The sequence below is a fragment of the Malus domestica genome, chromosome 09 (assembly GCF_042453785.1).
Source record: "Malus domestica chromosome 09, GDT2T_hap1".
Classification (NCBI taxonomy): Eukaryota; Viridiplantae; Streptophyta; class Magnoliopsida; order Rosales; family Rosaceae; genus Malus; species Malus domestica.
In genome coordinates, this window is record NC_091669.1 from 30,409,779 (window position 1) to 30,481,867 (window position 72,089).

The 72,089-nt window shown below is 37.1% G+C and overlaps 4 protein-coding genes, 1 long non-coding RNA gene and 1 pseudogene across 7 annotated transcripts in view; 4 read left to right on the top strand and 2 right to left on the bottom strand.

Annotated features, from left to right (window-relative positions):
* Positions 1 to 7,766: 7,766 nt before the first annotated feature.
* On the bottom strand, positions 7,767 to 11,642 carry LOC139187899 (uncharacterized). Its single transcript, XM_070804517.1, has 9 exons — positions 11,197 to 11,642; positions 10,949 to 11,042; positions 10,770 to 10,858; positions 10,175 to 10,664; positions 9,765 to 10,018; positions 9,464 to 9,683; positions 8,961 to 9,304; positions 8,572 to 8,698; positions 7,767 to 8,246 (listed from the first exon to the last, which is right to left on the bottom strand). Exons 1-9 carry the CDS (start codon positions 11,640 to 11,642, stop codon positions 7,767 to 7,769), a joined length of 2,544 nt encoding a protein of 847 aa, XP_070660618.1.
* Positions 11,643 to 11,754: 112 nt separating this feature from the next.
* On the top strand, positions 11,755 to 16,420 carry LOC103431517 (soluble inorganic pyrophosphatase 6, chloroplastic-like; annotated as a pseudogene).
* Positions 16,421 to 27,113: 10,693 nt separating this feature from the next.
* On the bottom strand, positions 27,114 to 28,187 carry LOC114827040 (uncharacterized). The gene is made up of 2 exons (XR_003776311.2): positions 28,087 to 28,187; positions 27,114 to 27,398 (listed from the first exon to the last, which is right to left on the bottom strand). It is a non-coding gene; the product is annotated as an uncharacterized lncRNA (long non-coding RNA).
* A 342-nt stretch (positions 28,188 to 28,529) lies between these two features.
* Positions 28,530 to 30,229, top strand: LOC103431503 (uncharacterized). 2 transcript variants are annotated; one of them, XM_008369662.4, is made up of 2 exons: positions 28,530 to 29,371; positions 29,680 to 30,229. In XM_008369662.4, the coding sequence occupies exon 1, from the start codon at positions 28,825 to 28,827 to the stop codon at positions 29,335 to 29,337; it is 513 nt and encodes a 170-aa protein (XP_008367884.3). In that variant the 5' UTR covers positions 28,530 to 28,824; the 3' UTR covers positions 29,338 to 29,371; positions 29,680 to 30,229. The 2 variants fall into 2 exon arrangements, with proteins under 2 accessions (XP_008367884.3, XP_070683514.1); XM_070827413.1 differs by lacking the exon at positions 29,680 to 30,229 and adding an exon at positions 29,602 to 29,659.
* A 7,593-nt stretch (positions 30,230 to 37,822) lies between these two features.
* Positions 37,823 to 43,707, top strand: LOC103431504 (mannan endo-1,4-beta-mannosidase 2-like). Its single transcript, XM_008369664.4, has 5 exons — positions 37,823 to 38,774; positions 39,566 to 39,763; positions 41,015 to 41,137; positions 41,871 to 42,082; positions 43,068 to 43,707. Exons 1-5 carry the CDS (start codon positions 38,382 to 38,384, stop codon positions 43,471 to 43,473), a joined length of 1,332 nt encoding a protein of 443 aa, XP_008367886.3. The 5' UTR covers positions 37,823 to 38,381; the 3' UTR covers positions 43,474 to 43,707.
* Positions 43,708 to 71,804: 28,097 nt separating this feature from the next.
* LOC103431500 (putative ubiquitin-conjugating enzyme E2 38) overlaps positions 71,805 to 72,089 on the top strand; it is a 4,567-nt gene continuing 4,282 nt past the window's right edge. The window contains exon 1 of one of the 2 annotated variants that reach the window (XM_008369657.4): positions 71,805 to 72,089. This exon is cut by the window's right edge and continues 46 nt beyond it. The gene's annotated coding sequence lies outside the window, so the exon portion shown is untranslated. The other variant, XM_008369658.4, reaches the window with a different exon arrangement.

Below are 72,089 nucleotides of genomic sequence, written 5' to 3' on the forward strand. Positions count from 1 at the left end.
CGGGTTCGAGCAAATAGGCGTTGGGCCATATTAGACACAAAACCTGCACACTGAACACTGAGAGCCAAAGAATCCTTCACAGCCAACTCATTAGACCATTTGGAAAGTAGTCTGTTATCTTTGAGAGTGAGAAGGTTCCTGGCCACCACCGCAGCGGTTATATCATTCTTCATCACAGAGTCCTCAATGGTAAGAGGACCAGTAGAGGATAAGAATGATGGGCGCCATACGTTGTCTTGAGAAGGCATGGCTGCCTCTTCACCAAAGTTCAAGTCAAAACGATGGTCGGATGGGCCAAACATTCTCAAAAATGATGAAGGAGAAATGAAGTGCAATAAATCTCTAAAGTAAAGGGAAAATTCCTACAAGCAATAACTCTCTGAATGTACTTCTTGCACACAATTAGTGCCCTTATAAAAGAAAGGGCAACATGGTCGTTGGTTTTAAAATTGAAGAGGCACCACTCTCCGGATTCCGAAGAGACACCACTTTCCACACGCAACATCAACTCCTCGGGTACCATAGATAACTTTGTCAAAGATCTCTGACAAAGTTTAGACACATAAATTTTGAAGGTCCAACTACCCTACTATTACCCACAAGGGTAAAGGAGCAGTACCACTGCTTGATAACTAGAAAGTCCTAATGTGTGTCAACCTCCGTGCTCCGTGGCAAGGTAGACTAGCAAAAATGCCCAATCTTTACTCACAAGATTGCTTGCTCAAAAATCGAAGAGGCACCGCCCTCCGAATCTCGAGAGCCAGACTCCCAACAGGATTACTTTCTCAAAAATTGAAGAGACACTGCTCTCCGAATCTCAAGAGTCAGACTCCCAAAAGGATTGCTTGCTCAAAAATCAAAGAGGCACCGCCCTCCGAATCTCGAGAGCCAGACTCTCAACAAGATTACTTTCTCAAAAATCGAAGAGACACTGCTCTCCGAATCTCAAGAGTCGGACTCCCAACAGGATTGCTTTCTCAAAAATCGAATAGGCACAGCTCTCCGAATCTAGAGAGCCAGACTCCAAACAGGATTACGTGCTCAAAAATCAAAGAGGCACCGCCCTCCGAATCTCGAGAGTCAGACTCCCAACAGGATTACTTTCTCAAAAATCGAAGAGACACTGCTCTTCGAATCTCGAGAGCCAAACTCCCAACAAGATTGCTTTCTCAAAAATCGAAGAGGCACAATTATTTAAATCTCGAGAGCCATATCCCCGACAGAATTGCTTGTTCGAAAACCGAAGAGGCACCGCTCTCCGAACTTTGAGATCCAAATTTTCTTAGACAAAGCTTATCTGCAATCTTCACATACAACATCAGCTTTCCAGATACCACAAACCACTTTTTCAAGGTGCTCTAACAAAGTTAAAACACGTGAAGCTTACAACTCCCACTACATTGCTATGACCAAGAAGGGTAAAAGAATAGTACTACTACTTGTTGTTAGGGAGACTCCTATATATGTCAACCTCCATCCTCCACAGCCTGGCAAACCTGTAAATAAAAAAAAATGCTCAACTTTTCTTCACATCCGAGAGGGCACTCTCAGCAAAGTCTCTCGAAATACTCAGTTTTTTTTCCTCCCGATAATACCTCTGCAAACAAGCCACACCAGAGCAAGAGTATCTCATATCATCAGGGTTAAAAGCAAGAGTATCATATATCATGCTTTTTCCCTATCTTTTCCTTTGGCCTTGTTCTTACCTGCAAGACAAAGAGAAAGAGAGCAATCAGTTAGCATTTGGAATCAAGCTTCAAGTCAGGAACTGACTGCCTGGAGCCCCTTGCCTCATTACTTACCTGGCATTGCTCTTGAGTACTCATCTTCAACATCTTATGCTTCCAGAGAAGATACCACATCTACTTGAGGAACAGATAGAGCAAGTGAGAAGGATACAAGGAAACATGTGGAGACAAACGTAACAGAACACGTGCCGATACATCCACTACTTTGTCAAAAGCAAAATTATCCCATATTATCAGGGTCGAACGTACTCTAGATTTGATGGACTTGTTTTGACCCTCAAATTCTTGAGTCAGCCTTATACTCTGGAGGAAACCAAAAAACCCTCTAGCCCAGTTCAAGAATAAGCATGTGGAAAGTTACTTCTTCAAAAGCAAAAATATCTCATATCATCTCTTCTCCATTTGCTTCTCCTTATCCTTGGTGCTATTTACGACACAAGGAGAATGAGAACAACCAACTGGAAGCCGAAGTCGAACCTCCAATCCAGGTTGCTTGCTTGGAAGTCTGATTACTTACCTTGTCTAATACCTCATTCAGCAAATCTCCTAGCTCGGCGACTTGGGGGACTCCTACTATAGGGTTTGTATCGCACTTGACCAAGCCCGAAACTACAAGTAAGCTTCAAGTGAAATTGATACATTACCTTGTGCATCTTCATCGGTTAAAGATACCACCCCTGGATGGAGGAAAAGTACTTCCAGAGAAGATGCCACATCTACATATGAGACAGATAGGGCAAGTGAAAATGATACCACACTTCGGTACTTAGAAATTTCGTGATTACTCAATAGCTTGGATCTTGCAAGTCCCCAACCGAGAAGCTTCCCTCACTCGGGAACTTAGGGGAGCATTGTTTGTACCATACTTGACAAATCCCGAAACTACTGAGCATCGGTCAACGTTATACCGTTAATGACCCAAAAGAGTTTCCCTCCAACCAGGAGGCCAATCACAGCGCAACACGTGTCGACATCAGAAGCCAATCATAGCGCGACACGTGTCAACATCAGAAACCAATCATAACACGACACGTGTCAATGTCAGAATGACACTAGAAACTCTCTTCAATAAATAGAGATCATTTCTCACAATATTTCCGAATGTCATTTGTACTAAATCATTCACTTGTACTCACTAAAGGAGAGCTTGAACCTATGTACTTGTGTAAACCCTTCATAATTAATGAGAACTCCTCTACTCCGTGGACGTAGCCAATTTGGGTGAACCACGTACATCTTGTGTTTGCTTCCCTATCTCTATCCATTTACATACTTATCCATACTAGTGACCGGAGCAATCTAGTGAAGGTCACAAACTTAACACTTTCTGTTGTACCAAAGTCCTCACTGATTTTGTGCATCAACAACCCTAATAGGATTACATCTCTAATAGGAATTAAACTACTAAAGGGAATATATAAGATACTCCTAGATATACGATGATTTACACAATTACATTCCTAATCCATTAGGATAGCAACAGTTTGTTCAAAAAAAAATCTTGTAAACACATAAATTCAAAAAAAAAAAATATTCAAAAGACCCATGTGCCACACGCATAAACTTGTGGTACAAGGCTAGTTTTTTTTATATAGAACTGGATTAAATTTGGGATAATAAGAAAACTATGAATTTGAAATCCATCAGTTGTGGCTACTCTTGAAGAACTGCATCTTATCATAAACATTGTAATAAAACTCCTCCAACTCCAATTTTATTACTCAGTGAATTTTTCTTTACCGAACTTCTTATATCTTCCTAGTACTTTTCTGAGATTTGAGTTCGCCAAATTCAAAGTTGGAGTGCTAGGACTTTGAATATTGATAGTTGTATCCTGGTGGACAACGCCTACGAGAACTACGAAGCACCAGAATGAGGGCGAATTTCGTCTATAAAGACGTTGAAAACCGCAAGCCTCTATGGCGTTCATCAAGTTAGTTTTACTTATAATTTCTATTTCTACAAGGTGTATGATTTAATTTTCATTTCGTTCAATTAAGTTTGTAAGTTTGTTTCTTTCTTAAATAAAATCATGTTATAAATTTGTGTTTATGTTAATGGTATCCAATACAAAAGCTCTTAGAACATGGCTAGAATGACTAGTAAGCACCAAAGTGAGCACATGAATTGTATCAAGTTCACCGAACTAGGGTATTGAAGCTAGTCAATCTGATACACCCCAAATTGGTAGGCAAGATCATTTCACCAAGGAAGACCATTTTGTCGACCAAGAAAGGGAAACCTAATCATACGTTGATTAGGAATGTTTCCTAAGTATTTAGGAATCTCGATCATAATGGAATTGACGTGTCATGCCGCCACCCGAATAGTAATTTTTTTACCTTGAGTTCAGGTGTGAATCACATCTCAATTATAGAATTAGAAACTTCAATAATCAAGATGCGATAAAATTAAATAATCAGAGCATTCCTTGACACATAAAAATTATGGAGCCAAAGCCTAGTTATGAAATCTTGTTCCCCAATTTCATGATTCAAATCTTCATATTTAATATTTCAAAAATTACAATTATTTTGCGTTAATTATTGGATTGTTCTATTAGTTACAAAGTTTGATTTTTTTTTTTAATAATTAGTCATTAAAAATCCGTAGACCTTACGAGGTCACTCTTTGTATTTTTGGGTAGAGCTCGATCCCACAAACATGTGAGCCAAAACCATTTGCCAATCAGAGTTATAACTTAGAAGAAATAAGTGAACAAAGGTAAGAAAAAAATAGTAATTAGGACCTCCTATATATGGAAGGCCGCAACAAAGTTGGAGCAACGTTGTCATTTCGAGAAACATTGACCCGTGCGAAGCAGGCCAAGTTTCTGGGTAGAGTTTCAAATTATTTTTCCAACGAATTCCAGAGACGAAACAGGTTACCACCACCACCATTGGACTTCTTTCACTATCCCAAACATAACCACTGTAAACATAACCCCGTTCAGAGTTCGTTTCTGACGAGTGGAATTTGGTGGTGCCGAGTGGTCTCGAGACGAACTCGCCATTCTCGGCCACTTCGATGCCAACCAGCACCACTAGTGGGTAGTTCTTAACCCCATGATGAGATCCATGGGCCATAATCTTATAGCGGAGCAACCACGATGTTGCCACAAGGCCACATTTTTTTCGGTGATCTACAACTTCCTTGAAGATTTTCACTGTCCTTTGCCCATCTTTAGGCTCCGGTGCAAGTATATCTTTTACTCTTCTTCTCATGATCATCTCTTGGTAAATTTTGAGCCAAATCATTGATGGTTGGAAAATCTGGCAAAGCTTGGCCGCCAGGCACTGCATGGCTAGAGGCCCGACCTTGTGTTTCTAAGCTAATGTCGATGTCCTGAAATTGTTTTTTGACATTTGTTAGGTGTGATTCAGTTATTTGAGCCTAGTTTTGTAAAGTGTTGCCACTTGACCTTTGTGGTAGGCGAAGATCCGATCGTTGGATTGTTATGAAATTTTAGTATGTTTTTGTGCATATCTTGTGATGACCTTAAGAGTTTACAAATTAGAAATTTGATGCGCTCTTTATGACCTAAACGAGGACCGCTTAACTCATTTTTAACTTTTGGTCAATATGTCCTGAATCCTTCTTAAATGCTGAAATGGCGTTACTAGAGACTTGATATGACCTAGGGGACCAACTTTTGTTTGCATGTCATCCCAAGAGTTATGCACATCAGTTTGTGTGAAAGTGTACCTTACCGAGATTTACAATAAACTTCTAAATAAGTGTATTAGAAATAGATGATTACTAGTATGGGCAGGTAAAGCGGGGACCATATAAGAAATATTATGTAGAACTTGTTTGTCCGGGTGACTAAATATTGATTGGATAATATGCATGTGCGTTAACAATTGTGATTCATGAATTGATGTATGTTGTATGATGTAAGATATATGATTTGTGATGATGTGACTCCACCATATAGCAGTGTGGTACATGGATTGTCCTGCATGGTTAATCTACATTAGGGGACCATACTATTATGTGTATGCCTATGATACCGACTAGTCAATCCGCATTAGGGGACTACATGTGTTAAAGGGGTGACTGTTTGGTTAATCCACATTGGGGGGGTCACTGCCTACTTGTTTACATTATTTCCATAGGTGGTTCCGCCTAGCTAATTCGCGTTGAGGAACCACATATTGGAGGCATGCTTATGGTCCTACCTGGTGGACCATATGCATTCTAGAGGTGAATCCGCTTGATTAATCTGCATTATGGGGTCATTGCCTACTTAATCACATTATATCCATAGGTGGTCCCACCTGGTTAATCCGCATTTGAGGACAACACTATTGGATGCTTGCCTATGATTCTACCTGGTTAATCAACATTGGGGACCATATACATCCAGTGATGGATTCAATTAAATGGGCTGGGATCCCATCTCCTATTTAGTACTATTGAGTTGTCCGGAACCCTATCTTCGTTAGATTCCATTAAGTGATCTGAAACCCTTTTCCCCATTCATTTCCATTGAGTGGTCCAGAATCCTGTCTTCGTTTGATTTTGTTAAGTGGTTTAGGGTCCCTTTCTCTATTCAGTTCCGCTGAGTGGTCCGAAACCCTATCTTTGTTGGATTCTATTAAGTGGTTCGTAATCTTTTTCCCAATTTGGTTTCGTTGAGTCAGTTTGGAACCCTAGATTCTCGTGCATTGAAGTTGCTTAAGTTTATGTTTATGTTTGTAGCTTATGGTTGGATTTTAGGTAGGAAAATACGGCAAACCTTACGAAGGTTTGCTTTATTAAAGTTAGTAAAGTAATATATGATCTTGAAGGTTGATTAACGTGGTTAAATGTTAATATGCATATCTTTGATTCATCGAATCGATTATTAGTTGTGATTGTGAAATTGTTGTTGGAAAACAGTGTGATATATGTGAATGGCGAATTAATCCTGGTTGGCATATGGTTTTGTTATGTAGTCTGGAATCTAGTGAATCATGCTAGTTGAATTCCATTGAGTGATTCTGGAACTCTATGTTTTTCTGCTATAAAGTATTATGTTAAATATTGGAGTTTATAAATGGTGAACTATGAATGACTTGGTCTCGTCTTATGTACACATGCAGTCTAACACAAAGGTTAGATGCAACCATAAAATAAAAGGAAAGGTTATTTATTGTTGAAATATTGGGTATTATTTTAGTCATGCCTTGGAAATGAGGCATGTTGTGGATAGCTGACGTCACATGTCGAGCGTCACCATCATCCCTATCATTCCCTCATCCTCATTCCTCACTCAGACACTCTCTCTCAACTTTACTTGAAGTTTGAAAGAAAGGTACAAGTTTATTTGTGGGAAAAATGTTCAAATTGATTTGGCGTTTTAGTGGAAATTGGGGATTTGTTAATGCATGAGTTAATTTTGTAGGGATTTGGTTATATATAAATATGGTAAGTGTAGCATTACTCTGCGCACTGTCTCTTTGCTTGCCTCTGCTTTTTTTATTATTATTTTTATCTCTTTGAATGTCTAATCCTTCAATAAATTAATGATTTTTTTTATCAAAATGGTGCAAATGTGATTTACACTTTAACCAATATTAGGCTCTCGCGCTCATCACGTTAGCAATTTAATGAAGGATCAAACAATCAATCTCACCAAAGGCATAAATTGATACAAGTTCGCTGAGTACTAGCTGTTAACGCATTAATGGATTGGATGAAGTAGTAGCTCTTTATTTATTTATTTAGAACTAGGAGAAACACATCCCAGGGCTAAGAAGCCAAACAGAAGCAAGAAAGCCTACAGAGAGGCAAACACTACGAAACCAAACACAAAGCAAAGCAGTGAGCAGGGATACAAGCCACAGACACTTGAACTTAGTAGAAGTGTCACCCCAAACCCACCACATCCGGCTAATGAGGACATGGAAGACCATCATTACATAAAACATGAACTAACGAAGATGGGGGTCTGTCAACCCACACAAAATCACACATCTTCGTAAGACCAGCTGATGCAAGAACATCCGATGCCATATTGGCTGATCTTGGCACCTAAGACCAGCGACAGTTTTGGAAAGCCTCACCCAACCTTTGAGCCCTAGCCAAAATGGGGAAAGCCTCCCAACTGCCATTTTCAATAAAACCATTTAAACAAGAAATTGCCTGAAGAGAATTAGATTCAATGATAACTGAGCTGAAACCTAATGAAGCACCCAATTCACATCTTCTAAGAATCACAACAGACTCAGCCACTAAAGAAGAAGAAACCATAATAGAGAACCTTACTGCAGCCGTAAAAATCTCGCCTACCTTTTTAACAACCACCCCCGCAAAACCCATCCGAGAACACTTAGACCAGCTAGCATCCATATTAATCTTTACAAAAGGAGAAGAAGGAGGACACCACCTGATACTAACGGCCTTCCGAGGACCTACCACCGACCGAGAAACTCCAAAATCCTTCACAGCATGCAAAAAATCCTTGAAAGCATTTGCAAGAGCAAAAAATACCTTAGAGGAGTTGATAGAGACCTGATTAAACAAATAATCACATCTAGCTTTCCAAATGAACCAGTAAGTAAAAGCTAAATAAGACTAGAACCAATGCCTATCAGCCGAAGAGCCCAGTTTTGAAGACAACACAGCCTGCAACCACAGAGCCCACGAATCGATACCTGCTATATCAACTTTATAATTAAGAGCACCACCAAATCAAACAGCCTCCATCCAAGGACAACGAAGGAAAACATGCTCCACAAATTCATCAACACAACGACAAAGAGGATAGAAAGGTGAAGGGGATAATCTCCTTTTAAAAAGAGCCACACAAGTTGGCAAGCCATGATGCAATGATAACCATAAGAAGTGCCGAATTTTGGAAAGCACCTCCAGCTTCCAAATAATGATCCACAGATTTTTTTAGAATCGAACGAACTACAGGCAGGCGATGATCCATGACATCTAAAGATCGAACTTGAAGCAACCTATAACCCAATTTAACAGAATATTGACCATTCCGGCTAGCAGCCCAAACAAGACGGTCCTTCCTCCTCAAGTCTCCAATAAGCGTTTAGCCCTTTGATCCGCCAAAGAGAGAAACGGTTGCAGAAAATCAATATCCCATTGCCGGGAAGAGGAGCTAATGAGAGAGCTAACCCATAAATTTTTCATGACTTCAACCTCACCAAGTGGCATAGGGTGTCCCGAAGGTAATAAGGGCAGCCACCTGTCCACCCAAACCCTCACATCTTCCCCACCCATATCTGCCAATGGGAACCACTGGCAAGAAGCTCCCTACCCGAGAGAAGACTGGACCAAGCCCACGACGCCCTGGCCCCTTTTTTTGCTTCCCAAAATGAACAATGCGAGAAATACCGGGCCTTAATAACTCGAGCCCACAACGAATTCGACTCCATAATTAACCTCCAACACTGCTTAGCTAGTAATGCATCATTAAATTCTTGAAAATTTCTTAAACTCATTCCACCCATACCCTTAGAAAGGCCTAATACCTCCTTAGACACCCAGTGTATCTTTCGGTCTTCCCCGTTGCTTCCCCACCAAAACCTCGCAACCATGGCATCCAATTCCTGACAAACAACAGCAGGAAATTTAAAAATGCTCAAAGGATAAGCAGGAATAGCCTAGACCACAACCTTAATCAAAACTTATATTCCCGACCGCAACAAAGCGCTATGCTTCCACCCTTGGAGCTTCCCCAAGATTCTCCCCTTCACATAAGCAAGTACACGCTTATTCGAACAACCCCAAATAACAGGAACACCCAAATAAGTACCTGGATGATCCACCACTGACATACCAAGAATGCCACCCATTTCGACAGCCACCCTCTTTGGAACATTCGCCCTAAAATAAATACTAGATTTCTGCATATTAACTTTCTGCCCCGATGCCTCACAATACCTCTCGAGAATAGCGAGTAAGTTCCAGCAATATTTAACATCCGCTCTAAGAAAAAAAAGAGTATCGTCTGCAAAAAATATGTGAGAAATGATTGGCCCCGAGACACCAAGCCGCACTCCCTCCAACCTTTTAGCATCAACCGCCGCTTGAACCATGCTCGAGAAAACCTCGCCAATTAAAATAAATAGATACGGAGATAATGGATCTCCCTGCCTAAAACCCTTAGAATAAGCAAACTTGTCACCTGGCTGCCCATTGAAAAGGACCGCAAATTTAACAGAGGAAACACATCCCATAACAAGCTTTCTCCACATACTACAGAAACCCATTCTCTTCATAACCGCATTGAGAAAATCCCATTCCACCCTATCATAGGCTTTCTGCATATCCAATTTAATACTCATTTCAAACTTACTTTTCGCTATCCTCCCTTTCAAAAAGTGAAACATTTCATGAGCAATCCCAATATTATCTTGTATTTTTCATCCCGCCACAAAAGCATTTTAGGAGGGAAAGATGATCTTTGGCAGAATAACCTTCAAACGGTTCGCCAAAACCTTTGACAGCACTTTGTAGGAGTAATTACAAAGACTAATAGGCCGAAATTGCGAAATCGACTCTGGGTGTGGAACCTTGGGGATCAAGACAATATGAGTAGCATTGAGAGTAGACGGATTACTCGTGCCCTGCATCAACTCGCTTACCAAAACACTAACATCCTCATAAACATGTTCCCAAAAGGATTGATAAAATATACCTTGAAAACCATCCGGTCCAGGAGCTTTTAGACCCTCTATTGTAAAAATCGCGGCCTTAATTTCATCCTCAGAAACCGACATTAACAGATCCTGATTCATATCCCCAGTCACACACAGGCTAATACAGTCCAACAGCGATCCATAATTCCTAGCTCCTCCTGAGGTAAATGTCTGTATAAAATGATCCTCCACCAACTTTCGAACACGACAAGGTTGCTCCACCCAATTCCCAAGCTCATCCCTAATTTTGATAATCTGGTTTCTCCGTCTTCAATGCAAAGTTGAATTATGAAAGAATTTGGTGTTAGCATCCTCATCTCGAAGCCACTTAACTCTAGATCGCTGCATCCAATAACTTTCCTCCTGAGCCCACAGATCATCAACAAGCCGAGATTTCTTCTTAATATCTTCAATATTAGAACGCCAATCCATTTGAAGCTCCTGCAACTGAGGAAGAAGTTCCTGAATCTGATGACCCCTCTTATTGAATTTATTTCAGCTCCACCGCATGAGAATGGATTTACAATCGTTAATTTTCTTCGTCCACCTCACCAAGATCTCACCAGGTTCCGGCCGATTCCAGCAAGTTCTCACCAACTGATTACACTCCTCCTCCTTAGCCCAGAACGCCTCAAATTTAAGCACCCTGCATCCCCGCACACTCTCCGAATCAGATTGAATAATAAGAAGACAATGATCAGACCCTAAAACCGTCCCATGCATAACCAAGGAATTAGGCCACAGATCCTGCCATAACCCATTGATCAGAGCCCTATCAATTCGTTCCTCCACCAAATCACCATGGCGCAAGCCAAGTGAAAGCAGAACCATTAAAATCCAAATCCCATAAATTAATAGCCTGCATAAATTCCTCCAGATACCTTGGTCTATTGTAGAGGACCTTCATACCCCCTGACTTCTCATGATCCCAAAGAAACACATTGAAGTCCCCAACACAAAGCCATGGAATATCAGAAGGCGTAAAAGAATTCGTCATCCATTCCCAAAAAGCAGCTTGTTCCTCCCTGTACGATGTTCCATAAACCCCAGTGATCCGGACCCAACTTCGGTCTCCAACCTTTTGCAAGATAGCATCAATAATATGCTTAGATGAAAACAGAATTTGCACCTCCACCGAATCATCCCACCACAAACTTAGTCCACCTGCCCTTCCAATTGGAGAAACATTAAAGCCATTCAAAAAACCCATACGTTGCCTAACACCATCTAATCTATGATCTTCCATTTTAGTTTCAGATAAAAAGATCATAGAGGGTCGCTTAGTTCGAATAAGACCATTAAGGGCCCTTACTGCCGTGTCCAACCCAAGACCACGGCAGTTCCAAAACAAAAAAATCATGGCGATCTTGCAACTGTTGAGGGCCAGCCGCCACCACCCCGAGCCAGATTGCCCGCACACTCAGCCAAGAAACTTCTTTCTTCCTCTGTTGAGACTGCCTCCACATGATCCCACATATCTCAAACTTCCAGAGGAACTTCGTGTAACTCATCATCAGCATAAAAAACCCTATCTACCAGTAGGCATCTCTCCTTAATGCTCATACCCCGCACCATTTCCACCATCTTACCTTTTCTATCCTCTGCATTGTCAGGTCCCTTAGTCTTCTTTTTCGGGGATGGTATTAAGTCCATACTCGGAGACTCCATTCCTCTCTTGAGACCACTAGCCTCTTTAAACATAAGGCTCGGAATCATCCTTGAGCTACTAACCACCTGCCCCGTACAGTAGGTGGTTAGTAGAAGAAGAGTTGCGTCGTTGTCTTCCTCTTCCAGGAGGCCTTTCAATTGCACAGCTATCTACAATCCCCAAGTTCAGATCAAGGAGGAAGGCCAGCCTGAAACCCTAGACTACCGGCTCTTCTTTGTTGACCGTTCCGGTCAAAAGGTTATTTTTGTTCACATTTTCCATTTTCTGTTGTGTTTTGTTTGGATTATGAGAAAAATGTAGGATTAAAGTGAATAATGTGAAAGCTTCCCATACGTGCATAGATGGGATTATAATTGAGGGTTTTAGATGTTTTTATATATATGTATATTCAATTTTTTCAGTAATTATAATGGAAGGTTCTACAGGCATAGGAACTGTGTCAATTAATTATGATTTAAATTTTAATTGGCATATATAATTTGCTTCATTGAGGTCTCTCTGTTTCAAAATTTGGACTTGATTTTAAATTTGCAATTTTCCAGATTATGTTGTTTTGTTTTGGCGGGAAAATGGAGCCAATGAGACATTCAGTATCCACATTCATTAGGTTCTTAGACATGACTGATGGAATGCATTGGTTTGTGATTACAGGAATATGGTTTTGACTGTATGTGTGCAATCACAGTTCGAATTGTATTTGAAGAGTAAATATGTATATGTGATTGTAAAAGGATTTTCAAAATGCTGGGTGTGTTGAGTCCTCGTTGGTTTCTACATGCCAATCAGTTCACTTTTGTCTCAAGTTCTCAACTTGCTATAACAATCTTTTGGTTTATACGTAGGTTTCGCCTTGGCATGATATACCTATGCAAGTGGGTGATGGTGTGTTCAACTTAGTGGTTGAAATACCCAAAGAATCAAGTTCAAAGATGGAGGTTGCTACTGATGAGCCACACACTCCGATAAAGCAGGATACAATCATACAAAGAAGGGGAAACTTCGTTACTACCCGTAAGAATTAATTTGTACTTTTCCTAAAGTTAGTGTTTTTTCTTGTCTTGGTGCTTCGGCGTGTTCAATTTAATTTTTTGGCTAAGGGTGCATCATGAATTAGACGCAAGCCACTGTTGGTGCTGATTAACTGTTTTTATTTTTTATTTTTATTATTTCTTAGATGCGCGGATTTTTTTTCGGTGAGAGATGCATGCAGATATGCACATGCATATATGCATAATAGGGTGACAGAGTTTGATATTTAAGTTTAGTTGTTTTCTATACAAACCAATAATAAAATGGGGAATGGGGACCAAACCCAGAACTTCTTACAAACTACCATGTTACAACCACTTACCCCAAAAATTTTAAGATGTAGGAAATGGCTAACAATGTATTTTGAGGTACACTGCTTGTCCACTGTAACCATTATATTACAGACATGCAAAAGTAGTTACTCTCAACGTCTCATCTCACACATCTTAATTTCTTTCTTTATATTGGAATGAACCTCATTTAATGGGATAAGGCTTTGGTGTTTGTACTGGAACGACATCACATTACATAAATACTCTTAGGTACCCATTAAGCCACTTCCAAGTTCTTACCAATCCACTCATGACTTCAAACATATCTTTCTTCGATACAGTAACCCCATTACATTATACACCAACCTTGCACATGTATCATCTTCTCTTAATATTATTAAGAGATCCCTGTACCAGAATCATGTATACAATTCTTGAATTCACATACAATTTCAGTAATAAAATTCTACACTGCATTATTATTAAAATACACATTACCCCCTTCCAACTTACTCTTTTTATTTTATCATATCTAAAATCTCTCTTCTATGCTACCACCATCACATTAAACATGTATTGTGTGTGCATCATTTATTTAAATTCCTTAAAGTTATCTTTTGTGAATACCTTCATCAAATCGTTCTCAGGTACAATGTAAATTGGAACTACGGGTTGCTTCCGCAAACATGGGAAGACCCAACCGTTGCTAACGCTGAAGTTGAAGGAGCCCTTGGGGATAATGATCCAGGTATGCTTACTTATCTCTTTTTTCCAATTTTTTTTTCCTAAGGTAAATGTAACTTTTAGAAGGAAAAGTAAAAACATTTGTTTTTGCTACAACTTGTAGTTGATGTTGTTGAGATAGGCGATGGTCAGAGAAGGATTGGCGAGATTCTCAAAGTAAAGCCTTTGGCTGCTTTAGCTATGATTGATGAAGGGGAACTTGACTGGAAAATTATTGCAATTTCATTGGATGATCCAAGGGCTTCTCTCGTTAATGACATTGATGATGTTGAGAAGCATTTCCCGGTATGTACTGCTTTCTAACCAAGCACTATTAAGATTTCCGTAATTACACTCCACCATAGCTACCTTAATTAATGTATCCATTATTTAGGTGTTTTCAGTTTTTAAATCCGTTGTTGCATCATATGATTACTAAATCAGAATGGATAGTTATGACAAGCCTTACTGTTTAGTTACAATTTATCAACCTTCATAAACTTAGATGAACTAAATAGCAAGTTTTTTGTAAAGGACTTAAGGTGTGTGTGGCATTATGAAAATTTTGTACTGAAATGAAGGAAATGGTGAAAAATATTTATTTTGTGTAAAAAAATATTTGTCACCCGTTCCTCCACCGACCTTCGCAAAGCAGGGAGCCTTGTTGACTTGGGGTCGCCCTTTTATAAAATTCTTGGTGGAGACAACAACTTTAGGTATTATTGTGCATATCAGTTCTTATTTTAATTGTAATGAATGAATATTTTAGCCACATTACCCTTGGATTTTACTAAATGCTAGTGATGTATGGTTTACTTAAGGGGGACTCTCACTGCAATAAGGGACTGGTTTAGAGACTACAAGATACCAGATGGAAAGCCTGCTAACAAGTTTGGTCTTGGCAACAAAGCAGCAAACAAGGTAAATTTACATCTAGGCCGCCAAATTGCTATTTTTCCTTTATCTCCTTATTGGTTTCTTTATTGGTTCAATCACCAGCTTTCAATGACCCTACCCTCTGACCTAGTAGCATAGTGTATTAAGAGTTGACTTCAAAATCAGCCAGTGGGATTGGGGTGTAGTGGGAGGGTTTAAGGTAATGGGCGAGGTATTCTATGCGGTTCATTTATTTCTAACTTTTGATACGTTTGATAATGTCATACAACATGAAGGTAGTCGAAACAGTTGAAACACGATACACAAATCTACCTCAGCTGGTGAGTAGTTGCAAGTCTATTCATGTATCAATGTGGAATTAGTGTAGTAGTTGTGGCGTGAAGGAAAATATAAGTGCCACATAAATAGGTATCCGCTTGGCGGGGTTCTAGTTAGTTTAGGGTTTTAGCTGTTTCTTCTTTTTATTTGTCTTGTTTGAATACTAGATTTTATTTCATTTGACAGATGATAGTTATACCCCTGGTCAGTTTAAGCAATCATCCGACGGTTGTGTGACTATTTAAGTATTTTGGAAGGTAAGGATTGAATAATCATTAAGTAATCAAGGGATACGATTCTTGGGCTGCCGTAACTCATAGTTTTAATACTGTTTCAAGAGAATTTCAATGCAGATTCGTAACTTCTCGAAAACAAAATCATCTTTGCGGTAGAACTCATCGATCCACATTCCAATTTGATCCTATTTCTTTTTCTGCATCGTTTGTTGTTTCTTTTTATGGATAGGATTATGTATTTTAGTAATTACCCTTTTAAGAGGCTTTGTGCATTGTTTTGAACAGCATATTCAGAATTTTCAGATTATAGACTTCCCTCTTGGCTTTCTGCCCCTATAACTTAATTATCGATGCCTCAACTTCGACCTTATTGTTTATTATCTCTTGTTTTCATCTATTTGTTGCTGGAAATTCGTTTGTAGTGTGGTTTGGTATTGTCCACTAGACAGTAATATAACACTCATTGTTAAAATCCTTCTTTATTGGCTTTTCTTTACCATCTGCAAACATTAGACATGAATATAGTATGTGTGTGTGTGATTGTTGTACTTCATATCTAATTTTAGAAACAATTCCTATGATGAACAGGATTATGCTCTTAAGGTCATAACCGAAACCAATGAATCATGGGCTAAGCTTGTCAAGAGATCGATTCCTGCTGAAGATCTGGCACTTGCATAGATGCATTGGTAGAATTGGAATTCCAGGCGTTTATTGTTTTGCACTCGCCATGATTCATCAGAGGTTTTCCCTTTTGGGAACCGGCCGTGCGTCTGAGTAATTTAATAATAACTTGGTTTTGTTAAGAGACACTTGAGCTCATCTCTAAATATGGTAATCATGCTTGGTGCTTAATATATAGGGTGCTCTTTATCGACCAGTGTGGTTACTTCAGCAGGTCCGGATAACAAAAGAAGCATAATGTTACAAAACGCCACATATACAGAGGAAGCTAATATTATTGGCGACGAGTTTGCTAATACGAGATTACGACCATCAACCTTGTCTCTTTCTTTTGGAGAAAGAATTGGCTTCTTAGGGATATGGAACTCCTCCTTAAAATACCTCATGGCCTATTCACATAATTTTGTATTATGATCAAAACGTTTATATTGTAAATTATTTTATAAAGATCATCTTTATTAAAAAATTAATTTAAACTAAGATCGTTTAGTCATTAAACTATATAAAAACATATGGACGGATTTGGTAAAAGCATTATGAACTATCTATCTATTTGCTACAATTGATTGAATAGACAATATTAGTTTTAGTCGGATTTTTTGTAGAGATGATCTTTCCAAAGTGATTTACAATATAACCGTTTCCAATCACAAACACGAAATTCTGTGAATAGGTCCATAAGTATTTGGAGGAAGAACTCCTTCATTACTTTAAGGAGCCTCTTCTCTTTGATTTACCAATTTTCCTTTGAGGAATGTTTGGCTTCTTAGAGCACGTCTACCCTTGAAGGCATAATTGGTAGGCCTGACAATTTCTGACAGGATCCAATAACCTGACACGACACGACACGAAATTAACAGGTGTTCGGATCGACACGATAACGAATCGGGTCATTATCGGATAACCCGATAAGCACCTGTTAAGATAACGGGTTAGTTCGGGTATACACGTGGGTAACACGATACACTATAAGTAAAATTTTAATTTTATAATTTTATAATCCTAAAAAAATACTATAATAATTATATATATATATATATATTAATTTAACAATTTTATACCTCTAAAAACTATAATAATTATATATATATATATTAAATATTAAAAATTGGTGACCATTGTATCGGCTTAAATATACATATTATTCAATTTCTTAAGTGTTATACGTACAAAATAAATAAATTTAAATCTACTTAATAAATAAATATATATATATATACACACACCATTGAACTTTATGAGATACGAATTCTACGAAACTAATTTCAACGATCCAATCGTCAAACTTGTTTGTATATGCTTCGAGATCGTATCAGCAAAAAATTGCAATAAACAAACATTCAAATATCAAGTAAGGGGACAAAACTTTACGACGGTTATCAACTAAAAATCACAATTTAATAGTTATTTTAACTCCGATTTTGATGATTTTTTACAGCTACACTCCTTGACCCTATATGAATACAATGAATGAACTTGATCTTCAATTTAAAATATTTACACTAGTGGATACCACAAAATCTTATGTCATACTTAGTGAATCTATCGTTTTGATGGGATATGCATTCTACGAAACTAGTTTCAACGATCCAACCGTCAAACATGTTTGTATATACTTCGAGATTGCATACGCCAAAAATTGCAAAAAACAAACATTCAGAGACCAAGTAATATGACAAAACTTTTTGACGATTATAAACGAAAAATCATGATTTAACAGTTATTTTAACTTCGATTTTGATGATTTTTTACAGCCACACTCCTTGATCATATATAAATACAATGAATGAATTCAATCTTCAATTTAAAATATTTACACTAGTGAATATCACAAAATCTTATGTTATACTTAATGAAATTATAAATAAACTCTAAGTGTTAGTAAATCTATCATTTTGATGGGATACGCATTCTACGAAACTAATTTCAATGATCCAACTGTCAAACTTGTTTGTATATGCTTCAAGATTGCATACGCCAAAAATTGCAAAAAACAAACATTCAAAGATCAAGTAACGGGACAAAACTTTTCGACGATTATCAACGAAAAATCACAATTTAACGGTTATTTTAACTCCGATTTTGATGATTTTTTACAGCTACACTCCTTGACCCTATATGAATACAATGAATGAATTTGATCTTCAATTCAAAATATTTACACTAGTGGATACCACAAAATCTTATGTTATATTTAAGGGTAAATTACATAGAAACCCCTCAGGTTTGAGGGTTTATTACAATCTCATACAACATCTTTAAAACATTTCACTTTCATACCTCACGTATTATTTTATTTCAAAATAACACCTCCGTTAGATTTTCCATCCAATGGTCTGTTATGTGGCTGCCACATTTGTGTTGATGTGGCTGCCACGTGGCAAAAAAATATATATTTTTTATACATTAACAATATTATAATATTAACTTTATTTAAAAATTAAAAAAAAAATAAACACCAGAAAAACCCGAACCCAGTCCCCTTCCTTCCCCCTCACCTATCTGTAAAACTCCTTTCCCCCAGAAAAAAGAAGAAACCAAACCCGTCCCCAGCCGCGACCCACCTTCTCTTCCCCCCCCCCCGGCGACGACGCTCCTGCTATCCCCATTCCCTCTAGCGACGACGCACCTGCTGTCCCCCCCCGGGCGACGACCCATCGGCCTTCCTCTGCCGCGACGACCCACCTTCGAAGATGAGCTCGCGACCCCCGCGGGTGACTATTACAGGTATTTGGGTTGTGGTTTTCAGGCAGTGGGTTGCAAGTATTTGGGTTGCAGAGGTTTCTAAGAAAATTAGTGAAAAAAAAAACAGATAAATGATTAAAGGTGGGGGCTTTGAGGTGGGAGAAGTGGAGGGGGATATGGGTTTTCGGGGAAGAAGACGCGTGGAGGCAGAGGGTGGCGGGGGAAGAGGCGGGAGATGGGTGGAATTCGAAGTTCAAACCCTAGAGAGGGAGAAGGAATAAGGGAATTGAATAGAGGGTGACAGGGAGTGTGTTGGGGTTCATGGAGGAAAAAGAAGAGTGGGAGATATGGGTAAGGGGGTGGGGATGGACGGACGGGAAGGAAGAGATGGGTAAGGGGGTGAGGGTGGGGGTTAGATGTGGGGAAGGGGATCTGGGTTCAGGTTTTCTGGTTTTTTTTTTTTTTTTGTTAAATAGGCTTAATATTATAATATTGTTAATGTATAAAAAATTATTTTTTTTGCCATGTGGCAGCCACATCAGCACAAATGTGGCAGCCACGTCAGCATTTAATAGACCATTGGATGGAAAATCTAACGGATGTGTTGTTTTGAAATAAAATAGTATGTGAGGTATGAAAGTGAAATGTTTTAAAGATGTTGTATGAGATTGTAATAAACCTCAAACCTGAGGGGTTTTTATGTAATTTACTCTATATTTAATGAAAGTATGAATAAACAATTGAGTGTTAGTGAATCTATCGTTTTGATGGGATACGCATTCTACGAAACTAATTTCAACGATCCAACCATCAAACTTGTTTGTATATGCTTCAAGATCACATATGCCAAAAATTGCAAAAAACAAACGTTCAGAGATCAAGTAACGAGATAAAACTTTTCGACGGTTATCAACGAAAAATCACGATTTAACGGTTATTTTAACTCCAATTTGATGATTTTTTACAACTACACTCCTTGACCCTATACGAATACAATGAATGAACTCGATCTTCAATTTAAAATATTTACACTAGTGGATACTTAATGAAAGTATGAATAAACTATTAAGTATTGGTGAATCTATTGTTTTGATGGGATACGCATTCTACGAAACTAGTTTCAATGATCCAACCGTCAAACATCTTTGTATATACTTCGAGATCGCATACGCCAAAAATTGCAAAAAAAATAAATTTAGAGATCAAGTAACGGGATAAAACTTTTCGACGGTTATCAATGAAAAATCACGATTTAACGGTTATTTTAACTTCGATTTTGATGATTTTTTACAGCTACACTCCTTGACCCTATATGAATATAATGAATGAATTCAATCTTCAATTTAAAATATTTATACTATCTCATGTTATACTTAATGAAAGTATAAATATACTCTTAGTGTTAGTAAATCTATCGTTTTGATGGGATATGTATTCTACAAAACTATTTTGAACGATTCAACCATCAAATTTGTTTGTATATACTTCAAGATCGCATACGCCAAAAATCGCAAAAAGAAAACATTTAGAGAATAAGTAACGGGACAAAACTTTGCGATGGTTATTAACAAAAAATCACGATTTAACGGTTATTTTAACTCCGATTTTGATGATTTTTTACAGCTACACTCCTTGACCCTATATGAATACAATGAATGAATTCGATCTTCAATTTAAAATGTTTACACTATGTCATGATGATTGATGAAAATTGAGGATTTTGTAAAAGGAATAACATGCAAGCTTTGAGTTCCATTGGCAATGTTTAAACTATTAAGAAAGGCTTCACAACCATGAAAATGAAATCTCTTTCAGTTTGCTTATCCTTGCACATTTAATATTTTGTAATAGACTAGTAGTATATGAATGTTTGTTTATTAGGCTATTATTTTTTAGTGTAGATGTAGTACTTAAACGACAAATGTGTTTTAATGTTTTGAAGTAATATTTATGTGGCAATGTGTGGTATGTGCAAATTTAAGCAAAAAAAAAATATTTTTCTTAACGGGTCATAACGGGGTAAAGTGACTCGACCTGTTAAGGACCCGTTAAGATAATGGGTGTGACACAACACGACCCGTTAAGATAATCGGTGTTTCACGAAAATGACAAGAACACGACAAACACGACCCGTTTGCCAGGCCTAATAATTGGTTAGGCAATTGGGCAATATGCAATTATTACCTTAGTGGATAGTAATTGTGCAATTGCAACTTCACCCAGTAAAATGAATTGCCTGGGCAATTGCTATTAAATATTTATTTTTTGAAAAAATTAATATTATATTTTATCATTATTATTTTTTTTTTTTTCTTTCTTCTTTCTTTCTTACTATTTCTTGAAACCTCTCCCCTTCATCCTATTTTTGTCTGTTGTACTTCCAACCTCCCCTCCCCTCTTTTTCTCCTTCCCCTCCTGATCCCTCCCCATATCCTCATCGGCTAATCCTTCCTTTCTCTCTCCCTCTCCCCCCCTCTTTTTCTTTGTCCCACCCCTCCCCTCGAATTCCGACTTCACCATCAATTCTACACATCTCATTCACCACCTTCTCCTACAATTCATCCCCCTCACTTTTACATTTTCTTAATTTTTTTTATTAAAATTTTAATGTGGGTGACGCCACGCTGACATCAAACCACTTGGGCACTAAGTAGGCAATCCCTACCCGATTGTACAATTCGATTCTCCTGGGTCCTTGAGTAGCCTAACTGCTTTGGGCTAGGTGGAGAGGGTTTTATTGGGTGTTGGGAAATCCAATTGCCCAAGCAATTGGGATGGGGTGGAGTTGCTCTTAGTATTAAGGATTGAAGAGGAGTTCCTCCGCTTCACAAAACTTTGTGTTTATGATCGAAATTGTTTATATTATAATCATTTTGTAAAGATCATTTCTACCCAAAATTAATTAAAATATGATTGTTTAGCCAATCAATTGTAGCAAATAGATAAACTGTTCGTAATGCTTTTTACCAAACTCTTCCATTTGTTTTTATATAATTCAATGACAAAATAATGTCATTGTTGTAAAATTGATGATATGTGTGAAGTGGAATAAAGTAAATAAGACACGATATTTACAAGGTTCGGCAAGTGTGCCTACGTCTTTGGGGCAACATTAGTACATTATTGTATTATCTGAAATAATAGGAGTACAAAATAACTCTCACTATTTTCTCTTTTCTCTCTAGCCTGGCTCACTGATAATTTCTTCCACGTCTCTCTTTTTTCCCTTCTCTTCTTTTCCTCCGTAACTCATCTTCTTTCCTCTGTATGTTTTTCTCTCATCTCCTTCTTCTTCTTCTCACTTCTTCCTTCCTCCGTATGCTCTCATCTTATAGGTAAAAGATTACTATAACAACACTATTCACTTTACAAACTTTCCTAAAATGAATAGTGAAATATTGTGCATGAATAGTAACCCATCCATTTTTCTTCACATGAATACCAATCCTTCTGCTTTTCCTTTGGAAGAATAGTAATGAACATATTATATTATAACACTCTCCCTTGGATGGCCATATGTCAATTTCGGTTGTCTCGTTAAAACCTTAACATGTTTTGGATGCTCCCCTGATGAGTATCTCCCCTTGATTTCAAATTCTTTAATCTGACTAATACTATGTTGCTGTAATCTGATACTATTTATGATAGTTGGAGTGTTGACTTCTGAAGGCGGTTCACATGTGCTCCAAATTTTAATGGCCACAGGTTTTAACCAAACTCATGTATTTCTGAGAGATATGAAGATGTGGCAGCAATGAATGTTGCTTCCTTGATCGTTGTAGGATCAATTTATTTTCATATGTAAATACAAATCATTTCTGAGAGCGATTTATATGCAGGCTAGAGAGATATTCAGATTTTTGCTTGCCTAATAAGATCATGGCAATTAGTGAGTTCTTTGGAATAGAATAAGCATATGTCTATAATTTCTTGGAGTTATCAAAAGATAAACTTTACTTCATTCTAATACCATATGTTGGTATTATGCTTCACAGGAAATGTAACAACTGACTCAGTGTATTGTACTAAATACAGTAAGGCACATACCTCACTAAAATATGGTACTTCTGGACCAAATATCAATTCATAATTTCCTTCACGAGGATGAATGATCTTTCTTAGTGTCTAAATATTGGTTAATCATTTGAGTATTCAACTCATAATCTTCAATCCATATGGTTTTTTAAAACCATAAACATTTTGGATAAGATTTGTGTTGGCATATTGTTCAAACTGCTGCTCAAGACAATATTCCTTTCAACACTTTATAATATTTATGGACTCTTCAAGAGTTCCAATCTAATATCAACTCTTGCAAGCGATTCAATGTGTTGCAACAATATCATAATGAAAGTACTCATTAAGGCAATTTATACCCCTCATTGGTATTAAGTACATAATTTATGTTTTACCCTTCCAGGGCTTTCTTCAAGCAATTTGAATCCTTCAGGGATTTTCTACACTTCATGACACATTCTCCTTTGGAATTTATACATAGCAACTTGTTTCCATGTATACTTGAGGGATTTACTTGTGGAGATATGCTTTGGGCATGTATAATTCTCCACTGAAATGAACAAGCTTCATAATGAGAAATCATGTTTCCAATATGTATTACAATTTTAGGTTTCAATTAGAAACCTTGTGTCATATCATGTGAGTGTATTTCACTGTATTACAAATGCCCATATGTAACATTATGGGTTCAACATCATTTGGCAATTTGTACTATAGGTCCAAGTTTCCACTTTGGCCACTAATTTTTTGTCGACAAACAAAAGAACATAGCTCAATATCAACACAGCTCTTTGATGATTTTAGTAGCTACTATAAAACCAAAATTAACATTGGTAATCATCAATTCTTGTTCCCATAATTCTCATGTGCATGCGCATGCATATTTATAAGCATTTCATTACTCTGGATATCCTTGCCTCTTTAGGGGCTTTACATTGTCTCTTCTAGGACAGTCATCTCTTATTAGATGAATTGTTTGAGAATTTGGATCATAACCTCCTCTAGAGCTTTATAGAGCTTGGATTTTTAAACTCCACTTCTGGGGAGTTGAATCATTGGAATTTGGAACCTACACATCGATCATGCTTCAGGCATAAAATATATTAAAATTGTCGTGTCCATGGATTATCCCTTTTGGAACTTGAATCTATGCGGTTGCTGTCATGCTTCGGGCATGCAACAGTTCAGTAGTGCCAAGTCTGAGGATAGTCTGACTAAGACTTCAATCCATGCGGCAACTCTGTACATCATGTGAATGATATAGATTGGTAGTGTTTGCTAGGGTTGTGAGTAGGACTCCCATCATTGAACTTTGGTCTTCCATTCACTCAATCAGCCACCAATTTTCTCCCTTTGGACTTCCATGGACATATCGTCGATCATTCTGCTTCAGTCTCTTATACAGTAGAAGCGGTGCACAACCTTTGCCCTTGGATGGTCCATTACTTCTTGGTGACTCATCCATGATTCACAACTTCAGTGTAAAGAGCCAATAGTGTACCAATTATTCTGCAATGTTGGTGACTTGAGGCCTGGCTCTAACAACAATTGAATATGACTATTCGAGAGCAATGCAATGTAAGTAATCAGGGAAAAGTTCCAGGCAGTCGGTTCCTGACCAGAAGTTTGATTTCAGATTCTGACTGATTACTTTCTTTATCCTTGTCTTGTAGGCAAGAGCAAAGGCAAAGGAAACGACAAGGAAAAAGCATGATATAAGATACTCTTGCTCTCGACCTTGATAATATGAAATACTTTTTCTCTTGAAGGAAAAAGTATAAGGTTTTGATGCTGGTGTAAACCTTTTCGATCGAAAGGGGTTTCTTGCTGAGAAAATGAGTTTGGCATTTTGAGGGACTTGGTTGAAAAGGTATTCTCAGAGATAATGAAGACTGAATATGTTGAGAGGTTTTATTGCAGATGCATTCTCGGCAAGGAAGATGAGTTAGGTTTTTTGGAGGTGTGCCTTGCCATAGAGGACTAAAGTCGACATATATAGGGATTTCCCAATAGCAAGTAGTGGTGCGAATGTGGCCTTGTCACCCACGCTTGTCGGCAACAGTGGTGTAGTTGGAATAGTGAACTTTACGCGTTTTAACTTTGCTAGAGATATTTTGACAGAGTTGTCCATGATATCCAGAAAACTGAGATTGTGTTTGATGTTGACAAACTTTATTCAGGAAAATCCAGCTTTTGAAATTCGGAGAGCGGTGTTTCTTTGATTTTTTAACAAGTGGTTGTGTTACCTCTCCTTTTATAGAGGTATCAATTGTATTCAAAATGCACACTTTGAAAATTGTCCACCTGTGAAAATTGTCTATGTATTTCTGATATTTCACTCTATCCAACCTTTTTCTTTCATTATTTCAGAAAATGGCTTGCCCATCCAACCTTTACTTAGATTTGAGTCTTGGAGGAGATACACACAAGCAGAGTCAGGATAATATATGGTGTCCGTCCTTTTTATCTTCTAATGGCCCTATTGCGGTTGGAGCCTCTGTGATGAGGGATGATAAAATGGCTATAGTAATAGCTAGGAACCTTCTCACTCCTATAAATAAAAGAATACTTTTAAAGAGGTCTGATGAATTGATTGTTCAAGACTCTTTAGTTTCAGTGTTCAGTGTGCGGGTTCTGTATCCAACATGAGCCAACGCTTACTTGCTCAAACTCGCCAAGTTGAAACATTAATGGCTGAGGTGGCAAGTTTTAGACAAGAGATTAAAAGTCTCAAGCATGAGAATAAAGAGTTGCACAAACTTGCAAATATTTATAGCTTGACCAGCTACAGGAATTCGAAAGTCGGATTCAAAGTGATCACTAGAAATTCGTGGCTAGATTCCGAAGGCAACTGTTGTCTTCCCCTTATGGTGTTTTGCCAAGTACTGAGGCGTCACATGATCAATCTCCAATGCCTCTCCCTTCTGGGGTATTGCCAAGTATTGAGTTTTCACATGAGCAACATTTATGAAGGCCCTCTCATTTGTTTGTTTTTGTAATTGTAACTCATGTGTATGTATAAATTTTTTTTTTCCAATTTGATTTTATACATGTCTGAAAGCTTCTACTTTAGCTTGTTATATATAGGAACCCATGGAAAATTCTGGTTCCATAATTAATGAATTAATGAAGAGACGATGGAAACTTCTGGTTCCATGAATATGATTCAATGAGCCATTAAGTATAGATGTTTTCTAATATCATATGCTTCCACATGCATTCTCGGGCATTATGAATTCATGAAAGTATCTTTTGTGTAAGATGTTGATGGTCACACAATTGGGTTTTGCTAAGTTCATAATTTTCTTATTCCCAAAAGGAAGAAATTCAAATATGATAGAAATTGCGATAATTATTTCATACCACATATAACACATGTCTACACAAAATGTTAGAACTTCAAGTTCTTGTTTTTGGTTTTTGTTTTTGTTTTTTTTTTTAATTTTAAATATTGGAGATATTTTAACATCACATGTAGGTGAGACTTCAATAAAAACAGTACAATTTGGACCTGCGAAATTACATTATTGCCCATCATTTTTTTTTTGTGATAGAAGACTAAATAGTCTTTTCACCATCTTTTGGTTGACAAAGAGAGTTTCATTAATTAGTAGAGATTTTGAACTCCAGGTCAACATTATTCATATGTAATCGAAATTTATTCTCAAAATCGACATCATTAGAACCTTTAGGTTCATATTTTGGAATTCATGCCCATACTTCATCTGTACATGGATTAAGGAACTTATGATCCTCATTTACATGAATCAATGAACTTTTGGCCCTCATTTATTAGTTTGTGGACTAAGGCACCTGTGGCCATCTTTTAATTTAGTTGAGGAACTGCTGCTCTCTCAATTGATTCAAAAATTTCAGGTTTTGATTTGATCAAGGAACTTTGGATCCAATCCTTTTTATATAATGATGATCAAGGAACTTCAGGTTTGATCTTTTTTAATGGTGGAACTTCAGGTCCAATCATTTTATATGATGAGGATCAAGAAACTTCAGGTTCTAATCTGATCAAGGAACTTCGTCCTTTTATATACTCATCATAAAATGTAGTACACTAAATAAATTAAAGCAATAGACAATAATTCCAGCCATAGTAAATAAATTGCTTTTACGTAAATAAAGCTTGTGACAAGATCGAAGCTTTAAAGTAAGGGTAATAATTCCAACCACCATAAATAAATAGAACTTGTGATAGCTTTAAACCAGCATCATTCACATAAATATGTCAAAACAAAAAAGGCAATGATTAAGTCTCCATCTTTTTTTTTTCTTTTTTTTTCTTTGTCAGCCACTTTCTTTTGTTTCATCCTTTTTATTTTATTTTCATTTCACAGTTCTAAGTCATTTTAGTTACCCATGAAGTAATAGTAACAATAAGTCCCAATTGGTGTTCCTCCTCCGGTGAGTTTCGAAAAAATTGAAACAGTTCCCATAAATTTTGGAGTCAAGAGTAGTGCCTGCAACTTATGCGAAGATCAAACAGTTAGATTTGGCTCCAATTTTAGTATGATATGGAAAGGAAGATACCGAACAACTTTCATGAATAAACAATTTCGATCTAATCTACTAAAAAATGAGTTTTGGTACTCATAAGATGGTTGTCCAGCTTTCTGTTGAATTAGAAACTGGGTTGGTGTTTCAAACATCTGCGACGATCACACCGTTGGAACTTTTTGAAAATTTGATATGTTATATGTACTGGGCGGACAAATAACTTTCAAGAACGAAGTATCTCAATCCGAGGTCAACAAGTTGGAGTTCATAAGATGTTTACATGGTTGCCAGATTTTCTGCCAATAATAATGATAATAGTTATATAACCAAATGTATATTTACTTTAAGAAAATAAGTCATACAGAGATATGAAGATGAAATGAAAAGATTAATCTGTGAGATTTCAGCCGACAGAGGTGAGAGGTAGATCACCAGATTTATGGCGTTGTGCTTTCCAACGACACGAGAGCTTCTCGTGCTGATAACGTGTTGTAAAATCGACAATATATGTGTTGTGGAATAAAGTAAATAAGACATGATATTTACGAGGTTCGGCAAGTGTGCCTACATCCTCGGGGCAGCAATAGTACTTTATTTCATTATCTGAAATAATAGGAGTACAAAATAACTGTCACTATTTTTTTTTCTAACCTGGTTCACTGGTAATTTCTTCTGCATCTCTCTTCTTTCCTCTTCTCTTCCTTTTCCTCCTCTTTCTTTCCTATGTATGTTTTTCTCTTATCTCTTTCTTCTTCTTTTCACTTCTTCCTTCCTCCGTATGCTCTCATTTTATAGGCAAAAAATTATTATAGAAACACTATTCACTTAACAATTTTTTCTCAAATGAATAATGAAATGTTGTGCATGAATAGTAATCCATCCTTTTTTCTTCATATGAATAATAATTCATCTGATTTTTCTTTGGATGAATAGTAACAACTATTCATGTGAGTCATTCACATATTACAGTACAACAGGAATATTATTATTGATATTTTGTAAAAATAATTTTTACGGAATAAGCTATAATATTAACAGTTTTGATAATGATCTCAAAATTCTATAAATTCACCACGTGTAGTGAAGAAGAAATCAAGTTTTAACGTTTAATTCCTTTTTCGTATGAAGGCTCTATTGCCTTGGGCATGTAAATCCTTTTACACTTGCAATTCACACCAAAAGGAGCGCGTCTACACGCCCTCCTCACACGGCATCAATGATTGTATGGAAGTTAACTCCACGCTCTTCGAGTGCGAGTATCAATTGTCAATCCACTTTTTCACCCCATCATCTACGTTTTTCCATCATCAACTCAGACACAATAAAATCCCCAAAACCAACCCACCCCAAAACTCACAGGGTTTTTCAGAATAATACCAACCTCTTTCAATGGCGGACACCACTGCAGAAGTAGAGCAAGAAACGCCGCCACCGCCATCATCATGCTACTCGGTGATTCTGAGAATTATGAGCAAAAGGAGAACATGGGTATGTATATTCGTGCTAGTGTACGCCATCCTCCTGACTTCTTCGTGGAACTTCCTCAAATCCTTGCTCTCCTGGTACAAATTGCAACCCCAGTCGTCTTCGTCGTCGTACGGATGGCCTGCCCTTTACGCCTCGGTGCTTCTGGGGGTGGTATTCGGGCTGCTTTCGATGTTCGCGGCGCTTGCAGTGATGGTTCCGGCCACTCTGGTGACGTGGATCGCCATCGTGGTTCTGCTGGCCTTCTTCGGGAAGCCGAGGAGGGCGTTGGTGGTGGAAGGGAGGAAGATTACGAGAGAGATTGTTGGGATTGTGATGAGGATTTTGTTGAAGGAAGGGAACTTGGTGGCTGCTGGTTGCGCTGTTTTGGGGTATTTTGCACTTTTTAGGAGGAATGGGAGTGAGGTGATTGACTGATTGCCTGATTTGGTTGTTGGGGTTTTGGATTTTGGTAAAGTTTTCTGCTTTCCCTATCTCCTCCCCCAATTTGAAGCCATGGTTTTGTAACTTTGTATGCTATTTTTACTATTTTACTTTCAACATCTCAGATTAGAAAGGGTAAAAATCTCTGACTCCCTCCCTGTGTTGTAACATTTACTTGTTTTGATTTTAGTTTGGTATCTGACTGTTATTTGTTGTGTGTGTGTATATATATATATCATACATCCTTCCCAAATTTAGCAACTTTATGGCCAAATATATAACACAGAATTGGAGGTGTCAGTGTTATTGTGCGTGATGATGCCGGGGTTTTTGCAGCCGCAATGAGCAAATTTTCAAGATGTCTTATCTCCGTTGCTGGCGGAAGCCATGGCGATTAGAGGACCTTTTCGATTGAATGTGATTCGCTTCTGATTGTTTTGGCGTTGAGGACCCTTTGGTTAACCTGTATCCGATGGGACAGATTATCGAAGACACGAAGTCCTTGCTCCCGACAATCACTGAAGTTACATGTACCCATATCCGTCGCCAAGCCAACAATTTCGTTCATCGTTCGGTTCGTTATGGTCTAAGTGTAGATTACATTTGTGTATGTTCTGGTAATCCTCCTATTTTTGTTGTAGACACTTGATGAGGAGAATATATCCCAGTCATATGGCAGTCATCTCCGCCTTTTTGTAAACCACTTTTGATCTAATGAAACTTGTATCGATCTTTCATCCCCAAAAAAAAAAAAAAAGACTTATGCTGAAAAGTTGATTGTGGAAGGAAGCAAATGTATGAAGGCACAAATACAAGTTCGAATCTCTCGCTCTCTAGTTTTAGATTGGATTTGAATGTTGTTTGAATCAAAAAAATATTTCAAAAGCGAGCGACATGTAATGATGCATTGTGTTTAACTCTAGTGTTGAGAGCGTATGAACTGGGACGTGGTGAGTTGAAGAAGAAGACCTTAACCTACACTAAGTGGTATTCCGTTGTCTTTTATTTGAGAGTTTTGGACGATGGAAGTTTGTTGTTCCTTCTTCCCTTTAAAGGTTTATAACTTACAAGCTTTTCAAAACTTAACCAAGCCAGTCGTATAAAACTGGTTTTAGGAGGAGGTGGAGTTGAATACAGGCTATACGGTAACCAGCAGTCTCTGCTTGTTTGCTGTTTGGTTCCGGAAAAACTGACCCGACCTATTACCGAGAGATTACTACCGAATCGATAATTAGTGGAAAAGAAAATCGAAGTATTTGTGGAAATATATGAAACTAGAATCCAATTCAACAAGGTAAAAACTCTAATCCTTGGTGAAACGTAGTTGAACACTTTTCCAGTAAAAAAACAATTCACTGTAATCATACAAGTACAAACTTCACCCTTTGTGTTCGTAGAGGCGGTCTAGAGGCAAGGCAAACAAGGGATGTGCCTTGAGCCTCACCTTATTATATATCTTAAATTTTGAATGTTGTTATTGATACTCCGAAAGTCTCACTGTTTTTCTAAGTGTATTTTTCTTCATATATAGAAAGTTTGGAGTGCAAAATGAAATTTATGGAGTGTCAATAACTGCAACCTAAAACTTTCATCATTCATTGTATTTTAGATTCGGAGGAAAGAGAAAGAAAAAAATCTCTTATTCTCCTAAATTTAATCTGATGCATCTCAAATTTATATTCGAAAGGCCTCATTTCAATTTTGTCTTCTGCCTTAAGATTGGATTAGGATGACTCTGTGTACTTGAGTCCTTAGAAGATTGATTTTCTGCCCTTCATCTCCTCGAGATGGCATAACTGTGAAAGCTTTCGTCTATCATTTTGGAGCCCGAACTGTTATTACAGTTTAGAGTATCTCTAAAGGTTATATCAAACACGACAACTAAGACTAAAGGACAAGGTTTTCTCTATGGAAGATGCTATAATTGACATGGCAGCTAAGTTATTAGATTTCTTATTTTCCAGCAATCCCTTTTTACAGCAAATAAAGATGAGTCCATTTTGTTATTTAATGTGTGAGGTCTCATAATTCATAACTTTTAGATTTTTTTTTTATTAAAGACGGTAATAGTGGAGCCCAATATATAATAAAATAATAATTTAACACATTTCTTAGGATGAAAGAAATTTTGTGGGAAGTGTATAATAAAAATTTTAAAATTAACATGCGCGAGAACTCAATTGATCCTAACATTTTTCTCAACTTAAGCCGTTGGATCAAATTTTATGAGCCCAGATTGATTGATGAGGTGGATTTGGTGAAAGATTATTTCACAAAAAAATAACCTTGTCATTTATATTAGGGAGTTTTTTTTTTTTAAAAAAAAGGTTTGGGTTAAGTTTAATTTAATAAAAAAAATCATGCTATAACTTTATTTAATGAATTTTTTTTTTAATTTTAATGAAAAACCCTTAATTTTTAATAAAGGTACAAAATAGCTTAAATTTTAATGAAAATGACATAATTTTAATATTATAAAAAAAATAAATAAATAAAAATTGACGCTCTTGGATTCGCGCGTCCATCACAGACACTATTTATGAAACAGTACTACATTGTTTATGAAATTTAACGGTACTATAGTATTTATGAAACTAAACGGTACTACACTATTTATTGTCCAGATTCATAAATGGTGTCTAGTTCTTGGTTCACTTTTGTAAATAGTACTTAGTTATTGGGTCATGTTTTATAAATAGTGTATAATAATTTGTACAGTTTCATAAATAGTGTCACATTCTTGATCTAGTTTCATCAATAATGCTTAGTTCTTGATCCACTTTCATATATAATGCCTCGTCCTTGGTCATGTTTCATAAATAGTGTCTAATTATTGTCCAGTTTCATAAATAGTGTATAGTAATTGATACAGTTTCATAAATAATGTCTAGTTATTGTCCAGTTTCATAAATAGTGTATAGTAATTGATACAGTTTCATAAATATTGTCACTTTCTTGGCCTAATTTCATAAATAATGTCTCTTTTTTTATCCAGTATTTGATTGTCATATCCCGGCCAGGGACGGACCACTTCCCGGGCCCGCTCTACCACCATAGCACGATATTGTCCACTTTGGGTTTACTATTCTCTCACAATTTTGTTTTTTGGAAACTCACCACGTCTTGATTCTAGGATCGGGGTGTGTCATTGATATTGAACTCTTTTAATTTCTTATATTTTCTAATCAAACAAAGAACCAATTAGAACCGGATGTAATTGAAAATTCATATGGTTCACAACTCAAAGTTTTTGTTTTTGGAGTTCCTTATGTTATGTTCATGAACTCCACAAGTTCTGTCTACGAATGTTTTTTTATTTTCTTCCCAAAAACCCCCTTCTCCTGCAAGTTTTTTTTATTTTTATGAATCCCTTTCTTCTGCCATCAATCACTCTACATAAATATCTATTAATTAATAAAACATTTTTTGTCAACCAAAAGAGGATGGAAACTACTTAGTCTTCTATTACACAAAAATAATGATGGGTAATAATGTAATTTTACATGTTCAAGTTTTATTGTTTTTTATTGTTTTTTATTGAAGCCTCATGTTAAAATACCTCCAATATTAAAAAAAAAACGAAAAACAAAAACCTCTCACTTCTCCCACGTTCTCTCTCTCCCTCTCTCCTTTTCATTTTCTAAAAAAAATATGTTCATACACATAAAGTGTGTAGACAAATGTTAGTAATTTTTTTTAAAAGATTGCGGCATACATTTTAAATGGATAAAAAACTCCATAGAAGCAAATACATAAGCTGGGAAAAGGCACGAGCACACCAAACCAAACAAAATATAGGAAAAACGCTGTGCAATTGCACGCGCGTAGTTAGGTTTTTTTTGTTTTGCTTTGTTTTGTTTTTTTTATCTTTATCATTAAATAAAATTATAGGATGATTTTTGGTTAAAATTCAAAGTTTTAAAGTTATTTTCATTAGTTTTTCTTTTATATGAAAGTTCTATTAAAAGGTGGGTGAGGAAGAATGTTAAGAATAGTTCTCACCACACATGCCCACTTAGTAATTGGAATGTAAATTTGAGTTCAGCGAAGTTAATTAGAATAGCATACTTCATCTATTGTGTTTAAATTTGAGTTCTTTCTCATAATTTAGATTAACAAAAAAATGAATAAATTAATTAGGAGCAAACAAATAATTTTTTTTTAAAATACAAATGATATTTCTACTTTAAACTACATTAGTAATAAATTTGAATCCAAAATAAAGAGAAGTGTTATTGGCACTCCAAAAATCTCGTTCTACACTTCTCACAAGTGTATTTTTCTTTCTAAATATAGAAAGTTTGGAGTATAAAATGAAAATTTTGGAATACCAATAACAATTCCCAAAATAAAATAGGCGATAAAGAAAGATCTAACTACCCACATGAGTAATCCAATACTCAACAAATATAATTTTAGCCAACGTAAGCACATTAAGTAGGAAGAAGTAAGGAATCATTCTTCCTTTTCTTTTTCCTCCTTTTGGTAAAGGAAAAGAACCTCCAACTACATTCTTGAACTCCAAGGACTTTTTCCAATGAGAGAACAAAGCATCTACCAACTCCATCATAAGAAACAAAGCATATAAAACATCTCTCTATTTGTCCTTCCTATAGGGCAGCCTTGAATAAATATGATTAGAAATAATGCCTTGATAATTAACAGTCTTTCACTTTAGTCCCTAAATTGGTTTATTGTATTCTACAGTTCTCCAACAACTTCTTTAATGTCTCAATTTTGCCCTATCATCACTTTTTCGTTTAATTATTTCTTTGGTTTGTTCACAGTGTAAATATACTCATCTACTTGGTCTATTTTTTCACCCACCTATTAGTGTAATTATTTATGACAAATACATACAAGGTGAATGGAAAAATAGAATAGGCGAGTGTTAATGGTAGCACTCACTAACAATCTTAAACATTACGTAAAGAGTGTTAGGGGGTTAATGCACGTTACCAAAGATTGGAGATGTAAGGAGATTAAAAGAGAGCTAAAACAAACTATATTTGTGTTTAATCTCAATTTTCCCAAATTGTTTTCTTGTTTTTAGTACCAAAAATAGAAGATAAGGCACTAGCTTGTGCTGCTAAACCTCATTTCGGCAGATCTAACCGGTATTCGAACCCTCGCAACTTGCTTCGTTCGTTATTTCCATTTGTTTAGATTTTGTTTGGTGTTGACGGCGAATTTCAGTGTCGTATTCAATATGAATTCTGAGAGATTTTAATTCTTTTAATGCATATAAGAGTATTCAATTGGGATTTTAAGTGAATTCAATCTGTATTCAACTAAAATTTTAAGATAGTTTATTTAAATTCTCATAGATTGAATCTATTCAATTATGATTATAAAGAAGTTTAAAATGTTTTAGGTGTATTCAATTAGGAATTTATTCAATTTTTTTTAAATTGAGGAATTTGAGAGAATTGAAAAGATTTTGTAGTCTATTATAGGCATTCACAATCTCAGCTCTTCCTCTAAGATTTCGAAAGAATTGAATCAAAATTTTACATGAAATCTCTACAAATCAATTGAACTCCATCAAAATTCCTATATTTATAAATTTAATAAAATGAAAACTAACGAAAATCCAAAAAAACTTCACTTTTAATGAAAAACCCTTTTTAAAGGTATAGTGAATAGTACCAGGAAAATGTATAAATGTGGTTTTTCATTAAAAGTGAACAGTACCGGGAGTGTTTTGTTAAAACTCCATTTAATAAAACCTTCAAAATCTCATTTAAATACACCAACATTTATGATATCAATTACTAAATTTTAACCAAATATAATGCAACTTGTACCTGACATTATATAATTAAGGGAGGCATATTGTCTGCCCTTCTACTTGGTGTCATTTCCATCTCCTCCTATTTTGTACGGTCACGGTTAAATCACGTCAAAATTTTATTAATTTTTTTTATAAATATAATAAGACAAAAATCAATAAGAATATAAAATAGGGATGTGCTATCCACACATCCTTTTTACTTCTCACACACCCCTTGTTAATTTCTGTATGTTGATCTTTTTCAATTCATCCGATCCGACAGCCGAAAACCAAAAAGGTGTGAAAAAAGAAAAAAAGGGGTGTGTGGATATCACACCCCATAAAATATTAACGTGACTTAACCGTGACCGCACAAATAGAAGAGGATAGAAAGTGCACCCAAACAACAAAAGGGCAGACAATCCGCCTCTATAAAGGGTGATGAGATGACCGGGTCTGACATTCAGGAAAACTGTGTCCTTGTTTATCGGAGGAATTGTGTCCAAAATTTGTTCATGCACTATTGCATTGGACTCTAAATATCTGGAGAGTTCAACTTGACGAACCAAGATCCTCTCCTGAGCAATTTCCTAGGGATCTCGCAATCTTGTCCGTTCATTTTATAACGTGCAGTCAGTTTTCGTCAGGTACTATTCATATTTGAATTTTAAAATTTAAATTTTAAATGATTTATGACCGGACGATATACGATGAACGGACATAATTGCGGGATCCCTATGATCCCTAAGGAATTGCCCAGGAGAGGATCCTGGTTCCAACTTGACACCAACATTTTACAACTGTTTTGCTTATTATATTTTTTTCACTAGATTTTTCTTTTATCAAACAATATATTTTATTAGATTAGACACCGACATAGTTTAAACCTAGTCATCATGTAAAAACTCAACACCTTTCTACCATTGTAATAAAGATTACTCACAAACCTTTTCACTAGATTACTGATTTTAAAAATGGAAAGAGATCCTCTCCGAATCTCTCCTACAAAAGCCCCCAGATCAAATGATCCGGCCGCTTGTAATTTAATCCAACAGCCCATTTGTTTTGATCCCTTAAAAATTAGGGTGAAGTGCCAATTTAGTCCCTGAATTATCACCTCAGTGAAAATTAGGTCCTTGAATTATTTTTTCAGTAAAATAAGTCCCTAAATTCATTAGAAATTGCTAATTTCATCCCTATTATTATATTCAAAGCTATTTTATCTAATTTTTCGTCAAATTAAGTCACTTGACACACTTTAGAATGTAATACCATCATTTTCTTGTTTATAAGTGCTTAACATTTCATATATGTTGCGAATTTAATGTCTAATTTACCCTTAAAAGTTAACTTACACTATTTCTTTATGAAAAACTACCAATTTCTCCTCCAAAGTTAACTCCATACACTATTTCTTTTATGAAAAACTACCAATCTAGCCTTCAATGTGTATCACATGCAAGTAACGTGACTTAAATTGATGGAAAATTGAATATAGTAGCTTCGAATATAACATTAGGGATGTAATTGGCAGATTTTTATAATTCAGGGACTAATTTTTCTGAAAAAATAGTTTAGGGACCTAATTTTCACTAAGGTGATAATTCAGGGACTAAATTGGCAGTTTACCCTAAAAATTATAATAATTTTTTACCGTTAAATCAAATTTTAAAAGCCCGGATTATTTGATTCGGGGCCTTTCGTGGGAGAGATCCGGAGAGATCTCTTTCCTTAAAAAATTACCCACAATTGCAATATCCGGAGAGATCTCTTTTTTTTGAAGAATCAAAATTTAGGCACATGTCCAACTGGGATTGGATGTAAGCAGCAGCCAAGTCAGTTCCTTTTTTTTTTGGGTGTGCTATCCACACACCTTAAATTACTTCTCATACACCCCTTGTTAATTTTTGTCCGTTGATTTTCTTCAATTCATTCGATCCAACGGTCGAAAATTAAAAGGGTGTGTGAGAAGTAAAATGGGGTGTATGGATATCACACCCCTTTTTTTTAAGGGAACTTTAACGAAAAGCACCCGGTACTATTCACTTTAACGAAAAACCACATTTTTACACTAAAAAGTCAATCCTGGTACTATTTACTTTACCCTTTATTTTGTCCTTATCATTAAAACTCAAAATTTTCAAACTCTTTTCATTAGTTTTTTTTTTTTTTTAATCCAGTTTAGCTGCTTTGATTTGGGAAACAAATTAATATTATAGGAAGCTTTTGTTTGGTAATTTCTAAATGGTTTGGTGTAGTGGATTCTTCAAAATAATATAAAGAAAAAGTATTAAAACAAAGAAATGCACCAAACAAATATAAAGAAAGCATATCACATGATTGATCTTTGGGATCTGTCAATCTAAGAAGTTCAAAATCAACTCTTTTTTTTTTTTCAGTTTAAAGTTCAAAATCATTGCCACAATCTAAATCATAGAGATTGAAACTTGATTAGTTTTTTTTAAATTATGAACGAGATTTTGCACTGATTTACTTTGAAATGATGGGAAATGTCAAGTACATTTTTTTTTGTCAAAAGATAAATTTAGATTAATCATCAACGAGTTAAATATTTCAATACAAAAAGATACTTTAAACATGTACTTAGTGAATTAAAGAAAAAGAAACTAGTCACCAGATCGATTCACCGCTTACTAAACTTCGATTAATGTGGTAATAAGGTGAGGTGTGAGCATGTAACATTACTTCCTTTTGACCCTTTTTCTTTTTGTAAATTGGAGTTGTTTTCATATTTTTATGAGTAGGTGAGACTGAAATTGAACAAGACAAACTTGTTCAGGGAAAGATTAAAATTCAAGAAAAGCAGTGAAATCAGGTATCTCAGAATCTCAGATCTAAACAGAACACAACCAGGCGGCAAACAGCTTGATACCAACACTGCAACCACACCACACACCCACCAGTCTCTCTCTCTCTCTCTTCCCCTTCCATTGATAATATTTCTCCATTTTTGACTATTGCTTTCTTGGTTGAACATGTTAGCTCTGATTTCTCTGCCATATTCCCCACATGCCCTCAGACCTTCCTCCACCCTTGTTGCATAAAACTTTCCTTTTTCTCCTTTTCCACTTATATATCAGGACACCAGTATACATTTTTTTACTACAGAAATATCTGGGTGTTCATATCTGGGGTCTGAGGATCATAATCTCATCTGGGTACCAATAATTTCAGGATTTTGTTGAAATTTAGCCAAAAGGGTGTCAAAAAATTCTTCAAATCTGCCCAAAATTTGGGGCTTTTTATGATCTTAAGGTACTCTGCAAAGAAGAAGAAAATGGTAGTGGCAGGAAATGGTCTGTTCTACCCAATTCTCGGATTCGTGTCCTGTGTGGCCTTCATCTACTTGTCTTTCGGTAACTTGGGTTCTAATGTTAGCGACGAAAAGAAGTTGAGTTTTGTGGGGAGGAATGGGGCTCAGTTCATGTTGGATGGCAAGGCATTTTACATTAATGGGTGGAATTCTTACTGGTTGATGGATCAAAGTGTGGATGAGTATAGAAAGCCGAGGGTCCGGAAAATTCTGCAAGCCGGTGCGAAAATGGGCCTTACTGTCTGCCGGACTTGGGCGTTTAACGACGGCGAGTACAATGCCCTCCAGATTTCCCCTGGTCACTTCAATGAGGAAGTGTTCAAGGTCTTATTCATAATCCATTTATTTTCCCTTTCTTTTGTTTTATATTGCAAATGTTGATAGCTGTTATGTGGGAAACCTTCGGCTTAGGAGTTCATTGAACATAAATTTCGAGACTTTGTTTAATGCGATCGAGTTCTGACCTTCTCTTTGTACTTGTTTGGATGCTTCAATTTGGGGTTTACCCAAGTGGTGATCATGTTTTGTCATATCTATACATGAATGTATTATCAGTGAAGGTTTGCAACTGAAGTAGTAAAATTACAGTTCCATATAACTAAGACGGTAAATGATCATTTTTTGCCCAAACTAAATGCAGGTCAGGTCAGGTGATTCCTTGTTAAGAGATTATCTTGCTTTCTGAAAGTGGGATTTACACAAGAAGAGGGTTGAGACAAAGTTTTATATGTTGTGATACTGATTAATGCGTTCAGGAATGTAGCGCAATTGGAAGATCATCAAGTCATGTTTAGGGGTTTCTTAACAATAGAGACATAACACAAAATGTTTTGGACAATAATGTAGTAAAATTTACGTATGCTTTCTGCCTTATTTTTTCAACTTCTTGGGTTGCACCTAACGAATAATATAGTGGAATTCCCTACATGTTCTATTATTGCTGTTCATAATACATTTTTAAGCCAGGCTAATTGAAAGTGTCCACGCTACATGGCATGTACCTATGAATACCATTTATTTTTTACCATTATTTTTGTTATCTTTAGAAGTACCATTTGTTAATGTTCTTTCTCCATATTTTTGTTCTTTGTTATAACAATTTAATTTGGTGACAGGCTTTGGATCATGTCATTGTAGAAGCTAGACAACAGGGCATCAGGCTGCTCCTTTGCTTAGTTAATAACTTGCAAGCATATGGCGGGAAGACTCAGTATGTAAAGTGGGCTTGGGAAGAAGGTGTTGGTTTGAGCGCTTCCAATGATTCCTTTTTCTTCGATCCATCTATTCGCAATTATTTCAAGAACTATGTCAAGGTAATTTTGTTTGTTGCTTTACTTCCCAGGAACAAAATGTTGCACTGCTCTTTGATGATACTGTTATAGCTCAGAGCATCTCCAATGAGCTCCTTAAAAGAGCTCCTAAGTAGAATTTAGGGAGGATTTCAAAAAAATCAACTCCAGTTATGCTCCCTATCCACCTCATAAGATAGGGATTCATCCAGGAGTTCCTAAATATAGGGAGGGAGAAAGGAGCTCGTAGTGGTTCTCTATAATTAATGCTAATTGTTTTAAATAAATAATTAATTCCTATTGGCTAATTATTTAGTCATTATAAGTTATAACTCTCTAAACCAGGGAGTAAGGTTGGAGTACACTTTTTTAGAGAGCTCCTAAAATAACATTTTGACAGTTTTAGCATGATTAGAGATGCTCTCATAATCTTAGATTTTCTTGTTGATGAGTAGAAAACTATTAATAGTATGCCATTGTTACATTTATTATATTTTGAAATGAAGAAACAAAATATGGTATGAGGTTAAACTTTGGGAGTCCCAATATTTCATAGGATACTTCAGTTCACCCAGAAGTATTTATGTTGCCATGAAGGCAGGGTACGGGGACAAAGTTTTGCTGCCAAGATGACGTACTAAACACTACTAGGTTTACTTGCTGAACATTTGGTCACACATAATGTAACGTAAGCTTTTTGGTACTAGGCATAACAAGTAAGGCTGCAAAACCTCTGAATATCATGATCAATTGGAAAGATTGTACTAAATCTCCATTTGGATCTCGTACAGAGTCATGTGGTTAGAAGGACTTGAAATATCTTTCATTCATTGACCTTTCTAGCTTTCTTATCCTTCGCTTTCCCCTGTTCCTACTAAGATACAAATGGAAGGATCTATCTGAGTGCCATATTTTTTAACTCATGATCACATGAAGTTGAGGAAAATTATGAATTTTAAAGCACCGAAGCATTAACAGGATTGTGGCATTTAAGATTTATGAGATACAGGTGATGTCTCTGGATTTTGGTAGCCATTTGTAAATATAACATTATACAGGGCATATTTAACTATTGTGGATTCTAAAGTGTTTGATTGTTATGAGTTAAATGATTTTGTACCTTGCTGGTATCCTGAATAGGCCATTACTTCTCCTTCAGTGATTTGTTTCTCTGAAATAACAGAAACCGCAAGAATCTTTGTTTTAATCAATTTTGGTGCTGTGATGATTTATAAGTTTATAACCGATTCTAATTCATTTCCTTTTTTCCTCCAGACTATCCTAACAAGGAAGAATACTCTCAATGGAATTGAGTATAGAAATGATCCTACCATTTTCGCGTGGGAATTAATAAATGAACCTCGTTGCATAACTGATGCTTCAGGCGACACTCTCCAAGTATGTTTTCAACTATTGAGACTGCCTTCTTACAATTATGAATAAATAAGAATAAATGTACTAATTCAAACTGCCACGAGATCTTTTCATTTGCTTATATGCATTTTATATATCCTTCTACGAGAATTAAATTAAATTAAATTAAATTTTTTGTGGAACCAAATTAGGTATGTGTAAAATTTGATGTTTTGTGGGCAAAATAACACACTTTTTTTCTTTTTAATTTTACTTGTCTTTGTTGCTGATCCAGAGGGATATGATAGGTCGCCTGCATTGGTTGTGCCTACCAGAGAAGGGAATGGTGTCCAGTCCAGTTTAGTAGGAATTACTTGGTTTTGCATGATGGATTCCTTGCTTTCCCAGAAATACTCTCATTTCCCCTGAAATTCAGTCAGAAATATATTAGATTTTAGACACCACTATTCTAGTGGAACCATCATTTAACTTGCTTGGGATTTCTTTGTGATTTGCCCTATTAGGAAAATAATAGGAATTAGTAGAGATTAGAAAACTACTGCTACCAATTTTTCTTTCTCTTACCTTGGGCAAAGAGCTTCGTATTCTAATAATTCAACGGTTCTTAATTATTATATTTTCCTTCCAAGTTAAGGGGTTGTTATCTTTAATATTTATTATGTGGGTGAGGTGGGGCGGGAGGTGGGGTTGGGGGGGGGGGGGTCTCTGTAACCTCTCCTATTAGACCATGAGTTAATTGTATGTTATACTGTTGCAGGATTGGATAGAAGAAATGTCAGCTTTTGTGAAAGCAATTGACAAGAACCACCTACTGACCGTGGGCCTTGAAGGATTTTATGGTCCTAAAAGCCCTAAAAGGTTGACTGCAAATCCGGAAATGTGGGCATCCAGACTTGGATCAGATTTTATTCGCAACTCCAAGATCCCCAATATTGATTTCGCCTCTGTTCATATCTACCCTGACCATTGGTAAGCATTTGCATGTTGATTTACATTGCATGAAATTTCTCAAGTCGATATGAGGGAAATCAGATCTTACCAACTTATTAGAAATCTCATATATATTTGCATGGATGGTCCTTCTCTACATAATCAGATATGCATCTTACATAATGGAGAGGCATGCCGCATATCCCTAACTTGGGTCTTATCAGATCAGCTCACCTGAGCAAACAATCCATGCTAACCCTTGGATCTAAGTCCACCTTTTTTAAAATTCAAATCTTGAAAAAGGACCTTTATTGAAATAAGTGCCATTCTCTAAATCTTTAACTTAGATATGAACGGGTGAGATGTACAGTGATACAACTCGTCATTCATATTTTGAAACGGTTTAAAAGAATGAACTAATTTAATGATATCTGAGGCTTTATTTGGTGGGCTGGTTGGGATAGGTTGTGACCAATTAAAATGGACTTGAGTCCAGTCCTTTGTTGTGTCAAAATGTGAGATGGATATGACTAGACATGTTGGAATCCACAATAGCATGGGATATCTAACCTATCCTTATACATGGGTAAATAAGTCCTTTCTTACAAGTCCCTGCCAGTCCAATTCTATCCCTAAGGCCCAATCTTATCCAGCCTACCAAACGGACCCTGAGAGAATAATAATAAGCATAGGAACATGTTCATTTTCTCTGTACTTTCAATTCAAATTATTGACTATGTGGATTCATGATTGAATGTGTGGTCAAATTTAACATGATATCTCTAACTATTTGGCAAGAGTATATTATGTAGTCTATTTTAGATTTTATTCAGTGTTTAGTCATCTCATGTGCTCTTATTTCATTTGTTTCATTCTAGAATGTAATTACGTCTTTTCTATCTGTTAGTTCAGCGCTCCCAGCCTCATGTCTGTAATAAATTAATTTTGTGAAAGGATGTTTGCCCTTGTACATTCCTTATGGTACATTTAACCAGTACTCACTTCATCCTCACTTTTTGGGTAGGTTCCATGATGAAGAATTTCACGAGAACCTCAAATTTGTCTCCAAGTGGATGCGTTCTCACATTGAAGACGGGGACAATGAACTGAATAAACCTGTCATGTTCACTGAGTATGGATTGTCAAACCAGAACAAGGACTTTGAACCATCTCAGCGTGAGAGGTTTTACAAAACTATTTTAGACGTGATATACAAATCTGCCAAGAAAAACCGGTCTGGAGCAGGTGCTTTAGCCTGGCAGTTTCTCGTTGAAGGAATGGACGAGTATAATGATGAATTTGGGATTGTTCCGTGGAAAAGACCGTCTGAGTATAAGATAATAGTAGAACAATCATGCAGGTTGGCTAGACTCAAGGGACCAACTCAACAACAGCGAAATTTGAAAGACTTGTGTTCGCAAAGAAAGTGAAATGCTTATTTTTTGTCAGCAGAAAAATTCAATTCCTTGGGAGGGTTGGGGTTATATATTTACGGTTTGACGGTGCTTAAAGGAGAGATGCAGATTCGACTGTGTACTATATTCTTCCCACAGCATATGGAAGATGTAATTTCATCTTGAAGGAATTGTATGTTATAGAAAAAGTTATAATTGTGATGTTATCGAAAGCTTTACGTGATGAAAGAGTACAGATTAACAGCCAAAGGAAGTCTTTTGAACTATTGATTAGGTTGCTTTGCTTGTAAGAAATGGTATCTGCAGTCCTGAAACTGTGTTTTAAAGCACTGGATAGGTCTGATAGCTCTCTATGAAAACTCTAGTTCTCTTGTAATGATATCTACAGACTACCGCGGTCTTGATTTTTATCCAACCGCTTTCGTTCTGGTGCGATGTCATCTTCTGAACGTCAATTGATGCAGTTATGCAGCATTTTGCTATGCAATCACACGAAAACGACTGGTCACCGTAAATTATTTTCCCGTGCTCCTATCTCACTCCTGCTTGACTAGTGCATATACAGAAGAAACATTAACAGGAGAATGAAGTTTTTCTTCCTCAAATGTTAAAGTTGACCGGTTACACAAAAATTTGGCATAAAACACCAAGCTCCAGCAAAATTTAACATCCCCCGTGCTCCACCCCTAAATCAGAAATTAAGAACATCCACTCAGCCACACGACACAATTGAATATTTGATACAATCCAGTCTTATTATGAAATTGTTGACTTATAACTTCAATCGAGTGCGAACAAGTTAACAATCTTCTTAATGTATGTCGTCGGACGCATAACCCCAATTTAATGAAATGAATAGTAAAAAATGGCTAAACACAATTTCTGTCCTGCAATTCAACACCAATAAATAAATATGTACTTTTCTTTCATACATCTGAAATGCAAAGCAAATGACATCAACATGAAGCTACGTTTTGCCAATCTAGGCCAAGTCCTAGTGCCATTTACATTACCAAAGACCTGACTGTCCTCCTTTTCCATGCTGGTTTTACCCTTCAAATTCTTGTCCTTAAAACTCAGTTTATTTACCTCCTCTGCCACCTTCAACACAGTCTCAGCAGCCTCATCGTCCTCCGATCTCCGACTATGAGTCCTTTCCGATCTGCCACTCAAACCTGTTCAATCAGGAATTTCATTGGGGAGGATTCCTGGCTTGAGCACACAACTCGAGGAGTTGGCACTTTGGTTGGTTGTCGGGCTCTTGCTTGTTGAGAGACTGCAAGAAGAGGACATGGTTAGTTCTGAAATGTGCCTTTGTGGAGCCTTAGGTGTAGGCTTTGAGGCTCGCAATCAAAACTAACTAAGTGCTTAAGCATGCCACTGCCATCTCAGTATGGCAGATGTAGAACAAATGTGTTTAAGTCGATTATTTGCACCCCAAGTTATTTTGACTTATTGTTATCAAAGGATTGTTATAGATGGTTTAAGTCTACATTAAGTTCTTTTCCGTGCCTTGAGATCAAGGACTTTTAGTTCGTTATCTTGTATGCTTTTAAAGGGTGGAAGTCCAGATCTGACTAAGCCATTAGTTTAGTTCCCATTCAGTATTTTATGACAATAAAACCACTAAGTGAACCAGATCTGAGAACTAATGGAACTTTTGATCATCAAATGACTGGAAATGACTTGAATACATATTGTAGAACACATCATAATACCATATTTATTAATTGAAAGACAATACAAAGAGAGTCAGGCAAGATTTCACCTTGTCGGGCAAGGTTGAATGTCTTACAACCTCTTTTCTTTGTGGTTACAGAGGGTTGTGTGCTAAAGTAAACAAGTTTACACGAGGGGATCGATACTATGACATCGAGAGAAGGTAGCATAGCTTTTACACCGGACAAAAGATATCCTCTTAAGGGAACTATTGCTAAACAAGGGTTGGAATGTATGAACTGGCTTGAGAGAAGAGTTTGTGTGCTTGTTTGTTTGATTGGCTAAGTGTCATTGTCTCTAGGCCCTGTCTTTCCTTTTATAGGCATTTTGTCTTGGCTGTTGCAGGCCTTGCCCGAAAGCACTTCAGCAAGTCATCATCTTTTTTACATGTCCTGCCATTTAGAAAGTGCTTTTGGGCTGATAGTAGGTTGATTTCCATTGGTTGTCACTTCTCTTGTAAGCACATAGCCTTTGCATAAATAAGGAGCCGTTATATTGCCTTGAGATGGATGGCTGGGCTTGGTGCTGGACCTCGGACAAGTCTCCTCATGTTAGTTCATTTGGGCTTTCTTTTCTTTAAGTCCAAAGTTCAAATATTAACCCAAACAGTGCCCCCTTTAATCATTGTTGAGTTTGCGGCCTAAGACGCTAATAATGATTAAATAGCCACCCACACCTTCACTCGGGACTTGCACCGTTTCAAAGCAACCATTGGTTAACAAGAACCTTTGCACTAACCCACGAACTCTGCCATTAATTAACTGCCTCATCAGATAACCCCCATTCAAACCCTTCAGCTAAATACCTTAATCTTTCCAAGCCTTCGAATTTCCAGGATCCCAGATCCCTTAGATTCTCCATAATTATCTTATTCTCCATTTTTTCTCTTTATTTTCAATCACCTTTTTTTCTCATTCATCCTTTAAACTCACCCAATAGCCCCAAAAACTACTCAAACTCAATCCTCTTACGAATCTGGTAAGGGTATCATTACCATGCGCTGTCTACTCAACTGTCTTCATCGCCCTCGGGCAGGCCTGCATACTGAACTTTTCTTTGAAGAAGATGAGGTGTATTCCTTAGGACTCACATGGAGTTCTCAGATCCCAACTGTAGTAGAGACCAACATGTCTAAGGACAATTGGTTCACCCCGAACCCATTCTTAGCCGAGTCTTGCATTTCTTCATCTATGTGGTCGCAACATCGTCACGTCTTTTCTTTGATGAATGAACCAGCTTGGGTTCAGTGGATAAACAAGCTTGAGCCAACCTTCAAAAGGAAATGGATGAACAATGGCATCTATGAGCTGATAATGCTTTCAAAGACTACCGTGGTTGCTAGGCCCAAGATACTCACTACCACCTTTCTCTTCTGGAATTCGGGCATAAATACCTTTGATTTCAGGATGGGACCTATGTCCCCAACTATTCTAGATATGGCATAAGTCTTGGGGCTAAGGCCCTCGGGCAGAATCATGGATGTTACTCATGACTGGGCTCCCTATTCTTGTCCGCCCGCTGAAAGTTCAGGCTCCTCTGTTTCCCCACTCCAGCTGGAATACAATTCTGCAACTTTCAAGAGTTATGAGACCTCTTTTGAGGGTTTTATCCCTTTTTTGAAGAAGAGTTTTGGTGTAGACTCCCCACATGCCAACATAGATCAAGAGCATATGTACTTCTTTCTGTACTGGCTTAATAAGCACGTCTTCCCAAATAAATCCAAGGGAGTAAAGTTCGAATGGATCCCTTTAGTGAAAGCTCTTCATAATTTCAACGATGTCGCCACGAGCCCATTTCTCATCTCTCATCTCTACCATCTCCTCTTTGAGATGACTTGGGGAGAACTGTTTGAAACCAACCTTAATGGGCCGATCTAGATGGTCCAATTATGGTTGCAATGGTACTTCCCAAAACTTTGGGTAGCTAACTTGGAGTTTCGAGAAGGTGTGACCCCTGCCCGAATCCTAGCTGAAGCTTCTCCCACCGATCATTCCACATTTGCCTGCTTCTATTTTTTCAGAGTTTGGAGGACTTAGTTAGCTTGGAGTGGGGAACTTTAATTTTAAGAAGATATCCTTGGTTTTCTGACCAAGCCTTCTAAGATGCACTTGCGGAAGATGCTAATCCTTAATGCAATGAGAGATTCATCAACTGTATCGAATCAAGGGACATAGCCTAGGGAGTTCGCAATGATCGCTACGAACGTGGGCTGGAAGTTTATCACCCGAACTTCTGCAATAGGCAATTAGGCTTCAGGCATGTCATTCCCATTCCATTTTTTGATTATGTGCAGTATGGCACTTCGTACTGCCTCCAATCTCCTCAAGATAACACTTTTCGAGCCGCCCGACGTAGTCTTGAGGTTATAAGTAAGGTTGTCTGAAAGCCTGTAGCTCTTAATTTTGAGTGTTCTTCAACTTTCTCCACTTGGTAGGAGGCTAAGTGGATCAAGAAATATGGAGGAGATATGCGAGAAGCTCATGACTGTCTCTTTAACCAACTCTCTTTCAAATTTTATCCTAGCTCAGGCGAGCTTGAGAATTAGAAGAAAATGGTCTATCAAAGGAACCATCTTCTTCTAATAGGTACCTCTTGTTTCTTCAATTTTTATTTTATGAATATCTCATAAATCTGTCCTCATTTGACCCTTTATTCATCTTTTTAAACTTATAGCCCAAGGGAATGCTGAAACAGCAGACATTGGGTCAGAGGAAGAAGCTGCCGACTCGCTGATCCTTCAAGAGGCTGCAGTTGAGGCTAAAAGGCAGGATGCCGGAAAAGGTGGGGATATCTCTACGTTGTTTGGAGACTCAAAGGCTGAGGAAGAGCTTGAAACAGGAACTTAGGTACCTTATCGGGCTAGGGTAATGGTGGTGGAGACTTCTGGATCCGAGTCCAAGAAACAGCCTGAGCCTGAACAGACAACTCCCATTAGGAAGAGAACAAGAGCTCAAACTTCCAAGATTTCGAAAACCACCACCACTTCTACTGCTACTGCACCTATAGTGGGTATGAAGAAACAAACAGCTTCCAGTAAGTGAATCTTGTTTCAACCATTCGCTCTGATTTGTCTTTTATGTTTTGGGAACCAATAACTTTGTTTTCTTCGAATTTAGGATTCCGAGCAACCAAGAAACCAATAGTTGCTTCAAGGGATGAGCCATTGGGCGTGGAAATACGTCGGAAGGCTAGAGAGCTGTGAGATATTGCCCTTAAAGAGTTGGAGGTATAGCTTATTTCTCAAGTTACTTTTCAAACCTCTTTTTTATTTTTTATTTTTTATTTTTTATTTTTTATTCTTCTTTCTTTCTTTTCCTGACTGCATGGAATAGGAAATTAGGGCAGAAAAGATCCCACCGCCTGAGGCTTCTTCTCCTTTAGCCCGATCAAGGCAAGCTTCTCCTTCTCGGGCAAAATCCCCAAAGGTACCCCTCCCCTTACTCTTGAATCCTTAATCTTCCAACTTCTTCTAAGGATTAACCTTTTTCTCTTTTATAGGCTACAATTGAGGTGGCTACCCTCTTATTCGGGCAAGGCTCCATTCCTTTGGTGGTGACTCCCACTTCTCAGTTTGATTTTTCAATTGGGAAGATGATGCATTTCGTGGAGGATGACAATAACTCAGTAAGTGCCCACTTTTAACACTTTTATGCTGAGAATCCTTTCTCTTTGTACTTATCATCTTCTATTCATTCCAACCTTCCCCAACACATGAGTTCCACCAAATACCAACTTTTACCTTTGGGGAGCCTAGTCCTTGAGATTCCCGTGGTTTCAGAGGTAACTAGTCCGCAGGCTTCTCAGGCAACTCCTACTGATGCACCTGAAGCTTCTGAAGTGCTTATTTTCCAACCTCAAGTTCCCCCTTAGGTACATCATTATTAAACTTTCTACTTTTTTTCTTCATAAGTTAGTTACTGACTTTTATCCCCTCTTCTGTTATTTGTAGGTCTTTGTTGAAGGTTCAGGCACTATCTCTCATTCCTTGGTAAGTAACGATAATCTCTCATAGCAATCAAATGAGATAACTCCCCCTCCACCTCCTTTTAAGGCTTTGGGCTTAATTTAGGTATATTGACTTTTCTTACCTTGCCCTCATTTGACTTGTAAACTTCTCTCTCAACATGTATGTCTTGGTTGCAATAGGGTCCCGGAGAGGGCTTAGGCAAATCTCCACCGCTCATGGTGCGTAAGAGAGATCTTCCACGTCCTCCTTCGGTTTCTAGGGTCACAAGGATATCCATCCTTAGGCCTGAGAAGAAGCGAGCCAAGACTACTGCAACAACTACTTTCATTCCTGCTCCTGTCCCTGCTCTTGCTTATGAGATTCTTCCTGTTTTCTTAACTGAGGTCGCCCCTACTGTCACGGATGAAACTGTTAGAGACATGCCCCCAGCTTTATCAGCATGATCCTTGCCCAATTTGGTAAAGAAGTTCGGGCAAATCAAAACTAAACTGCAGTCACCTCCAACATCCTCTAAGTCTCATCTTCTTCAAAATACTCGTCAAATCTTCAAGGATTGGATGAAAAAGGAGTTCACAGTTTCTTTCATCCTTAAAATTCTCTATGACGCAGAGAATGCCCTTATTGAACTTTACAAAGCTCAGTTGCTGTCCAAGGCTCAATATGAATCTTTTATGAGTTTCTTTGAGAATTTGCAGGCATTAAGGGATCAACATTATAAGGTAGAGCGGGCATCCAATAGAGTGAATTGTTTTCAAGAAAAACATGTGAAGAATACAGCCACTATTCGGCAGTTGGTGGAAGAAGGGTCAGTGATGGAAGAAAGGATTGCATTGGTCGATTCTGAGATCCAGAATTTGGAAGAGTAGTTGTCTTCACTCAAAGCTGAGAAAATGACCCTTACCAACCATCTTTCCCAGAAAGTAGCAGAAATGGAGAAGATTTCTCAAAAGGTTGAGGATTCTGAGAACCAACTTATGAATAGCAACATGTATCTAGGAGAACCAGGCCGAATTTTCATTATTATGCAAACTTACTTCTCTAGAATAGTTGCTCTGGTCGAGGATGTAAAATTGTTAGACAAGGATTTCTGTAATCTCTTCATGAAATGAATTATTTTTCCACTTTAACTTGTTTTTTTTTTTCTGAATTTTTAGCAGTAGTAGTCTATCTCCACCATTTTCAACTTGCTTAGACTTCCAAATTTGCTTGATCTCGTCTAAAAAGCACATTCCTTAGGATTCGTTTTCAGCTTGTGGATCCTCATCCTTGTTAAGGCTTTGTTTGAGGTCTACCAAGTGCAGTTCTTCAGTTTTAGATTTCACCACAATGTCATCAATGTATACTTCCATGCTATGGCCAATTAAGTCATGAAAAATGGCATTCATCGCTCTTTGATAGGTTGCACCCGCATTTTTAAGCCCGAATAGCATTACCAAGTATTCATATGCTTCGACATGACTTGGACACCTAAAAGCTGTTTTATGTATATCTTATTTAGCCATCTTTATCTAATTATAACCGGTATTCCCATCCATGAAAGATAAGGCTTTGTGTTTGGCAACTGCATTTATGGATAAGTCGGCCATGGGTATGGGGTATTCACCTTTAGGCGTGGCTCCATTAATGTTTCTATAGTTAACACAACATCTAACTGTATTAGTTATAGCTTTTAATACAGGTACAATGTTAGCCAACCACTCGACATATTTGGCAAGCCTAATAAATCCAGCCTTCACTAGCCTCTCGATGTCTTATTTGACATTTTCTTCTATCTCTTTTAACATCCTCCATGGTGCTTGCTTGACAGGTTTAAACCCCTCCTTAGTAGAGGCATCCTGTGTTCTACTAAGGTTGGATTTAAACCTGGCATTTCGGTGTAATGCTAAGCAAAACAGTCTTTAAGTTCATGCAGAAGGCTGACAATCCTTGCCCGATCCTTGGTTTCCAGCAAACCACTAATCTGTATGGGTTTTGGATCATCCTTTATTCCTAAATCAATGGTCTCCAAAGGGTCTTGTACTTCTGGTGCCAGTTTATCAAGCTTTGCACATAAAAATTCAACCAACTCTGGACTATTGGGCAGATCATCTGGCCCATCCAGATCATATATACATTCAACCATTTGTATGGCCGCTTTTAACTCATTTCCAAAAACTTTTCTCTACTCTGGCTGCTTGAAGCCTCTCTATTTTAATCTTTTTCTTCCTTGGCTGAGTTCTCCTTATCTTGTTTTCTCTTTCTCATATACACCAACAATCTTTTTATTAATGACCTGATTGCAACCACTTGGTCTTTCCTTTTTTGTTCTGACATTATTGGTGGCGAGGAGTTGGGATGATATAAGACCAATCCCATTCTTCCCTTGTAAGAGATAACCCTTGCTCTAGAAGTTTTTGGGCCGTCATCTTAGTTGGGCGGCTGTTCTCATCAGCTCCTGAACATTGAAGAATCCCAACACTGGGATTGTAGAGGTTGGCTTCTGCAACGTTGGTTGTAGGGAAGAATGGTCATGTTTCGGCTTCCACTATCTCCTAAAATCCAGGTATTGCTTCCCCTTCTTCATGGTAGACAGCCATTTGTTGGTGTAAGGTAGATGGCACATAGAGACTTTGATAAATCTAATTTCTACCCAGTAAAGCTCCATAAGTGGAAGTATTGTCTACAACAAAAAAGGCTATCATGATTTTTTTAGAACCTAAGTCAACTTCTAATGGCAGTGTCCCATGAGTCCTAGTGATGGGTCTCGAGAAACTGGAAACTGTAAGATCTGTGGGGATGAGATCCTCCTTACTTCTGCACACTCTCTTCATCTGCTTATATGGCAGCACATTGACCACAACTCTACCATCAATCAAGACCATCTTGAAGGGTACTCCCTCCAGATGAGCAGTTACATATATGGGTTTGAAATGGTTGGCCAGGGCCAAATTCGGGCAGCTGAAGACCATTCTGTCAGAATACACCTTCTCGGGCTTTTTCCTTGATTGCTCGGGAAAACCTGTTTGGCTGAGTTCTTGTCTTGCTTCTTCAATACTAACATGTGCCATCATAGGCTCTGTCGCCAAGTAATCACCCTCCATTGTGGTGGGTTGATCATGCTCGACGCAAAACATGGCAGATAAAACATGTGTCATGTTTACGTGGAAGTTGCTAGGTCCAGGTGAATCCTCTCTCTTGCGTCGAATATGCTCTGCAAACTCATCTAACCAGTCTTGTGCTTCTTTTGGTAGTACTAGTTCAAGCAAACCTTATTCCTGAGTTGTACCAAAATTCTGTACTTGGTCCATATCTTTACAAAGGGTATCAACCAGCAATGGTGAGGGTGTCCCCCTCTCGGGCAAGATAGTTCCAAAGCAGAATTCTGACTGTATACCATTTCGGCCCGAGTCGAGCAGGTTTCTTCTTCGTGTTCATTACCCTCCATTTCATTCAAATATCTCCACTGGTATAACTTGGCTGGGGTATCCTTACATCTACCCATCTTGGTATCTTGGCCTCCATGTCCTCCACTTCTTCAAAAGCTTCATAATTTCTAAACACTTCTAACAAGCCCTTTGGTCCCAACCTTTGGAAGACATTCATAGGTCTCTTTTTCAGCTGTTAGCAAGATACTTATGCGGGCTTCTAGTTCTTCTTTCTCTCTTCTTTTGATTAACTCCTAATCAACGATGGCTCCTGCTGCTGGTACTTCCAACTCACACTCACATTGGCATTTCCTACACAACACCACTTTTTTTATTATGCCCGTTTTGGGCTTCTCAGGCAACTTGATAGCTCATTCAGTTAGCCTATCAACTTGCTTCGTTCCTGCTTTCACCTCCTAAGTGGCTTTCCTTTTCCCCTTCTCGGCCTATGTTAAGTTGATCATGTTTATTGGGGCTTCAGGAAAAGGATTAGTATCAACCATCATATTAGCCTGCAGTTTTTCCAGCAACAACTTTTCTTTGACAATAAAGTCTTGTATCCAGTCTTTAAACTAGACACAGTTGATAATGGAGTGGTTGAAGGTGTAGTGCAGCTTGTAATACTTCTTTCCCCTTAATTCCTCGGGCTTAGGTAGCTTTTTGGTGCTGTCGGGCACAATCACTCTTGCCCACACCAATTCTTCATAGATTTCTGCTGCTTTGTAAAATTGAAGGAATAACTTTGATACTTGGAGGGGTTTTATTGGTACAAATCCATCGTCATTCATGACCACCTTCTGGTCTTAATTGGTTGGACCAATCCCTTCATTATCAAAGGCTTGAAGGAAGTAGTTATCTCCACTGCACCTATATCAATTCCATCTCTTCCACAACCATCATTCTCTTCTGGCTCCATCCATTCGAACTCCATTTGATGAATGACACCTTTGTTTTTGTAGAATAAGGGTACTTTGGAGGAATGCTTTGCTTGTTATTCTGTAATCAACAATTTCTCATACTTGGTGGCAACAATCACTAGTTCTTGCAACTCATTAAACTGCACATCATAAAACTTCTTCCTTAAGGGCAGCTTCAAGGCCTTCTGAGCAATAGCTATAAGCTGGACATGGTTGATAAGAAACTGGCATCTCATCCTTGTCTTCCTAAACCTCATCATGAAGTCATCAGTAAACTCATGCTCGTATTGTTTAACCTCAACTAGATCGTTGATGGTCATCTCTGGCTCCATCCTGTAAAACTGTTCGTGGAAAGCCATCTTCATTTGCCCACAATTAACAATAGAATTTGGGGGTAAAAGAGAATACCACTGAGATGCTAACCTTGTCAATGAATTCCCAAACAACCTTAACTTATAGTTAGGATTATCTTCAAATGCCACATAATGGTTGGAGAACTTGAAGATGTGATCCCTAGAGGACACATGTTATCGTTTTCGCTGAAAGTTGGGAATGCGGGTATCTTGAAGTTAAGAGGAAAGGGATTTTGCTCATCAACGAACTCTGGGTAGGGCTTCTGATAGGTGACCCTAAACAATAGGTGAGCTTTTTGCTAAGCATTCCTCACCACCATTCTTTTTAACTCAGCTAACTCATCTCTAAATTGCTGATTGGCTATATTATTATGCGAGGTATGAGGAAGTTCCCACTTCGAGCTACGATCGCTGCTCGAGTTAATCTCTTTTCTTGCTTCGGGCTTCCTCCATTTGGCCTCTCCTCCTTTAGTGGCCAATGGTGGTGGCCTATAAGGAGGAGACTTGTCTGCCTTGGTAAGCTCCCTTTTCCTGCTGGATTCTTCGATCAACTAGGGAATCCCATACTAAGTTTTTTCTTGCCCACTCTGCCCTTACTGTTTAGTGGAAAATAAGGGGTCGAGCAATTCTGCTTCATGAATTCCTTTCAACACCAGTTGAATAATTATGGACCCTTCCTTGTTCTTTCCTTTATTCCCTTTTTCCTCAAGTAAAGGAAACAAAGGAATAACTGGCTCCATCACAAGGCTGGCTTCTTTCATCATCTCTCTAGTATAATTATTTTCTGGGTAGAGTACCCCAGATCTAGCATTCTTTGCAGATTCCTTGTTAGGGAACATAGTATGCTTACTTCCCTTCTGGTTTCTAGAGAGATTTTCTCCATACTCCTTAACACAGCTACCATGGTAGCCTGCAAGTCTTCATTTGTGACTTTTGCTCCTGATTTCACAGAAAGAGTCGAGCTTTCAGTCAAGACAGGTCCTTGTAGATCTTCAGGGAGATTTTCCATGTTTGATCTTGGTATATACTGAGGGTAGTTTTTGTTCTGTTTTCCACCTGAAAGCTTGCTCTTTCCTTTGTCTTCTTGGCATACAAGACTTGTGATCCCACCGGGAGTGCCAAAACTATGTTCGGGCAGGAATTTCGTTGGGGAGGATCCCTGACTTGAGCACACAGCTTCCCGAGGAGTTGATACTTTGGTTGGTTGCTGGGCTCCTTCTTGTTGAGGCTCGCAATCAAAACTAATTAAGTGTTTAGGCATTCCATTGCCATCTCAGTATGGCAGATGTAGAACAAATGTGTTTAAGTCAATTACTTACGCCCCAAGTTATTCTGACTTCTTGTTATCAAATGATTGTCGTAGATGGGTTAAGTCTACATTAAGTTCTTTTTTGTGCCTTGAGATCAAGGACTTTTAGTTTGTTATCTTGTATGCTTTTACAAGGTGGAAGTCCAAATCTGACTAAGCCATCGGTTTAGTTCCCATTCAGTATTTTATGATAGTAAAACCACTAAGTGAACCAGATCTGAGAACTAATGGAACTTTTGATCATCAAATGACTAGAAATGACTTGAATACATATTGTAGAACACATCATAATACCAGATCTATTAATTGAAAGACAAGACAAAGAGAGTCGGGCAAGATTTCACCTTGTCGGGCAAGGTTAAACGTTTCGTAGCCTCTTTTCTTGGTGGTTAGAGAGGGTTGTGTGCTAAAAGAGGACGGATGGTAAACAAGTTTACATGAGGGGATCGATACTACGACATCTATTGAAGGTATCAAATCTTTTACACCGGACAAAAGATATCCTCATAAGGGAACTATTGCTAAACAAGGGTTGAAAGGTATGAACTGGTTTGAGAGTAGAGTTTGTATGCTTGTTTGTTTGATTGGTTGAGTGTCCTTGTCTCTGGGACCTGTCTTCCCCTTTATAGGCATTTTGTCTTAGCTGTTGCAAGCCTTACCCGAAAGCACTTCAGTGAGTCATCATGTTTTGTACATGTCCTGCCATTTATAAAGTGCTTTTGGGTTGAGAGTACGTTGATTTCGATTGGTTGTCAATTTTCTAGTAAGCATATAACCTTTGCATTAATGAGGAGCCGTCATATTGTCTTAAGATGGATGGTTGGGCTTGGTGCTGAGCGTCGGACAAGTCTCCTCATGTTAGTTCATTTGGGCATTCTTTCCTTTAAATCCAAAGTTCAAATATTAACCCAAACAAAACCCTTTGAAGGGCTTGTGTTGTTAACTCTCCCAGCCTCTATAGTCACCTTATCAAACTCATCAGCCAGCTTCTTCACAAGCCTTCTCTCCTGCACAACCTCCGCCTCATGTTCTTCCTCATTGCTTTCACTGATCAGATCCAAGAACCTTCAGCGTTTTGTCTCAATCGGAGCCGAAGGGGGCGAATCAGAGGAAGCCTTATTGCTAGAGGCGCTTGAAGCTGAAGCCATCCATGGATCAGTAAGCCCCATTGGCTCACGAAAATAGAGGGTCGAAGACGTCAGTAGATGGGTCGACCTGTGGTCGTTGAACTTGACATTGGTGTAGATGCGGGGGCGGGGGAGGGTGTTTCTGAAGAACTTGGCAGGGCTAATTGTTTTAAGCTTCATCAGCATGGCTGCTGAATGAATAGGTTGAAATGTTGGCTTGGGAATTTTCACAAACATGTGGGGGGCAATATAATTAATGGATTTGTAGTTTTTAGATTTGATAAGGGGTTTATAAAGAAGGTGGTGTGGCGGGATTTTTTGGGTGGCATAATTTTCGTGCTAAAACTTTTGGAGTTTTCCTTTTTTTTGTTGTTGTAATGTTATGGAAGGGAAGGAGGCAGATTTAATCCATTATTTGGGAAAAATGCACGGTTACTTTTCATTTTCTAGTTTTCTCATTTGTGGATTCAACAATCTTTTTCTTCATCTAAAATGAAAGAGATTCTCTCGGATTTCTTCCACTAAGGCCCTCAGATCAAGTGATCTGGACTTTCTAAATTTCATCTAATGGTTAAAAGTTATCACAACTTTTAAGAGGTCAAAAGAGGTGGGCCATTGAATGAAATTTGAAAGGTCCGAATCACTTGATCCGACAGCCATTGTGAAAGAGATTCGGAAATGATCTTTATTTCCTTTCTAAAATCAATTTTTTCCCCTTTGATTATGATCAAAATAAAATTAGGTATTCAATCAATATATTAATTGGGGTTAATCTTAGTTTACTATCTTAAAATTTGTTGGTTTTCAAACAATTGGTATATGAAGTTTTTTAATCCTAAAGTCATAATTTTGAGACACTTGCATACATTCGTTGAGACTGCTATTAAATCAATCGTTAACGGGTGACATGACACTCACGTGAACAATGACTAGGTACTACATGTCGATATGGGCTCATGTGGATATTAAAAAAATAATAAATAAAGTTTATAAAAAATTAAAATTAAAAATTTCTGGGCTGTCTCTTACCTCCCCCGACCCTCTCCCTCCCTTTTTTCCTTTGCACCCACTCTCCCCACACACCAACCCTTGATTCTCTCTTCGAAAACCCTCAATTCTGTTATGAACTTAGGATTTAGTGATTGGCTTAATCACTATTAGGAGTTTAATATTAGATTTGTTAGGCTTATTACTGTTATTTAATGAAGTCTGTCAGAAATGCCAGTTGGCATTACTCTATAAAAGGAGCTGAGCTCTTGAATTGTAGCAGATTAGAATTTACAAAAGAAATACAAACACACAAAAATATATTGGAGCCCTGCTCCCTTCTACTTCATCTTCTTCGTTTGCAATTACTATTGCTGCTTGTAGGTTGAATAGGGTCTTGAGATTTGTGATCCTATCAAACTCCCTCTCTCATTTTTTATTTCTTTCTTTCATTCTTCTTCTTCTTTTGCTTCTATTTTGTCTTTTTTTTCTTGTTTTTATTAAAACCCCAAAATTACCTTTTTCAAACCCCACCCCATGCTGTTGAAGCAGCATTTCCTGCACGAACATCTTCGGCTTCCCTGACCCCTGCGTCGTCAGAGTCGCCCTATCTGGGCCGCTACCGTCATTGATCTGTAACCCTCTACGCCTTCAGAACCTCGATCTCTCCAACAACTCCCTATCTGGTTTGCTCTAGAAAGACTATTTGCAGATATGTGACCAATTTAACGACAAAGTTCCAGCATACCTTGTAACCCTCACCCTCACCCCTCGCTCCTCCCTATCAACAATCCATCTTCTTCTTATTGCCATCGATGATGATGGTGGGCGAAGATCGAATCGGACAACGGCAAAGTGATTGAAGGGAATTAAAATGCGGGGAGGGAGTTGAGAAATGTCATAGCCCTAGAAATTGGATTGGATTGAAATTGAGGTAATTGAATGCAGGGAGGGAATTGAGGGTTGGTATGCGGGGAGTGTGGGTGCAGATGAGGGAGAAGAGAGGGAGAGGGTAGGGGGTGAGGTAGGAGATGGAGGGGATGAGAAGGTTATGGTATTTGGAGGGCAGACAATCTGCCTTCTATTTTTTTAACATTCGGGCCGATATTGACACGTGACTTCTTGTCATTGTTCAAGTGAACGTTACGTCACTAGTTCATGGTTGATTTAACAGTAATCTTAACGGGTGTATGAAAGTGCCCCAAAATTATGATTTTAGGTATTACTCTGAAATGAAAAAAACTTCACAAAAATTCGGGTGTATTTATTTTGGATTTTAAAGTAGTTTACAAAACTCTATGTGTATTCAATTAGTATTTAAATCCAAGTCTATGCATTTCGAATTTTGAAGTAGTTCAGGAAAAATTACACTTAGAATATACTCTTTATACTTAATTATATATTGAGACAACAAATTTTAAACATTTCATGCGAACTCAGAGTGTGTACAAACAAGTTTGACGGTTAGATCATTGAAAAAAGTTTCGTAGAATGTGTATCGCGTCAAAACGGTAGATTAAATAAACACTTAAGAATTAATGTTATACTTCCATTAAGTATAAAATAAGATTATTGTGAATATTTTAAATTGAAGATCGAATTCATTCATTGCATTCTTATATGGTCAAGGAGTGTAGCTATAAAAATCATTAAAATCGGAGCTAAAATAACCGTTAAATTGTGATTTTTCGTTTATAATTGTTGAAAACTTTTGTTCCATTACATAATATCTAAATGTTTGTTTTTTTAAGATTTTTTACTTATGCAATCTCGGAGTGTGTACAAATAAGTTTGACGGTTGGATCGTTGAAAAAAGTTTCGTAGAATGCATATTGCGTCAAAACGGTATATTAAACAAACACTTAGAGTTAATATTATACTTCCATTAAGTATAAAATAACATTTTGTGGTATCTACTAGTGTAAATATTTTAAATTGAAGATTGAATCCGTTCATTACATTCTTATAGGGTCAAGGAGTGTAGCTGTAAAAAAATCCTCAAAACCAGGGCTAAAATAACCGTTAAATTGTGATTTTTCGTTTATGACCGTCGAAAACTTTTGTTCCGTTACCTAATCTCTGAATGTTTTTATTTTTTTTATTTTTTACATATGTGATCTTGTAGTATCTACAAACAAGTTTGACGGTTAGATCATGGAAACTAGTATCGTAAATTTGCCTAAATTTTGAAGTGGGAAAAGTAATTTGTGCTAAATTTTTATTTATGTTTTTCAAGTATTGATTAGACAATATTTAGTTTGTGTGACGACATTTTCGTAATACAATTATCTTTTTGTTTCTTTATTGCATATTTTACATGGGTTTTTATCTATTAAGCCAAACAATTATTTATTTAATTTTTAAAACGTATTCTATTTGAATACATATTATTTATTTATTTATTAAACCAAACAATTATTTTTTTTTAAATCGTAACAAAATTTTGAGGGGGGAATTTAAAATTTTGGGAGGAAATTTTGGGGGGGTTTATTTGCCTCCAATTTTTTTTTTCTGTCGGTTATAACTGACAATAATGAAAATTTTATGTCGCTTTTTATTTTAAAAAATGTTTCTGTTAGTTTTAACCGATAGTAATGAAAATTTTTCAAAATAAAACACCTCCATCTCACATCACATGGCCTCTGTGGTTTTTAATCGATAGTAACAGTGAAAAAGGGTAAGAGAGTGGAGAGAGAAGGGGTGTGTGTGTGAGAGACTCGCAACTTCACATCACATGCCCTCTATGGGTTTGGGGACGAAGCATCAACAAGCAAAGGCACAGCCACAGTGAGCCACTGAACCACGTGACTCGTCGAACCCCCTAAATGGACTCCGACAAGGTACTATCTCTCTCCTCACTCTCTCTCATACATTTCTCGGCCACCTCTTTGAGCTCTGCTCCTCTTAGAGGTTTGCTTCATCCGCATAAAGGTAGGTTTTTGGTGCCCAGATCGTCCTTGATCCACCTCAACTCTTCACTTTCGTCACTAATTCTAGTCGATCCGCAACTTTTTGCAACTTTTTGTGCTTTTTTTTTCAAATTTTTTTGTTTAATTTTGGTATTTCTTCTATTGTTTATGTAGTTATAATAATTTTTTGTAAATTATGTTTTCCTGAATGAGGTGGAGCCACTTTAGGACAATTAGGAGAAAAAATGATAGAAAATGTGGGATTGGGTTAAATTATAATTGCGTTTATAAGCTTGTTAAGTTACTTAATATGGAAATTAAAGCTTAGTTGAGCTGAGTTTAGAAGTTTTGATTGCTCGAACTTTCCCACTTAGCAGCCAATTTGATCAATTGGGGTTTGTTGTTTCCATAAGGGGCCTACTGGTTGAAGGAAATTTTGTAAAAAACATGTTCTTTTAAGCAACATCTATAGCATGCAATTAACAAATTAAAGGCGGAATCATGCTTGTATGCACTCAAAACAAAACATTACCCATGAAATTCAAAGCCTAGTAGTTAGGTGAACCAAGACTCAACTCAAAACAAAGTGAGTTGAAAAATTTATACCTTTGTTGATTCCTCTTTGCATAAGCAAAGGATAATCACCCAAGAGATAGGGCCTTCATTCCTTGCTTCTTAGCTCCATGGATTTGGATGGAAGAATTGGTTTCTCCAAGTTCTCAAAGTTGAGAACCTCTAAGTCTCCACACCAAGGAAGGATTGATGAAGAAATGAGTGACCTAGAGGAAGTAAGATTGCTAGCTATGTTCCTCTAGGGTGGCCGGCCTCTTAGAGAGCAAAGAGAGCTTTTGTTCTCATCTTTTCTCCCAAAAGAAACCCTAATGAAGAAAAGGCTATAAAGTCATATTTATACCTACCTTCATTGGAGTGGCAAACTTGTAATAAGTCCAAAACCTACTCCATTATCAATATGGCCGGCCATAGGGTGTTATTGGGTTGTTTGAGCCTTTGTGAATATTTAGTCATTAAGTTGTCATACAACTTAAGTCAATGGGCTTGACGTTCAAAGCCCATTGGGCCTTAAGGCCCAAAACTAACCCTAGGTCTTTTAACGAACTTTATTCGTTTGATTAATTAACATATTAATTAATCCTTGCCATAAATAATTAAACCATTTAATTATTCTTACTCATCTCCGTTGTTTCTTCAATCTTTACCTTACACGGTGTACGATCCATTAGGTTCCTTTTAGCGAGGCAGTGGGCGATTAGAACTCTTTCAAATCGATTGTGAATTGAAACTTACTTTCAATTCTCCCTTTAGTGATTATACACATTTAGGGCTTCCACAAACCATGAGTGACACCTAGCAGTATGTCATGGTTACCCAAGCTAATCAAAAGAGGTGGAGAACCTATTCAGTTTAGGATTACAATGCAATACGGTCTTTCTCTAATACAATACTCTTGACCATATTGTTTGAATTGATAGTTTATTCATGTCTACTATCCAATGTGATTTATTTACTTATATGATTACCTTGAATGTGATTTGGAATGACTTCCTAAATCTCATTCATACTCTGGCCAGAGATTCTTAATCATATCATAAAGTATTCTCCTTCAAACGGTTTGAAAGTTAGAGATCCCTTGTTGCGCATTCACTTGCCTCCATGGCTAAGTGGCTTAACCCCAACTATGCCGTGGACACCCTCTGATGAAGTGACTTTGACATAGTCAAAGATCAAGGACTTAACCACAAGACAACTATGATGCCTCAGGTCAAAGGACTACTTTGCATCATCCCAACCATGAGTTCTCATGTGACATGAGTATGAGAACTCCTCGTTGATTGTGTTCAGTGGACTCATTCGCTATTGAGCACCTACATGCTTGTCTTAGTGTCAATCACACCAATGACTCGAGACCAGTCACTCTCCATGAGAGAAGACACATCACGTACTGATCTTAACGGACTGTCAATGCCCAATTGGCAATCCTATGATCAGGAACGTTTAGGATATGTATACGAAAGAGAATGGTCTCATAAATCTAACTTGTTTAAATTACATTCTCCTAATTACATATTCCTTGAACTTATCGTTTAAGCATATAACATTTATATGAGACGGCTTAAAACAAGAATCTTTTCCCTTGATATTAAACTAGATTAGTTTAACATGTGAAATGTCCGTAAAGTATCATCACATGATTAGTTTTAGGGCACATTTCCAACAATCTCCCACTTGCACTAGAGCCAATCAACTTGGTCATAAGTGATGATACCTCTTCTTTAGTCATTTCAAAAATGGCTAAGTAGTAGGCCTAGACAATGGATATCTATATGTTATCCATAGAAGCAACCTTGAGAATAACGACGTCACCATTATACATGATTCTCAATCATGTGGTTCAGTCTCTCATTTGAGTTCGGATCTTGATGAGACCTTGATTCCCTAGCTTGAGCTATCGCCCCATTAGTGTCGTAGTGTCGGTACACTAGAGACACTTTCTGGTTGGAACCGAATAGAGAGTTCATGAATGAACTTTCTCATCCAAACAACATTGTTGTAAGCTTCTATATGGCAATATATTTTGCATTCACAATGGAACACACTAAAGTCATTACTTTTAATGTTTCCATCCAAATATCTCTTTAGTCATAATAAGGAGATATATGATTATCTCTTCATTCATAATGAAGAAACATCCAATGATGGATTAGATTCATAATCTAATACATTTACGCTTCCATCACGTTATTCTAATTCTTCCTCATTCTTTGAGGAATCTATCCTTTAGTATTTCTTAAATACTTAAGGACTCACTTGACATTTGCCATGGTTCTGATCCTAGGCTTGCACTGATATCGTCTTGTACCGTTCTAGGTACAACTCATATCAATGTTTACATACAATATGAAATACGTAAATCACTTTTCTGCATATGCATAAAGGATTCTATTTACGCATTATTTCTTTGGGAGTCAAAGGGTATGTTCCCTTTGAGAAGAGCTACCTCCTAGTCTTACTAAAGTTGTTCTTCTGATTGAAGTTTATCATCATATGAGAAACTTCCTAGTATCTTTTGTTATTAAGGCTTGATATAATCCAATTATATCCTAAAATCTATCATTATAGATTTACATCCCATGTTTATAGACTATGTCTCCCATATACATTATATCATTATAGAATGTTTAAAGTCATAACTTTAACGAAGAAGTATTCTTTTTCATTTCCAAAATTAATATATCATATATTTGTATATATATATATATATATTCAAATTTAGGAACATGATTAACTCCCACTAATCTTTTGTAAACCTAGTAAACAAAGGATTCATTTACATCTTTATGAGAAATCAAACGATTTGATCTTTCTCTCATAAGACGTTTATAGCTCCCACTAGCTTGCTAAGATCCATGATGGATGCATCTCTACAACTTACATGTCTTGTGATTCATAGTTTTAGACATATATTATCAAGACTATCTTAATAGTGGTTTCGAAAACCCATATTATGTCCAAACATTGAATCACCATTTAGTTGTAGCTAGCAATCTTTGAATTAATTGAAACCAAGACTACGTCAAAGATGGTTTCTTCCAAGTCAACCAATCTCTTTAATTGTAGTCACCTTAAGCTACCAATTAGCTATAAAGGTTTCATTATTTCGGGTCAAATGGTACTTTACCATTTCCTTGAGTATATGTCGTATATACACTTAATGTAGTCATAAGGATTTTCATTCTTATTTCTTTCGAATTAAGAGATGTAACTCTATGACATAGTCATAAAGTTCAAACCATTCAACTGAGACAGTTTATAAATCCTTCTCGACTACCTTGGAGCTTGTGTCGTAGGAACTAGGTTGTTATATTTGTTGATTATCATCTTGTCTCTCAAAGAACCCATTCTTTGAGTTCTATCTCTCGTTCATTTGCGTTAGGCAAATCATATTGTAGGATTACAATGAACTACCCAACAAACAACATTTGTTAGTTGGTTTATAGAAGTTATATCCAAATGTTAATTTAAGGATACCCACAAGATAATTCTTTAAACAAATATTGCTTATTAGCACACAACCCCAAATCTTAACATGATTAAGATTTGTCTTTCTTTCCAACTATATCCTATGGAGTCATGAAAATTTTGGAAGATCTTCTAATTGACAATCATATTGTCTTAGAAGTATATATCATATATATGCGCAATTGATAACATCCAACGAACTAAATCTTATTTCGAGTTCGTTCTTCTCTTAATGGAGAAATCCATTATCATATGATGCTTATTTCCTTGATATCTTTCAAGGAAACTGTTCTAAAGTGTTACATTTCCTTGGATCAAATCTAAGGAGGTAAATACTTTAGACATCTTACTCATCAACTTACATTTCTTGAATTCTTTGAAACCTTTTGCAAAGTATTCGGACTTGTATTTATTCAAAATAAATGATAGTCCAACCGAGAGCGATCTTCGGTGAATGTCATACAACATGAGTAGTATTATGTTGTGGATAAGTGCCACTAACATCGAAGTGAATTAACCTCAACAACTTTGTGATTCTTTCTTCCTTTCCAAAAGAATAAAGATTCGAACATTTCGCCTCTATACAATTTTAATAAGAAGGTATTGGATCCGGATCTAACGATCCAAAGCATCCATCTATGACCAACTCGTAATTTATGTTTTAGAGGTATCACAACTCAGTTGGGATTAGTCACTACCTTTCAACCTTTTGGGTTTTAAGCATCGTTATTTTCTAAACAGTTAACACTACCATATCATCTCTACTATAGAGACAATCAATTAGATTACAATAATCTAATCATTCATTAATAAAGAACAATGTTTTGTCAAACAAAACATTCATCCATCCCTTATAGTGATGGAATTAAGTTCCTTAAAATTTGGAATGTAAAGACAATCTATGGTTTTTCCAATTTCTTTGGTAGTTCATATGAGGAAGTAAGTACCATCTGCTTTCGCAGAGATCTACATTTGATTCACGTTCCGAATGTGAAGTGCTTTCTCTTCTCTCATTAATCTTCTACTTTTTATTAGCCACACTTTTACAACGATTGTAAAACATAGTTACTAATACGAAATCAAGCATTCAAGTAGAAGAACCAACTGTTTTGAACTTTTCAAGAACAATTTACAACACCTTCGAAAGGTGTGTTCTTGACACTTGCAAGACATTTCTTGCAAATACCCCTTCCAATGTCCATCCTTTCATAAAGAAAGTTTGTTCCCTTGGAGTTTATTTCGCTTTCTTCATTTGACTTCTCCTTTGACTACAATAGTCATGGTCCCTAAACTCCCACTATCTCTCTTGAAACTTATTTCAATTGTGTTATACACATCAAACGATTTGGAGAGTGTGTGGTTATTGTTCACTATATAGTTTACAATAAATTTAGTGAACCATTTGGATAGGGACACAAAGGTGAAGTCCTTGCCTAGTTTCCGTTTCTAGAAGTGGTTTAACACTTCAACACTCAATGATTCAAAATCATCATAAGTCCATGTTGATGGACTATTTTTGTCAACCAACCATTATGTTCTAAACATAATTACAAACTTTCAAGAGTTGTTCAAGGCAACTCTCATTTCTTCATACAACAATTTGTAAGTGAATAATCATGGCACATAAAGTGTCCATGCCCTTGTGCTTTCTTCTCAAGTTATTTGTTCATTTAACAAAGAAACAAGCACTAGTGTTTGCATTAGCTAAGGGTTGTTCAAAGTAACTCTTATTTCTTCATACAACGATTTGTAAGTGAAAAACTATGACATTAAAAGTGTTGTCCTCTTTATGATAGACTTATCTAACATGTTCTTCCAATGATACATTATCAATAGGAAGATTGTGAGGATTAGACTACTTAGGTACATATACAATCCATTTAAGACAATCTTTGGGATTGTGGTACCAAGTCCGAAACTAAAGCATTCGGCTTTTCTTTGTCATGTTTTGGATAGCGTTTGCAAATATATTGGTAAACAAATACATAACGAATATAAATTGATTGATTTTAAGCCATTTGATTCGGGTCTTTAAATCAAATAGCACCACCCACTATTTTTTGCAAATTCCATATCCCTCATCGGAATTCGAGAGTTTTGGATGAAACTCTTAGTAGGGTATGGGAGACTCATCATTACCAAGCCCACCTCACAATGATATGATGTTGGCTAGCATCAATAATAATGAGAGAGTACACTTACTCATTTGCATCTCTTGCAAGTACCCATCTTATTTGGCCTCTAGAGAATGAAGCCTCACAATGATATGATGTTGGCTCCATTGCACTTAGTTAAGTCATTCCCACCATGCAAGTTCGAGTAGGGGTTCAAGAACAACCTCACAATGATATGATGTTGGCTATTCTCGTTGCCTACCTTCACAACATCATGTATGCATATAGAACTCCTCCTGAGTGCAAGCACGCACTTTGTACTCCCCCATGATAGGGTGAAGTCAGTGTACGAGTCACAAACGATCGGAGCCTACCACGATGGAAGGCCACAAAAGAGTGTTCAAAGCACTCTCACGCTTATCAACTTAATAATGGTTTGGTTGAGGGTTTTAGGTCTCATCACATATAAACATACATTTTAATCTTATTAAAACAATTTGGTCCTATTACAACTATTGGTCCATGTGATTGATTTAGTAGTATATAATACTCCCACTAAGCTTGTAAAATGGTTTTTAAAGCAAGAGTATATGGTACTACTAACATAAGGTTTGCATTCATTGATGGACTATATAGTTGTCTTAGGGCCTTAGGATGACTATGAACCTTTGATTAGATCCAACACGAGCCTAGTGTTGAATCTTGGTCTAGGGATGGTGATTGATTTTAGTTATGCGTTTAATCATATTAAGGCGTGTTTTTCCTATTGGGCGTTGCACCCAACTACTCCAATTTCATGCATATCAAATAAAACAAGAAAAGGAGTACTTCAAAGAAAAGAAGAGCTTATGCTCTTTTACAACATTTGATCAAAACAAATTACTTTAAAGTAAAGAAGAGCTTATGCTCTTTTACAACATTTGATCATATCAAATTACAACCAAAATCTAATCTACACATTCCCATGGTTCAAACAGATTTGAGACGGCCTTTCACATAGCTCAATTATCATAGGCTTAGGTTCATAATCACCCTTTAATTAATTAACGCTTTAACTAATTAAACTTGATTGCAACATTTCAATCACCTTTTAATTAATTAAATGTCTTGTTGATAGAAAAGTCACACCAACCAACACAAAACATGGACTTTATGAAATCAACCAAAACTTTGAATCAAAACACCAAACTTTTTGTTCTTGGTAAGAACATCAAGAACAATGAAGAACATCCATGAAAACCCATAAGAGTTCCATGAACATTTTCACTCAATAAAACTCAAATTTTCACTACTCAAAATGGGGTTAACATCCTAGGGTACTTAGGGGTTCCAAAAGTCACCTTAACACACTTTTAACAAGACAAACAAGAACCCAAAAATCCACCCTTTGGATTTGGCCGAATTTCCCCAAAAACATGGCACCAAATTTTAGCTCCAAAATTCATGCTCATATGAACTACATCTACAACATTTGAGATGGCAAATTTTCTAACAAAATTTACATTCAAAGAAGCAAGAATAAAGCTTGTAACAATTACAACATTCAAATCAAAGACTATGAACTACAAAACCTAAAAGGATTCACCAACTACTAGACCTAGGCTCTGATACCACTTGAAGGAAATTTTGTGAAAAACATGTTCTTTTGAGCAACATCTATAGCATGCAATTAACAAATTAAAGGCGGAATCATGCTTGTATGCACTCAAAACAAAACATTACCCATGAAATTCAAAGCCTAGTAGTTAGGTGAACCAAGACTCAACTCAAAACAAAGTGAGTTGAGAAATTTATACCTTTGTTGATTCCTCTTTGCATAAGCAAAGGATAATCACCCAAGAGATAGGGCCTTCATTCCTTGCTTCTTAGCTCCATGGATTTGGATGGAAGAATTGGTTTCTCCAAGTTCTCAAAGTTGAGAACCTCTAAGTCTCCACACCAAGGAAGGATTGATGAAGAAATGAGTGACCTAGAGGAAGTAAGATTGCTAGCTATGTTCCTCTAGGGTGGCCGGCCTCTTAGAGAGCAAAGAGAGCTTTTGTTCTCATCTTTTCTCCCAAAAGAAACCCTAATGAAGAAAAGGCTATAAAGTCATATTTATACCTACCTTCATTGGAGTGGCAAACTTGTAATAAGTCCAAAACCCACTCCATTATCAATATGGCCGGCCATAGGGTGTTATTGGGTTGTTTGGGCCTTTGTGAATATTTAGTCATTAAGTTGTCATACAACTTAAGTCAATGGGCTTAACGTTCAAAGCCCATTGGGCCTTAAGGCCCAAAACTAACCCTAGGTCTTTTAACGAACTTTATTCGTTTGATTAATTAACATATTAATTAATCCTTGCCATAAATAATTAAACCATTTAACTATTCTTACTCATCTCCGTTGTTTCTTCAATCTTTACCTTACACGGTGTACGATCCATTAGGTTCCTTTTAGCGAGGCAGTGGGCGATTAGAACTCTTTCAAATCGATTGTGAATTGAAACTTACTTTCAATTCTCCCTTTAGTGATTATACATGTTTAGGGCTTCCACAAACCATGAGTGACACCTAGAAGTATGTCATGGTTACCCAAGCTAATCAAAAGAGGTGGAGAACCTATTCAGTTTAGGATTACAATGCAATACGGTATTTCTCTAATACAATACTCTTGACCACATTGTTTGAATTGATAGTTTATTCATGTCTACTATCCAATGTGATTCATTTACTTATATGATTACCTTGAATGTGATTTGGAATGACTTCCTAAATCTCATTCATACTCTGGCCAGAGATTCTTAATCATATCATAGAGTATTCTTCTTCAAACGGTTTGAAGGTTAGAGATCCCTTGTTGCACATTCACTTGCCTCCATGGCTAAGTGGCTTAACCCCAACTATGCCGTGGACACCCTCTGATGGAGTGACTTTGACATAGTCAAAGATCAAGGACTTAACCACAAGACAACTATGATGCCTCAGGTCAAAGGACTACTTTGCATTATCCCAACCATGAGTTCTCATGTGACATGAGTATGAGAACTCCTCATTGATCGTGTTCAGTGGACTCATTCGCTATTGAGCACCTACATGCTTGTCTTGGTGTCAATCACACCAATGACTCGAGACCAGTCACTCTCCATGAGAGAAGACACAACACGTACTGATCTTAACGGACTGTCAATGCCCAATTGGCAATCCTATGATCAGGAATATGTATACGAAAGAGAATGGTCTCATAAATCTAACTTGTTTAAATTACATTCTCCTAATTACATATTCCTTGGACTTATCGTTTAAGCATATAACATTTATATGAGACGGCTTAAAACAATAATCTTTGCCCTTGATATTAAACTAGATTAGTTTAACATGTGAAATGTCCGTAAAGTATCATCACATGATTGGTTTTAGGGCACATTTCCAACACTGGTTTCAGTTGCAGTTAGGCAGGGTGAATCCTTAGCAAGCACCAGCCTGCCAGTCATATTTTTTCAAAGCAGGCTTGAAGTTTGTGCTTGTGTTTGAAGTTTTGTGTTTCTGTAAATTGCAAGAAATGATGCAGTCACCAGTCACATTATTTCAACAACAATAGGTGGTAAAAATGGTGAACCCAAGCGGGTTAGTACTGGTTCTTTCTTCCATCCTTTACCCCTTTTGATCCATTTGATGGCTAAAACTATGATCAAACCTTTCTTCATCCCATTTAATTCCTTTTATAGCACAAAAAGCTGTGCAGTTTTCTCATTCATAATCAAGGATTACATGACATGAGAGAGGATAAATTCTATGTGAACACTGTTTTTGGTCAATTTTTTATTTCATGTTCATCAAAAAGAAGTTCTAACAGTTGAGGCTTTTTGTGAACACTATAATTTCTGAAGAATTATTCAGTTTCCATTTATTTTTGTGTTCTTGAGTGTTCATTTTGTTCTTAATTACAGACGATGGCAGAACGTGTTGTAGGTGGATCATTTGGAATCGTTTTCCAGGTATATATTTACTTTAATGACAGCTTAAGCACTCTCACATTCTAATCATTATTTCGAGCAAAGGGGAGAATAATGCTCAACGAGAAGAAGGGAGAATGCTCTTATGTCCCTTTTTATTTTTTTTTATTATTAATATATTTGTTGTCAAGAGGTCGCACTTGGTGCGATGGCAAGTGCCTTCGCCCATGAGCGGTAGGTCTCGGGTTCGAGACTTGGGAGCAGCCTCTCCATAAATGGGGGTAAGGCTAGCCGACATTCACCTCTCCCAGACCCTGCGTAAAGCGGGAGCCTTGTGCACTGGGTACGACCATTAATATATTTGTTGTCGGTTTTATCCGATAGAGAATATTTTACTTATTCATTATTAATATTTCATGTCGGTTATATCTGACACAAGTTCTGTCGGTTATATGTATTTTCTGTCGGTTTTATCCAACAAAAAATGCTCTTATTTATTCCTTATTAATATATTCTCTGTCGGTTATATCCGACACAAGTTCTGTCGGTTTTAGAGTATTTTATGTCGGAAAATTCATTTCTTGACGTTGACAAATATGTTGCTTATTTTATCCGTCACTGCATCCATTTTCTGTCAGATTTTACATAATATCCGACAATAATGTATGTTTATGGTCGATTTTTGGACCACCAGAAATAGATAATTTTGTAGTAGTGAAATGTTGACTCTAAGAAATGTTTTTGCACCACACATCTGCGAATATCTCGGCCTTTCTTCTGATTTCAAATTAAAGATTGTATCAGTCGTCTCTAATTTAAGCGATTTAAGTGTTTCACCATTCATATGATGAGAAATCGAAATATTGTGGAGTTACCGACAGAGCATTTAGTGCCAAATTTGGAAAAGATGACAAGCATGCGAATTGAACCAAATAGAGGCCCACCCAAACAAACAAGTAGGTGAGGATTGTCTTTCGTTTTCAATATTGTTGGGGTCTGTGATGTTTTGGATTTATTGTGTGCTTTTATAATCACTTTGGGTTCAGTATTTGAAGTATATAACTGCAATTTACCAATATTGACTTCTTTCTTATATAGTTCCACTAATACACAAAGTGAACCAGATGTCAACAAATTACCTACTGCAAACCATTAGCGGAAAAATCTCAAAAGCTATTATCTGCTTGCTGCCTTCTTTTTTTTTTATTTTCTTTTTTTTTACTAATTTCCTTTTGCTTGTTTGATTGAATTCTAAAGTCTCTGTTCATACGACATTGAAGGGAAAATGAGAGGTACCAACGAGTTGATTGACATCGACGCAATTACCTTTCGTTGAAGTGTGGCAGTACCAAAATAAACACGAAGACTAATTTAGTCAGATTATAAATACAAGACCAAATTAAGTGATAGGGTAAAACACATAAACCGTTTTGACATTTGAGCGCATGTTTTTCCTTGAAACTTACGTATTAGTATGAAAAAATGCTGTACACACAATAAAATCTTCACGGGCAGGGTATGCATCATAGCAGCGTATATTAGCCGAACGAGTATTCACACACAATCTGTTTCACCATAAGCTACATAAAACTCACCCTCATTGGTGGCTTTAGATAAAATAACTCTGTTCACCAATAAGAGGTCGCCACGTTTCAGTACATAGTCATTCATCACACATAGGATTCCCCTCGTCCTTACCTTTATTTCCGCGTACGATAGCCGAACTTACCTAATAAGGCGCGAACACACACTCTCTCTCCCATCTTCGTATTGGACGTCGCACTCTCACCTGACCACTCTCTCTCTAGCCTCTCATTCTCTCTCCTTCTCTAACTCAACATCACTCTCTC

Bases quoted from the DNA above. Each gene is read 5' to 3' on its own strand.
- LOC103431503 (XM_008369662.4), top strand. From the start codon at position 28,825: ATGGCGGACACCACTGCAGAAGTAGAGCAAGAAACGCCGCCACCGCCA.
- LOC103431504 (XM_008369664.4), top strand. From the start codon at position 38,382: ATGATCTTAAGGTACTCTGCAAAGAAGAAGAAAATGGTAGTGGCAGGA. The intron at 38,775-39,565 runs GTCTTATTCATA...ATTTGGTGACAG, and splicing joins TCAATGAGGAAGTGTTCAAG to GCTTTGGATCATGTCATTGT. The intron at 41,138-41,870 runs GTATGTTTTCAA...ATACTGTTGCAG, and splicing joins CTTCAGGCGACACTCTCCAA to GATTGGATAGAAGAAATGTC.
- LOC139187899 (XM_070804517.1), bottom strand. From the start codon at position 11,642: ATGGAAGATCATAGATTAGATGGTGTTAGGCAACGTATGGGTTTTTTG. The intron at 11,043-11,196 runs GTGATTTGGTGG...GCGGGGATGCAG, and splicing joins TTCACTTGGCTTGCGCCATG to GGTGCTTAAATTTGAGGCGT. The intron at 10,859-10,948 runs GTGAGGTGGACG...CATCAGATTCAG, and splicing joins CGGAACCTGGTGAGATCTTG to GAACTTCTTCCTCAGTTGCA.